Raw genomic sequence first — 72,089 nt, forward strand, 5'->3', positions numbered from 1 at the left:
ACCTACTATGGACAGTCAAACTAAATTTCTGGAGCTGCCCCAACTGTTTATCCTGAAATGAGAGACAGCTTAAACAATCTGGCCTGAAAAACTGCAGCAGGTCAGCAGCTGAGTCAAAAACTGGTCTTTCTTGTTTCAGGATAACGATTCATGACACAAAGGTGGAGTGGTTGCTATATTTTCATCCATCCAAATCCAATCTGATGTTATAAGTCTGCCCAAAATCTAGTCTAACAAACAGCTGCACTGAGGGAGGATAAAAAAGATTCTGACTCTTTCAGGATGAAAATGAACTTACTATCTCATGTGAAAGCAAACCCTTCTTGCCAGAGTCACGTTATTTAAAGGCTTTGATTGACCTGAGAGAATTCCTAGACTTTCTTTCCTCTGCCTCCCACTCCTCACACTATGAGACTCTATTTTATTTTTAGATGTAACATGACAATAAATTTAAAACTCCTGGATCTCTCAGCTCACTCTTCCTAGTTGGCGCCTCATTTGAGTAATGGGTCATGAAGTTGACATTCCTCCAGTGATGTATTGCTTGCCAGAGTGGCACTGACCAGGAAAGCCAGCTGAAAAAGTCTTTTAATTTAATCTTTTACAGCTAGAGATGAGAACACTATAAAAAAATGCAAAAGAGGATATCCATGTGATACTCTCACTGGGGAGAATATCCATAGGGGAGAGAGAGAGAGCGAGCATCAGGAGCCATGGAGAGCTGTATCAGGAAACATGGCTTATTTTGGGGACAAGCCAAAGACAAAATAACGAGTGAGAGGGAAATGACAGAGAGGTTCTGGGGAATTTTTCACTAGCTGATTACCTTCTGTTTAAAGGTTTGGCTTCAGCTTCTTTTTAGGTGGCTTCATCCAGAATACCCTTCACAGCAGAGGAAACCCTTACTTCTGGGAAGTTAAAACTGAGTGCATTAAACTTGTTTTTCTGCCTGTGATTTTGATTAATAGTATTTCTTAAAATATGTGTAGTTTCAGTTGGGCCATTACTTCTGATGGCACAGTCCTGAAGTTTCTGAGGTTCCTGCAATTTATTACACTGCTTCTTAAATTTGAGTGTGTCTTCTTAACTTCATGAGGTACTGGACTGCACATGAACAACAGCATTAAAAAAAAAGAGTAGAGAATTGTTTAGCAAGCCACTACTGCTTTGTATGGGACTATAAGGCTTTGTTAACCATTTGAACAGCTGTGTTCAGGTTGACATGATGTGTTTTTATCAGTTTGCACTCCACTTGATGACATAAACTTTATCTGATGCAATTCTATTTGTTATACAATTTGAGTAGTCATTCCCCAAAACCAAAGAACAGAAAGCGCTCGTTTCAGAGTTCAGTCCCATCTCCCATATTCATTGCTTTGCCATTTTATTATTCCCCAGGCTGCAAACAAGATATGTCCTTGGTTTTTAGCTCCTTCTAGCTTTTCAGTCTTTTGTGTCTCTGTTACTGAAACACAAAGTTTTGTAAAACCGTCATCAGGAAACCCGTATGTCAACGCTTGTCTTGAATGAGCAGAGACACATGTGCTTGTGCTTGCTAAGGATAGTGCTGTAGTTCCAGCAATCTGATTCCAGAAAGGAGATTAATAGTTCTGACAACTGTCATAGATGAAGTGCCGTATTTCTGCTCAATCCATAATAATACTTTTTGTTGTTGTTTCAGCCCCACATATTGTTTATGCTGATCCATCTCTGCATGCAGAAAACCAAATGTCCATATTTCATCTGTGCTGAAGTCACTCCATAGCATTTTAAAGTTGAGGAAGAAATTCTGACACTGCTATTCATTCATCACTGACACTGGAAAATTATGAGATATTATGAGAATGTCTCAAGAAAGAAAAATGTTTATATTTGACTTCTCGTTTTTTGACCCCCTGAGGTTATTTGCTTCATATTTTCAACTTTTATCCACATCCTGGAAGGCTAGCAAGTCACTCTATTTAATGGAAGCTTAGATTCTCATGATCTTCCCTTACTCCAGCAGCTAGGGCACACAAAAAACCAAATATCACAAGACTTCATGATAAAATTGAAAAACTTGGCAGCACTTCTGCTCCATGAGTAATCTGATACAAACCAAAGGAGTAAGTCACCAGTAGGTAGTATTTGCTGTGAGTAAAACTGATAGAAATATGTCCTGTTTGAAACAAAACATGCTGAAGAAAGCTCCCAACCTTGCAGTCATAGTTATAGGATATACACTGGATAAAACGGTGCACTTATATGCACACACATGCATCTATATATGCACATTTATACCTATCCTGTTAAAAATAGATAGAACTACTTGTGATATGGCTCCAGTTTGACCACACCTTATTAAATAAAACACCAAAGGATTATTTCTCTGTTAATCTTAAATCAAGTGAATTGCAATGGTATGGAAAAAAAAGGAATTTGTTTATGGCTTGCCTCTTAAACACCAAGCAGCCATAGAAAGAGCACGACTGTGTGATCATGAGATGATTCACAACATAAATGGATGCCCATATACCAGGCAAGCTAGAAAAAGTGCTGCTTCATCTTAAAATTACAAAACTCTGTTGTTGGGAGCATTTAGATTTCTTAGTCATATAGATTCCTTGAGGTATAATAAAAACATGTGGCACCCTCTTCTTTAGAGAAGACACTTCAAAACCCTTTTTTCTCTGTCTTCTACTTGATTGCTGATTTTGACACTACTTGTAAGGACATAATTACCTTTTAAACTTCAGCTGCCTTTGTCAAATTTTTTTAAATCAGCACTGTAAAAAAGATTATTCTGGGGACACACAGTGTGACTGCAAGAGAAGAGGAAAAAAAGGCACGTATTCAGCTAATAGAAGTAACTCTGGGTTGTTTCTGTATTCTATCACAAATTCCCAGGAGAAGCACTAGCTGGCATTTATTTGTAAATGGCAGCTGCTGCCTATGAGCTGGTGCAATCAATCTTCATGCTACCGCTGCTATCCACATAAGAATAATCAGTAACGGTGAGTCAGCAGTCTGAAGCATGTACCATTTATTCCATTCCACTTAGAAGTATCAAAATAACAGCTCATCAAAGCAGAAAAAAAGACATTAGCTTCTTAATTTCATGTCATATCTAATATGAATACAGTACTTTAATACAGGGCACTTACAAAGTCTCACCTTACACATTCATCTCATTTTGTTGGATTGATATATTCAGAGATGAATGAAACAAGCCAGTAGACAATATTGTATCTTTCTTAGTCATTCAGAACTTTGATATCAATCGCACTCCGGAAAAACAGTGATTTATAAACTGACACTTGGTTCCAAACATATGATCTTATTTATTTGTAAAGACTGGAATATAGGACAATGTTTTGCTAAATGGTATCATGGAATTGCCATCACTGGTAACAGGGTATTATTTTTACATGTATAAATATTTAGAAAAGATACCTTTCATTTGGGGATTTATAAAAAAAAAAATAGGAAAAAAGGTGAAAAAAAGATGGTAGAATCCTTACCAATCACTAAACTTTATCATTTTGGTCAGGAGAAATTGAAAAACTTCCCTAAAACTTAGAAGATCCCATGTAGATTAGAAAAGCTGAATGAATCCAAACCTTTGTCTACTCAAGCAGCACAGAGGACCCATATCCATTTTGAACCTTACACCCATGTTCTGCCATTTACATGTGCCAACAAATCACAAATTTACTACTATTAATACTAGATAATTGTCTTTATATTGAATGTTCTGAATATATTGCATCTGAGTTTGATCAGATGCCTTGTTATGTTTATAAAGCAGGGCAAAGAAAGAAATGAATGGCTACTCTTAGCGTTGACATTCGCTATTTTGCCTGTTCAGCTCATGAGCTGTGGATAAAGGGATTCATGAAGTACTGTCTAAAAATTCTGCAGAAGAAACTGCAAAACACAATGTGAAAATCCTTTTGTGAAAATGGCTTCCCATCTCTTAGGTTGAAAAGGACTGACCGTGCATCGTGTAAGCATATGTGTGTATGAAACCCACAAATTTGAATGCAGGCACTCCAAAGATTAAACTTAAGAAAGCTTTTTTTTTACCTGGTATTTTGTTAACCTTGTCTTCTGGATAGATGTTAAATGCCCATAGTCAAAGTAATCATTCATGTGAATCTTCACATAACACTGGTCTTGTTATTCTCCAGATGCTCTCCATGCATCGCATGTTCATTTATACTGGAGCATCAAAAACTGAACTGTGGTCCAACTGGAAATGTATCATTCATAGTTTTCTATTAAATCATTATTACAGTGAGATATTACTTCTGTAAAGTATTTCTCTAATCCTTCTTTTTGTTAGTTTATTTTGGAAAGGCATATTCATTAAGCTGTAATACTCACAATGATTCATATCTGTTTCCTCAGGGAACCATGTGAGATCAAAGTCCATTACGATAATGAGAAGTTTATTATATTTTCTAACATGTACTACTTTTCATTAGAGCTGCCAGAATGCTGATAGATGGATGGAAGAATTAATGCTTTGGGCGAATACATGTATTTCTAGGAGTGCATAATGGTCCTCCTTAGTTGTTACCAATCCAGAATCATGTGTTAACAAATTGCATTCAATCTCTTTTTCCAAAATAATTCAAATAATAAAAAGCAGCCCAACATGTTTTCTCCCTGCTTTCTTAATTTTAAATTGGCTATTTACTACAAATTCCAAACATCCTATAGGTTGGCAACATGGCTTGCTATTTGTTTTATTTCAAAGCCTGTCACACAGGGTCCTGTCAGAAGCCTTTTGAAATTCCATGTAAATTATGTTCGAAAGATGCATTTCATCTCTTACTTTATGCACTTTTTTAAGGAATTCTTGAAAGATAGAACAGCACAATTTGCCCTTACAGAAGCCGTGTCAGTTGGTCCTTATCATATTATGCTTATCTTAATGTGTAATCTAGTCTTGAAGTAGATTCCATTTGAGGTCTTATCTTTCCCAACTAGAGTAAATTGAAGAGGCAAGTCTTTGTTCATTGAAGTGCTGTGACTGACTTGCTCTCAAATCCTTGGAATTCAGAGACAGAGCACTGCAAGACCACTGTCTAGCAAAAAGTTTTATGTTCTTGCTTAACTGTGAACACAGTCTCACTGCAGCCAGCAGCCCTCTCTCTTGCTTAAAATTATGTGTGTGATCAAATACCTTCCAAGCTCTATCAAGCAAGTAAAAAACCCCCAAACCTCATATGAAGAAAAACAGTGGAATGCAACTATCTCAGGCAATTAGTATGTTTTTCCCCTTTGCAATACAGTGTTCATAAATCATATCCAACACTCGGGTCATTCAGAAGCTTTCTCTTTAACTACCCTATTTCATTAGTTCTGACTTCCTCAAACATAGTTTCTGTCATACCTAAGGAACTGCCAAATGTTTCCAAAAGAAGCACACGATGAGAACATTTCTCAGTGAGAAAAAATGAAAAGAAAACATGTGCCTGACTTTTCCAAAGCCTGTTAGCAGTTCTGTCTAAATTTCTGTTTTCCTCACATGTAGGGCTTCGAAAAGAGCCCTACGCTGAGCACCAAAGTGACAGAATTAGCCTTTTAGACATTTTTCTCAGGGACTAGAGGAAAATAACACCCCCTCTACTCCACCTTCTGCTCTATCTCTTACTGTGAGGTTGTTTAGTTTCGCTGTGTTAGCATCCAATGCAAGTCATTTTTGCTGCGTGTAACTGGGTCTTTTAACTGTTGTAAACCCTTTGAAGTTTCCTCTTTCTGCCAAGAGGTCAACGCGGTCTTTCTTTTGCCCTTTCAAAAGGACCTTTCATTCATTCCTGTGTTTGGTCAAGTTGTTGTGGGTTCTGCTCTGGCCTGGCACCATGAGTCCCCCCCCTACACAAGCAATTGCTGCTTTCGTTGCTACTGCTGTTTGTACTCCTTATTGCTTCTTTCATTTATCTTTGCTGACACACCAAAGGAAAGGGGGGGCTGGAAGGGGAGAATTTGGCTGTAAGCTAAATTGATTGCATGTTATATTTCATGGAAGTCTGGCAGGAAGAGTTGAGTGATCTCAAGAGTTTCAGGAATATTTTCGTTCCTATTGTGCAAATCAATCAAAGCGCGACTCAGCCCAGGCTGCCCGCCCCCCGGCAACCCATAGCAGAGCTTGCTGCATTGTCAACAAAGGTTTGAATAGAACAAAAGTCTCCCAAGTGGACACTGCATTCACTTGATGGGATCACATATTGCCCAACATTTAATAAAACTCACATGAATTTGAAAAGGATTCCCAGATAGATCAGTGACTGGAAAAGTAGTAAATTTAGCCAGTAGAAAGGATGCCCTAAAATCAAGGTGATGCTGTTACATGTGGCAATTACTCTTCTGCTTAGCTATTAAATATTGTGAGTACCTTGGGACCATTAGAATGAATTCTTGTCAAATAAACGTTATCATCTACCAGTTTCCTGTGATGGGTCTACCCACCCTGGTTCTGTCATGGAGGAATTTGTTTAGAGTGAGTTGCTTTTTTCCCAAGCCTTCATCTGCAGCAGCAGCTGAACAGACTGGTTTGGATCCTCTGCAGCTTTAAACGCTTCTCTGTGGCACAAGTCTAAACCCAACAGAGCTAAAGACTTCAGAAATGGTGAGGCTCGAGCAACACTTAAGCGCTTGCCCCTCTAAGAGCTTGAGCAGAGATGTTTCCAGCAGATCATGCTTCCTCTCTTTGCCCAGAGCACTGTCTTAATGTTTTCTGAAAATCAGAACTGCTGCGCTGCTCTGGCCCCCTCATCCCAGCTTCGCCTTCTAAGCCCAGGAGATGCCCAGGCTCTTCTAAAAGTTATAGCTGTTCTGCTAAGCTAGTTTTCCACCTGGGACTGCAAAAGGCTATCTTAGTACTTCTGATTGCTGCTAAAGTAACAAACTCTTAAATTCTGGTACAACACGTGACATCTTAATTTTCTGCTTGAAAACCGAGAATGAGAAATCATGACTCTGCATTGTTTTTTAGTGAACATACAGCCTTGGGCTATCTAAAGACCATATGATGTGTCACTGTTCAAAAATTCAAAAGGAATCCAAAGGAGTACTTTGTGCTTGTTCCTCCCACCTTATCTGGTTCAGCACTAGCTTTGGCAATCACTGTCACAAGTGAGAGCTGAGGGAACGCTGAGTCTGGAGTCATCACTCAGCTAACAAGTTGGTGCTTCTGCAAGATACACGACAACTTGCTGACTGCCAGCACCTTATTTTGGACACAAGTCAGACAAAAAAGAGAGAAGGGATGCAAAATCCTGTGGCTCCAGGCAGGCCTCCATTCTGCAAAAAAATTTCATGTGCCCAGCTTGAGTTTTGAAGGGCAAAGCTTGTAAACCTATTTATGAGAACCTCTTGCATTTGGTGGGGGGGTTTGTATTAACCACCCCTCTCTGCAGCAGGTCACAAAGCATATCATTCATTTGCAGTGTTTGCTTTTTGGGAACTCATTTTCTCAGTGCAAATATATGTATAATTAACACATTTATGAGAGGAGGAATATGCAGGTACAATTTTAAATCAACACAAATATGGAATATGGGGAACATAAAGATCAGAAGAAAAGGAACATATAGGGACATGCTTTGAATATAAAAATTATTTTCATTCTGTTTTCTTGTCTTTAAAGAACAAGTATTTATTTTTAGTAAAATATTCAGGATTAAGTTTTCCAGCTGGCTGCCCAAGTTCTTTTTGCCAGTGCCATGTTTCTGCAGACAGAAGAGCAATGGCACACAAAATGTTCATAGGCATACCCATTACTCGTTGCTATGCAGAGTTACTCTGTAGAGTAATTTTATCTGGGCAGTCTGGAAACCCAAATTTTTACTTTATTGGAAAGGCTGAGATTTTCAGAAGAGCTTAGGGATTGACTCCTGCTAAATACAGGTGATAGTTTTTGTCTAGCTGCAATAATCACTTGAAAGCCCAAGAAGCCCAGGTGACAGCTAACAGTTCAAGGCTCTAGCAGAAAAATTGTCTTCTTTCCAGGACTTAGCAGAGGCAGTCAGAAAACTACAGTTAAGAAACATTTTAAACAAAACTTTGCCATCTTGGAAAGGGAAAACTGACAGCTTGCCAGTGCATTTCATAAACACCAGATGAAAAGGCGAACGAGGAGCATTGTCCTTTCCCAATATAAAATCCCCATACCACCACAGGGCAGCCCCCTGTTTGAAGCCACCCTATCCATCCCAGCCTCATGCATTAACACTATGAAATCATTATTACCTGGCACCCTTTGGCACTCCAGCAAGGACACTAATGGTTGGAAGCCTGGATGCTAAGATAAACATTGTTGTTACTAAGCAAAAGTAAATAATTTGCCCAAACTACACACCTGTTTTCAAGCTCTTGGATCTATAGATAGAAGAATAAATACATGTGATATACTTCTGTGATTAACCTCGGAGTTAATTCAGTTCTTGGCCTGTACCATCAAACTGACTTTGCTGACTAGTACTAAATAAACTGTTAACGTACCAGAATTCAAAACAGAAGTATGCTGATAAGAAAAAAATGTGTGCCTAAAACTCATCTGCTGTTGGAAGCCTTCAGAGCATCTGAAAAGCAATTTATGAAATAAATGGAAAATTAAAACATTATCATGAAAAAACATTGATATTGCCATCAACGTATTTTAAAGTATTTAAACCTGCTTCTTATTATCTTACATGCTTGCCATTTGGCATTTACTGCTTCTGACTGTCTTCCATATTTTCCATTTAGCATGTAAGAAACCCTCTTGAGTCCGATTAAACATAACCTAAAATCAAATGCTTCCTATTTCCACCAAATGCTATTCAGATTTGCATTGTCTTCACATTGTTTAGTTTGGTAAAGGAGGTTGGTGGATAGTCTTAAACCCGGTCTCACCACAAGCTGGCACACCCTATAAGGGGCAGGAGCAGGGTGAAGGAGCACAGGAAGGCGTGGGGGGAAGGAGATGGAGGCAGGCTTGGGATGCACACCACATCCTGGAGCTCAAAACCCCACAGGAAAAATCTCCTTCCACCCCAGTCAGGTGCTGCGGCAAGCTCATAAAAGTTTGTTTGATTAAGTTTGCCTCTTTTCTCAGTACAGGCAAGTCGATTACAACTCAGCCCACCTAATCAGATACACTTTTAATTTTTGGCTGGAGCCACTGGTTGAGCGCATTTGGGTTGTGTTGCTTAGAGGAGATCGGCCAAAAGGCTTCGGATTGATTTGGCTCTGTTTCTGCACTGAATGTGTGAACGAATACATCCGGAAGGAATCATTTCGTGTTTATGTTGAAATGTGTTTCCTCAAGTTTTCCAGTAATCCGCTTTCTGCAAATATTTGAGCCAGTAAAGTCTGATCACACAAACATTATGGAAAGCAAACACCAAGCAGCTGTGAGTCAAATAAATTAATTTAAAATCTGGGGAGGATGTCTGCAGAATTCAACTGATACCATGATCTATCATGCCTGAGAAAAAGGGATCTCATTTCTTCTTCCTCCATGTGTGATATCATTTTGTATAATTAGCTAAGAAGTTGATGGATCAAGGATCTGAGCCCCAAGTCTTGGATATTCTATAAGGAGGAGAGTACAGAGGAATAATTCTATCTACTTAAGCTTGGGTTCAGCCTGCAGTGCCTCTGTAGTCTCACAGGGCTTTTGTGTGTAGGCACCATGCTAGATCTAGAGCTGTGTAATTACAAAATGTCATTATACAATCATTTAAATGTAGGCAATTTAAATAGCCTTCCTGAATTTCGTGGTTTCAAAACTTTCCCCTTTCTTAACTTCATCCATTTAGTTATTTTCTCTTAGAATTCTGGAATCAGCTAGAAAAGCAGGCACACAGAGTACAGCGTTGCAGGGCTTCCAGCCAGGTCCAGCGCTGCCCCAGGAAAGACCGGGGCACCTTGACTCTGCTGGGTATCAGGAAGCACTCAGCACCTAGCGTGACTGGCCAGTGTAAATGAATGTTGGCAGCGCACTGATACACTGGGATTAAAGGTGATATATAATTAGTCCATATGACTTTTGTTGATAATAATTGCAGGTAACTGGCTGCATTCTGCTAATCCAAATGGCTGTCGCTGCGAGCTGAGGGCATATGTTATCTGCAAAGGTTTCATATTTCAATTTAAACAAGGAGTTATCCATTAATAAAGCAGAAAGCGATTACATTAACGTGGTCTCTGCCAAGACTGCCGAGCAAAACACGTGCGGAGGGTTTTTTTTTGCCAGTGCTTCCCCGCTGAGCAGCACTGCCCCTGCACCTCCCCTCTGCAGCACAGCCAGGCATGGGAGGGCTCCCAGGGACTGATAAAAACGCCTGCGTAATTCCCTGCGGGGAAATGCAACAAGTAAATACTTGAACTGTGTTGTCCGGTGAAAAGGAAACAAGACCATCTTGCGGTGGGAGAAGGGGCATGAAAGGATGTTAATCGCATGAGCAGTAATCTCTTTGGCTGTTCAGTGTGCCACACTTGGGCTTTGTTTGCCTTGACTTATCTGGCTTACTTATCCCAATCTGTGTGATCGTGGAGGTGGTGGAGGGCCTCTTTAAGTGTGCACGGGATCAGCTACTGGAGAAGGGCAATGAAATGTTAAGGAGGAAAGGTGGTATCATAAAAAAAAAGCAACCTTCAAGGCCACCTATCTAGACAAAAGGGCTCAGACAGGCAATAAAAGCAGAAAATCATTGAGACAGCAATGAATTATGAAGGCTATTAAAACCCACAACTGAATTTACAGAATCAACTTCCCCTGATGTATTATAAAAATGCTTTTCCCCGGGAACTGGAGATACCAAAATTCGTATTGCAGATTAATTACAGCTTTATTTAGCAGCACTGATGATGGGGAGCTCAGCTCGGTCGAAATAGCATGGGTATTAATAGCATTACACTTTCTGAATCTCAAATACTGCCAGGAAATCATTAACATTACATTTAACAATTTCAGGTACTTCTGGTTTTGAACTCCAATTTTATTATTTATGGAATCTTGATTGCAGAAAAAACATACCCAGCACTTGTATTTAGATTCTGTTTACAAAGGAGCTCTGTGTTCTCCCTGGAACTTGCATAAGAACAGAAAAGTAGATTATGTGGTTTCTTAATAGTTCTTCACAAAGAGTCTTCTGTTTCTGACAAATGGTTTATGCAAATGTATTCTCTGTACTGTTTCAAGCAGTACTCATGGAAAAATGACATTTTGCAACAGGGAACAATGAATATTCAATGCGTCATTTCTTAGGTGAGCTAATGGATGGCTTGTATTCCACAGCCACTGCCATTCTCTTAATTTTGAGATTTTGACAGAGGGGAGGGAAATACCAACCAGCAGTGGGAACTGAAAAGCACTGGCTTTCAGCCTTCCAACTCGAAGACAATTTTCAGTTTCTGCATGCTAAACTCAAGTGCTGTTTTACAAAGGGCCAGTGTGGATAGAAAAATGTAGTTGCATCCTTGAAGTCACAACTACTGCTGGACTGTGGAAGGGCAAGAGGGTGAAGGCTTTACAAAAGCCTCCCACAGATATTAATCCCTGGTGTGAATGGCACAAAAAAGGAGGCAATTTGGAATGTACAGGCTGTATCTTACAGGCCTTATTCATGCAAGCAGGCACGGCGAAGTCAATGGCTTTGTTTGTATTGGGCTAGGAGTAGCCAGCGAGCGAAGGCTGCGTGAGGAGCTCTCATCTGACAGCCTGGTTCAGAAAGGATGGGTTGGCACTGGGAATTTGACCTTTTCATGACAAAACAGTCTTAAGCCATCAGTTCACATACAACCGTTATATGTGAACGGCAGTGTAACATGATAGGGAGCAAGAAACCGAAAGGAGTAAAAAAAGGCAAGTTAAAGTAGATATAATGTAAATGTTTTAAGCCTCCTTTGTCTCTCACATACTTCATGTGGCAGCAGTAAGCTTTCTGAGTTGAGTCCCATGAGTGAGCGTAAAGGTTTAAGGAAAACAGACAGGCTTCACCCTCTTCTCCTCTCCGTTCTCCACTCCTGTGGGGTTTTTTGCAAGCATTTTGCTGGTTTAGGAGATAGGACATGAATTGTGCTTCAAGAGTAAAGGAATCTTAACTTTTCCAATTCCTCAGCCATTTATACTTTGTTCTTCATAGTCTTCTACAGTTACCCGGAAGCCAGGTATCTATAGCTTTGAAACGTAGACATTTGGAGATAAAGAATCATTCATAAAACCTTCATGCAGACTGAAAAGAGGATGGAATTTCTCATGCTCATTTACAGCAAACATAGTCTATAAAACAGAGAAATTAATACAGGATCACAGGGGTGCAATTGGAGATTGGAAAACAACAATGATTTCATGCACTTAGATGTCTTCTAGTAAGTACATTTGATTAACAGGTGACCTCAAAAGAGGGATTTTGAACATGCTTTAAAACTTGCATTCCAAGCAGCAAATTTAACAGCAATGTCATAAAAAATAGATACATTAGATATTTCATATCCACACAGTCATCTGAAGTTAGTAGTCCAAATTCAGTGTTCAGTTACCTAACCATAATTCCTGGATTAGTTCAGCCTATAATCCATTCATTCAAAAAGGTACTTGTGGACCAGGACTGAGCAACTGAGATTAGAAAACCGGCACTACAGGGTCAGATACCATTGAATCTGTCTCAGTTGTTTTTACAAACTATATCCAGAAAACACAGAAATTTATTGATTAGTCTGGATCTATACAATAGTCATATATGCCAAAAAGAATGCAGGACTGTATGCTTCTAACTCAGTCAGCAGAGGTACTTTAAGAAATTTCCCTGAGGAATTTTCAAGAGGTGAGCAGTAAAGAATTCCAATCTACGCCTAGGAGTATCATCCACTCTGAGAGGTTTACATTAATTTTCAAGGACAGTGAAAAGCTCTTCCTCCTTTGCAGAGGTTGAGGTTTTGCTAAATATATGGGGTTTATGGCCTTGTGTGGACTGTATCTGCTAATATCAAGATCCTAAGTTTAGCATTGTTTCCAACTTCCCTTGGACCGCATTTCTGGCAGACGAACAAACAAATACTGAACGTAACTCACAGAGGGAAAAAAATCACTGAAAACACCAAAGATGTGTTTCATTTGTAGATTTAATTAAGATATCCTGTCAATAGAAAAGCACTCAGTCACAGAATAACAATTTCCTGCTGCTGTATATGCGCTGAGCCAAAGCTGAATTTATTTTCAAAGTAGGAGATACTGGTTCTGTAACAGCTGCTCAGACAGGTGATATGACACTCTTGTAGATAATGACTAGAGATGGTTTCATAATTTAACCCCATGGAAAGGCTGAGCTGCTCCTTGACAGAGAGGAGAAGAGTCTAGAAAAGGGTCAGGTGAGGACCCTTCAGGGTCATTTTGGAGCAGACTCTCAGTGTGACCAAGGCTTTCTGTACCTAACTTTTCAGGATCCTTTGAAAGCCAACTACCTTCTGAAGGCTGCTTAGGGTGGGCAAAGATACTGATGTTTGTGTCATCTGCCCAGTTTTCTCACCTGGAGCTATTCTGTGGAAGTCCAGCTCACCACCTCTAAGTGTAATTCACATCGCGAAGGTGGCTGGGGCTTTCTCACAACATCAAACTATGGCCAAGAAGCTGCACTGCTTGCTACAGGTCACAGCTGGGAAAGAGAAGGAAATCAGAGAGGGTGGAAAAGGTGGATCACTCCTAAAACCTCATAGGGGGGCTACTGTCCTGAGATTGTACAGAGCCAAAATAGGTAACAAAGGCCTTTTGCAACATGGATCTGGGGCCAGCGGGAAACGGAGATTGGGGGTGCCGAATCCAGTCACCATCACTCTTTCCCTCACTGGCTCATTCACCTCAGGCTGCACACAGCAGAGGCTTTAGACCAACTCATCTATTTTTAGGCCAGCTAGGTTATTTTCAGCAAATAAAAATGAGGTGTTACTTTGATTTGCAATTTCCAGGGACTATTCCCTTCTGACAAATAAATGAATAGGTATGTATGCATCTTAAACTCTAAATGAAAGTCCTCAGTTTGCCCAAATCATTGTATGTCAAGTTGCAGCTAAAAAGGCAGCATTCTAATCTCTCCATTGGGCTACTTCATTTGTTACAATTACAGCTTCAATGCAGACAAAGCCAGAAAGAACTCTGTCCCAGTACCTTTTCCCAGACGGGCACGGAAAGGTGCCCTTATGTTTGCGAATCACATTTATGACACTGAGCCTAACGTGAAGAGAAAGTGACTTAAAACTTGACCAGATTCTCTACCGAGACCATACCAGAAATTGGAGTGTAAAGTCAGGCCCCTATTATTGTAACCTCAAAGTTTCTCTCAAATTCCTTCTTGGAAGTCATGCTTGCCCTACTTCTTATATAACTGCTCAGGAAAAGCTGCATGTAGGGAATAAACTACTGAGCTGGCATTAATTTCATTTTACTAGTGTTCTGCAGTATGACATATTTTACCTCGGCTTCACTGCGTAAGGTTCTTCTATCTATCAACTTAAAGAGAAAAGTTTGACATTAAATTTATTTCTTGCATAATATACTGGATGCTTCTGAAGTCTACAGTGAAGCATGAAGTGATAGTGTCTGTTGAAGCCATCAGTTCTTATTGACAAGTCTGGTTAAATTATCAGGTTGTATGTAATTTTATTTGAGTGTAGGAAAATGAAGGTTATAGCCAAGAGCTTGGTGGGGTTTTCTTTCCTGAGATGATGATTTATTCATTTTGGCTTCAATAGCTACGGTGTCAGGCGTATTTTATATTTTTCCAACTTTGACACTTCAAACATTTGATTTCCCTTTGCAACTTCCAACCTAAAACATGTTTCCCATTATAGATATTCAAGCGACTGCCTTGCACACACTGACTCATGAGGCTGGTTTTTATTTTCACAAAATATATAACCCTATTTGAATAAAATACAGATGGTGTCCAATACATTAAACACAGCAAATTTGCCATTCCTTCCTTCATCCCCTCTGTGTTCCGTTCCCCAGATTTTCTGTGGCTGTATGAAATCTTATCAGCCTCAACAGCTCCGAGAGGACAAGGCAACAGAAATTTGATGCCACTCATACTTGGCTTGCTACAATAAATAACGTGCAGGTTTTTAATTATTAGTATTTTTCTACAGGATTCTGCATTCACAGCTCTGGTTTCAAGTGAGCTGTGTGCCCCTTGGAAGGTATTGAAATGCCAGTTTCACACGATCCTGTGAAAGGGTCTGAATCAAAGGCATTCAACATGGAACATGGCACCAAAGGACTTTCCTTCCCAGGTGACAGCTGGAGCAGATTCAGCCGCCCAACAATTCGTAAGGAACAAACCCACAATATACCGACAGTACGGTAAATAGTAACTGAGCAAATTAGTAAAAACTACTGAAATTAGCCGAAGAAAAATCGTTCTGAGTTTACTACAAAGGTGTAAACACGCATAAAAATTGCATGGAAAGCACAAAAATCTTTGAAAAAAGATTCTTTCAGCATCACTAGATGGCATTGGAGGGTGCTTTATCTCATCATAGGAGAAAGGTAGCTTTTGTGAGCAGCCTGTAGTCATTTTTATTAGAAACGCTAGTAGATAAGGAGTTTATTCCAAGCAAGGTAAAGGAAAGTTCTATGCAACTTTGGTGAGGGAACTGCCACACGAAGCAAGAACTGAGGCTAGCCAAGGGGGTCACAGCACTGTTGCAATTCCCTTCTGTCACATGTGAGCAGCCCATGATCTCTGAGCTACAACTGGAAGACTGAAATTCAGACAGAAATGAATCGCAGAGGGTACCAAAGAAACTGAGAACTGATATTACATGGACTGGTGACTTCAGAGAGGTAACTGTTAATCTGCTCCTGAGATTTCAGGTGGAATTTTTGGTAGTGCATTATTTGTTTTTCCCCCACAGCAAATTATACAAGTATTTATTGCATGAATGGTATCTCTGTTTTTCTCACACCTTTTTTATTATATAGTTCTCATGGCCGTTTCCCATTACTTTTAGAATGCAGAATGTTTGCCATCCTGTGATATTTTTGTTTAGCATCAACATCCACGTTGGAATTATTGCTAATTTTAGTCGCTTACTTGTGTCTGTTGTTACTGCAAAGCAGCTGTGCAAAATCAGTTGCACCAAAACTACAGTGGTTTCTGAATTGCAAGATTATTATTGCATTTATGGAGTTCTCTTTTATTCACACTCCCTAATAGTTGATAAAAAGCAGAAGAAGTGTTTGTTCCCATATAAACACACGATTCGAGGAGTTTGGTCTTTGTGAAATGGACTTTGTATCAGAGTAATTGCAAGTCATGGAACACGTGTTGCAATATAAGGCAGAGAAGTGGTGATTTCTTTTCACATCTGCCACCTTGACCCACAATCTAAGTCTTTCAACTTTTCAACTCTCCCAGTAGACTGTGCAGAGTCTGTTTGGAAACTCTGCCTATACGATAAACTAGGCATTATTTTTGGCTTCTGTAATATTCTCTCTGATTAAGAGCTGTCTCTTATCTGAATTCCATAATGAGTCAGAAATCAGAGCTGTATACCGACAAAAACCTGATATTTAATTGAAGTGTTTCCATTCTTCAAATGAGCTTTAGGTTTGTCAATCTTGGGATGAAAAGCAAGGATGGCAAGACATATAGAGATAGTGGTGAGCACACTGAACAAGAGCCTGTCTCTAGGCATGAGGCAAGAACTGCTAGTAAGTCGTATAAGGTTTTTAATAGGTCATGAACTCGCATAAAGCCAAGGCCTTGTATAAAAAGTACATCCACTTCTAAATGTGCCACCATGCCCCTGGTCATCTCTTTGTCTGACTGGCTGCTCCACATTCCTTCCAGTGTATTTATAGAAAGCTGCGATTCATAAATACCAATTTGTACCTCTATCTTCACACATATGTGCAATATTGAAAACTTGGAGCATACTTGGAGTCAGCACAAGGATGGTAAATGAGGATGGCATTATACCTGCCACACAGTGAATGTCAATGCATAGAGCTTTTATTCCTTTCCTGAGATTATTTATTCAATGTTTTGTCTTTAATTATCTGTGTCTTGCTAATGGTTCCATTTTCAGTAAGGGAACTCTGCATGTCGTCGTTTAACTCGCATGGGAACCTACACATGCTCACACACACGTGTGTGTACGCATGGAAAAATTGGTTGCATTTTTCCTCACTTACATGGTCCAAACATTTGGGTCCAAGAGGCAGGTTTTGCTTAGCACCTACTCCATAGCTACTTTAAAAAAGAAATCTAACAGTCTGACTCTGTTTTGTGTGGCCATAAATCAAGGATTAACTGAATGAAAATCAGGCTCTGGTTTTATCATTTCGAGGAGCCACTGGACGGTTTAGTCTTCCTTCTCAGCCTCACGGTCATTTGCTGAAAAGCTGTGGTTAGCAGGGATTTTTTTGTTTACAAGTCACAATTTCTAATAAATGTGGGTTTTGCCCTCTGGCTTGACATCAAAGACAGTTTCATAATGAGGGTGGCTTCTACTGAATTATATTTCCCCTCCGTTTGTATGGGCAAGTCGAGCACCTATTAAGCAAAGGCAATTGTTGACTGCATGCAACTATACAGATACAACATGTTGTTTGCTTCATATATTTAAATTGTAGCTCTTAAAAGCTTGAAAAAATATCCTTTGTACTCATTTGCAAGCAACTTACTTGTAATGCCAAGGTCCATGTTTGTGCTGAAGGAAGGACAAAAGCTTCACGTACCCTGGGAGTTCTCAGAGGCATTCAGCCCAACGCGTCTCACTCCTGCTTAAAACTCAGAGGGGAAAAAAATACGTTGATTTAAATAAAAAAGTATCAAATCATATCTTGAAAAGCATTAAGTGGAGTATGGTTATGAAGTCTTTATATGCTGCCTGTTCTTCACAACTCTTCCTCTTCTTTGAGCCCCATTTTCTTCTTTCTGCAGTCGACTGATGAAAACTTCACTTGAGTCTTTTGAACCTACATCTGTTTGACTTCTTTCAACAATGTTTCACATTTTGACCAAAAGGTTAAGGATGTATTTTCCTGGAAAAACTTCTGAACAGTCTTGCCACCCTTTTTTTCTTTTTCTTTTTTTTTTTTTTTTAATTTTTATCTTTTTCCCCCTGTAGTAGGTTTAGCTAGTCTTCAAAGAATTTAGTGCTCCAGAACACAAGATAGGACTGACTCTCCCTATCAAAGTTTGAACATTCCCATGATCATATATTTCTTTCTGACAGGCAACAGATGATGATCTCTGGATGTTCACTGTAACCTTCCATATGCTTTGAATTACAAGTCCTCTAAATCATTTGCTTAATCTAAATTATTATCAACAAGAGAGTCTTTTTTGCTCTAAAAAAGCAACAGTGCGTGAAGGTGTGGGGCCTTACAAATATTAATAAGGTCAACACCAGTGGAATAACAGTCCGTATAATATTGCCTCTCTCCAGTTCTTTTTGTAGTGCTCGCCTCCCGCACATCCCCAGGTGTCTGCACCCTGTTCTCCCTGGACCCTATTCTGCCATCCTCACAAGTTGTATGGGAAACTTGGTGGTCATGGCTGACAGAAGTACTAAGCAAAACGCTTAGAGGCAGGGCAAAGCACATTAGGAACAGTCATACATACAGTAAACCCTGTTCTCTCATGCTGTAAGAACATACCTCTCGCGACTCTTCACCTGGGTCTCACTGGCCATCTAACCCCTTCACTCTCTGTACAAATTCACACGAGCTCCTCGGCTGGCAACAGGGCCCACTTGTTTTCAGGCTTTCTGTCAGGGTGATGAACACTCACAGTGACATCACAAGTTTCACCGCACATTTCTCTCACACGGGAAGCGAGATTTAAGAACCTGTTTCTGCAGCTGAACACTTAAGACCTCAGCTTTCCATTTTTAAAAATGTGGTGAAGCTGGGGAGAAAGCTTTGAAAAATGACCAGAGACAAAAGAGCAGGCTCAGACAAGATGCAGAAAAATCGGAGGACACCTAATCAAAGACCAAAACTCTCCATGTGCCTCCATTACATCCTTCAGGATGCTGGGTCAGGTGATACTGAGCAGTGTCCACTTTGTTAACTTGAGTCTGTTCCCAGTGCTGGGGGTAGCATCACCCCTTCACCAAAGCATCATGGCCAGGGCTGAGCACTCAAGCACAGCCCCTCACAAAGCCGCAGCGCCCACCGCTTCACGCAGCTCTCACTTCTCCAGATGAACTCAACATCCTGTTTAGCACTTCATCTTGCGCACAGCCAATTGGTTTTTCACTGAGGAAATAAGCTCTCCCCGTCCAGCCTGACACGTACATAAATACGTACACACATCCACACACGTGCACGCGAGCACACAGACATCAGCCAGTTAAAGCCCTGTGGGTGTCTCCTCTCCTGTTTCTTCTACCCTGTGGCCTGAGGAAGCCAGGAAATATAAAAAGCAGTCAAAACGTCAGGGGGGGAAAAACAGGTAGAGATACCTTTTCCACCAAACACATGGAGCAGCTCCCAGGCTGACTGGTACGGATCTGCCAGCTTACTTTGTGCCTTGCATCCTCCTCCTCCTCTTCCTCTCTGTGGCTTCTGAGGGGTTTCCGTGCCACAAGCGCCAGCCAGGCACTTTGCTGAATCAGACCCACAGCTGCCAAAGACACGTTCTCCCCATAAATCCAGACTTTTACCAGTGCTTATTACAGCTATTAAATTCACTTATTTTAGTATCACGCCTCTCTTATTAAGATTTTAATCAGCATTTCCACTGGAAAGCCTTACTCTCAAAGAGTAATGAAACTGCCTGTATAAAGTTGATTACCGCTGAAATTCAGAATCCAGCTCCTTGGCTCACAGCTACGTTTCTTTCTTGCTTACTTGATCTCTGTTTGCAAAAGCTGATGTAAATTGGTTTGGCAAGTTTGTTTAACTCCAGGGATAAACAACTCCTGACTTAAGAGGCTTTTTTTTTCCCCCAGTGCGCAGAAAGCAATGGGATGAAATGAAATTACCCTAAGTTACTTGCCTACAACATTAAAGAATTACCCTGGATAACATTTAAAAAGAAAAACAAAATGTGATTTTTTTTTTTCACCTAGGAATGCAACTGAAGAATTTAACCATTCCCATTGTTTTTAAATGCTGAGTATTTTTGGAACGGTGTACAGTGCCTAATAGGAAAGCAATCACAGGAGGTTAAAGACTTTCAAAATACATACCAGCACCTCAATGCTAACAACCCATATCACTTCAATGAACTGTGCAGTATGTGTTGGCATGATTTATGTAGCAATTTTAAAAGAATCTGTAGTGTTTGTTTATTACCACAGCATGATTGATGGGTTCCTAAGTGCACAGCGACACAATCAGCTGAGCTATTACGGCTGGGAGTTTGATAATTTGTGAGTTACGGCTGTTACAGCACGTCATTTCAGTCAATTGCCAGAAGTCGTTAGGGTATCAGTGACCTCAGAGAAACCATGGTGAGGCTAGACACACTGCCAATGGTGTCACTGACAGATGGACCATCTCTCCTGCATGGTCACCCTGCTGCCCGGCTTCCCAGGCTCTCCCGCCCTCCATCCCTGCCCTTCCTTGGTGTATAAAATACACCATTTCAGCCTGAAGAGCAATTCCTTCAGCTTCTGCTCTCATCCTTGCCTCTTCCAAGCGTTCAAAGCCTTGTACCAGCGTGACTCAAACCATGGAGTAGGTAAGGTTGCTCAAGTGTTGTCTTCTAACAGTCACTCGCTTTGTGACAGGCAAGTGTGTAGACAAAGCCACCATGTTCCCTGGAAGCACACCCCTCACTGGGAGCCACTGGGACAACCTCAGTTCCTTTCTGGAAGAAATATCCCAGGCTTAAGTTGCCATCCAATACGTTACATCTAAGTCTTCACTGGATTTATGCATTTATTAAGTAGCACCACACAAAAAAAACATATACAAAAGAAATTGAATTTATGTTTTATTTTTATTTTTTTACAAAAATAAACTATTTGAGAAACAAAAGCACTTTTTTTTTTCCTGACTGTACAAACTACAAAACAGTATATGACATTGGTCACTTTAGCATTTACTTTATTGCTTTCACTGAAAGCAAATTCTCTAGACACACCGCGCCTGTAAAACGCACTTTATAGAGAATTAAGGCTAACATTCATTTGACATTATTAAGGTCATTTGCTTCATTCACTCTCAAAATTAGCAAGCAGTGCCTTAGAAAACCAAGGGTTTGATGATTAAAAAATGCAAAGAACTGCAAGACAGTCATTAAAGTAGTACTGTTCCACCAGCCGGATTGTTTTGCCAGTCTGTCAAAGATGTGGCTTCCTGAACAATTCAAACTCGATTCAACAAAAGTCTTAAGCACAGGCTTAATTGTAAGCATATGCTTAGGCCTATCCCTATTCAGCAAAGCACTCGGCACTTGGGTAAGTCCTCGCCTTTCAGTAGGACCATTCATATGCTTATGTGATTTGCTAGACCCTACAGAAAGGCTCTTTTAAATTAAAAATGAAACTTTATGATAACATTGGAAGCAAAAAAACCCTGAAAATTAACTGCAGTCTTGCAATTCTAAACATAACCAATTCCTTCCTTTGGACAAATACGCCGGCATTGCGTATTTTGATAGCTTTCACACAAATGCTGATTGTCTTCAGCAACCTTTGCTGTTCAGTTTGCAAACCGATATGCTTCGGTTACTCTGTTGTGATTGTACGTGCCCAAATAAATATCAGCATGGAGGATACAGACTTCCCATAGAAATGATCAACTTTCCCCCCTGTACTCGCATGTACGGGTCAGAAATGTTACGCTAACCTTGGTTAGAAAAGCCCGAGCTGCCAGCTGATTTATCACCAACATCATACCCTAACGGTGTATCAAAACTTGTATTTTGCTTTGTTGCTTTTTTTTCTTTTCTTTTTAAATCACATTTTCAAAATGTTGTTTTATTGCACATTCATCCTGGTCATGCAGGTTATTTCTTTAAAGTTCTGTTTAGCACTCTATAGATTAGAATGAGTAATAGTGCAATTATTTATCTCTCTGGCCACGGCCACCTTCTAACTAACAGCTGCCTACAGATACACACCAACAGCTCTTGTCACTCACGCCATCACACCAAGCCACTTTAGGTGTCAGTCTGTCACCTTCACATAGGTTATCTTGTCAGGATCAGGCATGATATGATTTGAGGCCATCTTGAAGAAGACAAGCTGACGACCTAAAACAAGTAGGAAAAAAGCAGGACAGGGGGGTCAGAAATGATGAGCAGAAGGTCACCTACCTTAAAAACCTGACATTTCATATTCTCTTCAACCTATACATTCCTCGGGCAATCCAAGACTAGACTCTCTCTTAACTTCAGCTGGTATAAACATGAAATGCTTTTGTCTAATGTGATGCCAGATCTCCCCTGGTTTCAGTATGTTTACACTTAGCCAGTTATGGTCAAGATACGGCTGCACTCAGTCAACAGGATAAATGAAAGAAATCTGTAGATATTAACACAAATTTCACCTCATCTTTTAAAAAATATTTAAAGACTCTCCCATTGATAAGAACAGACTTCAGGGCTTAAGTAAAGGACACTGATGTGATCGTACAGGAGCAGTATCTTCTTTGTGCACTTCAATCTTTACAAAGCTGATCGGTGCAACATAACTTTAGACACAACTTCCTCTGGAACAGCTCTTGCTGATCACTTCATTGCTCTGGGTTTTAAATAAGCTGGAACAAGGTTTCTGCTCATAAAAAACCCCACCAGCAATCAATAACACCCTGGGCAGTAGAACTTGCCTGCTGCCTCATACACATCTGAGGCCACCATGGACAAGTTTGGTGAGCAGATTTCCATGCTGCCAATTTTAGGGACTCGAGTGCTCATGCATTGGGAACAGCATGGTAAAAGGAATGATAAATAAGACAAGAAATACTGCTAATATGTCTCATTTGCTTTTAATATTATAGTCTGAGACAGAAACTGCTCTAAATTTCCTGTGAATTTCCCTGTGCCACAAGAATCACTTTTTTCATATATTAATTAACTTCAGTAATCTGACCATAATCTGACACAATGACTTAGTAGTCACTGGTTAGCCACAGGAAAGGTTAAGATAAATTAATTTTTTTCTAGGTTCCATGGAAGCCCAAGCCTCTCAGAAGCACAAAGAAATGCAGAAAGCCACAGTGGTATGGTACCTAAACCTGTGAAATGTATGAACTGTCTAAATTTTATACGTGATGCTTTCACAGCTGGAGAGCTGCTGGGCATGTATATAAGCCTGGCTTTGGTGTGTGCTTATGCTGCTCAGCTAAGCACAACTCCACTGTGCACAGTGCAAATTCTGACTTTAAGACATGTTGTAATTGCAGATGTACAGAGAGAAAGCTGAGCCTCAGTGCCTAAGTAACTTGCCACGCTGAAGTCTGTGAGAGACCCATCAATCAGCTTTCCCAAGGTGTGGATAGCCACACCTTGACCAGCCACCGCTCCCCTTGAAGCCAGGAGCAGGGGAGCCAACAAAGCCATAGCAGAAAATGGTAGTCCCAGCCAGGGGAACAGCCCTGCACATGTGGAGATGACACACAGAAGAAAATCTCACCCTGACTTCGGTGGGGGGTTCATCCTGGGGAAATGTTACTAAAGAACACAGATTTGGTCAATCACACCTTTTTTCTTTACCCTTCAAGGGGTGCAATGTGCTCCAGGGAACGCTGCAAGCTGAGCTGGTCGGGGCCAGCCTCAGGGACACACGGCTCTCGGGACAGGGCATGGAGTTGGGAGCCAGCTGCAGCATCCAACTCTTTTGAAACCCTCAGCCACCCCAGAGCTGCAGCTACCGGAGATTCTCAGCACAGATTTGTAACACTTTTGTTCCTCACAGTGCTCTGGATTCCCTGAAACAGGCACAAGTCTGGTGCAGAAGCAGCGAGCCAGGGCCAATTCTCCGCTTGATGTCAATCGGCACCAACCGCCTGCCTTCAGGGGAACCGCACTGGGGCTGCCAGGCCCACAGACCTTTTGGAAGGCGCACTGCTCTTTTCGACAAGTGTGTTCTGTTACACAGGGAAATGAATTGTGGTAGCAAATGGGATTTTCCCATGGGAGTCTTACTTCTACCTGGTTTTAAACCCTCCCTCCTCACTATCCTTTAGCCAAAGCCCTGCTGCTAGAAGCACGGCATTCCTGCCAGCAGCAGGGCATCTCTGACATCAGCCGGGAAGTCCCAGCTAGATGCACAGGAGAACCTGTTTGGCTTTGTGTCAAACCACAACAACCATATGGATTAGAAAGATTATTTTAAATCCAGCTGTTGGACCACGTATTGCACATTTAACTCCAGGAACGGGTCACAGGCTTTTGTTGTTTTGGCTGATGCATTTTAAAAGATGATTTTGGACAATGTTGTTTGGAAGTCTAGGGTCCACGTGCTGCAGCCTTCTGACACCAGCTCCTTTGACCCTTCCTGCAGGTTCCTGCTCCCCTGACGGCTGGCCACCAAAAACCACACCACCTCTGCTGGAGCTTCAGAAACTTGTAGCTGCTGGTGGTTCCCACAGCCACTCTGCCCAAACTGTATTAAAACACCTGAAGCAGCCAGAATATGTGACCCAGCCACTGCTTCTGCTCCGCAGCATCCGCAACCTACCTGTCCAAGTTGTCTGGTTTGTCAGGACAAAAGCTTTGCACTGGGAGTAGCTGTCACAGATCTCAATGGCTTCATTGACATCAAACACGGAGAGGAGGCAGCCCTTATGATGGTAAGACGGCCAGCATCTGTAGTTCTCATCAGGAATAAAAGCTTCAGGCACCCGTCTGTACTCTGCAAATAACCAGAGCAAAGCAACCATTTGAAACCTCTAGCAAACAGCTTGTTTTTAAACAGGCAAGGTTTCTTGTAACACCTTAGGAGCAGGATATAGGACAGAAAACGTGATGGACTAGACTGCATGAGCCCTAGTTTACTCCCAAATGTGTTCATAGATCTGCACCTTACTTTCCTTTCTCTTTTCTCCTCTCTTCTTCTCACCCTTTTTTTTCCCCTCCAGAAAGCATCTGTAAATAAACAGTCTGTGCACAAAACCCTTTCCCCCTTCCCCACCGTGTAGGCAAGGCTATGGTTTTATTAGGAGTTTTACAGGAAGAATGTCCCATTGAATAAACAGCATCCACTTGAATGAACTGAGTCACTGTCCTACTTCTTAACAGTGAGCGGGATTGTCGGGGTGAGACCCAACCAGGCGTTCCTAGCCCTCCCTCTCCCTCAGAAGAGCATGCTATTTTCCTCGGGCCCCTTTTAGAGAAGGAAGAAAAGACAGGCTTTTAATTAAGCAAACTTTTTTTGCTTGCTCACATTAGCACAAAAGGGGAGTCGCCTGATGGGCCTCCGAAGAGGAGAAAAAACAAAAAGCAGAGGGAGCATGTCAGCGTGGTCCTCGCCCAGCGCCTCCGCGCTGCCCTGCCGATTACTCCTCTCCCTTGGCTGCCGTTCAGTCTCACTTGCCTTTATGAGCTGCCTCTTGTTCTCTGTTCACAGCTCCTCTCACTTTCCCAGCCGCTGACGGGTGTTTCTCTAATGAATGCATCAGCAAATTCACCTAATCATTTATAAACATTTCTATTTAGCGTCCAGACGCACAAATTGATGGTTCTCTCCCCCCCCCCGAGTCTCTCTCCCCCCGACATCCTATTCAAAAAGCTAAATAACATTCTATATTTCTTCTAATTGTGTCTATTATGGAAACCAGAGCTGCTGGCCCTGACTCACAGCCTATTCTTAAGTTGCTTTGGTTCAGGCACTTTCTGCCTGACATTGTGGATTCAGCCTGCTAATATTTCAGGCAGCACATCATACGAACACCCCCGAGTCAGGGGCGAGCACGTTCACTGCTCTAAACTGCTGGCATTTCAACTGGGAAAAGAGAACACATCCACAAGTGCCCATGCACACCACACAGGCCTAAATGCTGCAGGAAGAAATGCAACAGCCACATTATTTTTTTTTAAGCCTGGCTCATTAAAAGGATCATAAGAAGCATTCACAAACAAGCTACAAAATCAGAGGTGGTGTCGTGCCGCTTGAAGGCAAAGAAGTTTTCATTAACTCAGAAAATGCAGGCTCAAGCACATGAAGGAAAGGAAAACCCAGCAAAATAAATACGTAGCTTCATGTTACAAATGGTCACTTCTCTCTTCTGAAGAGAGGTCAGAGCATAAATCAAACTGCTACTGGATGGAAAGGTAAAGTCTTTTTTTTTTTTTCCCCAAGCTTCTGTATCCACCATACAGTGTGACAACAGCTGAATGTAACCGAGTCATATCCTCTTCCCTCTGTACCGCAACTGCCGAGTACGAACTCATACCTCACAGCCAAGGTCAGTAAAACGGTGTGTGCAAGGGAGATGACAAAAGCATCAATTCACGGTGGCACTGGCACCACAGACACCTATCTGCACCAGAGCACGTGCCATGTGACGTGATGTGAAAGAAGATGTCACTGTTCACAACCCTCCTTCGCATGGCTACAGAAGTGCCACCAACGCCACACTGCACTGAAGCCCACAGCACAGAGGACGTTCACAGAACAATGAGAGGATGAAGCACCTGCCTGATGCTCCATGTCAGCAGGTAGCGTGTCCCAGACCTTCCCATGGGTGCTGCAGAAGCTCCACACTGGGGCTGGGAGGAGCTGCAGCATCCCCCAGCATGCCATCAGGACAGCAAGTGGAGCAGCCCCACGTCACATCACGTATTTTCTCCACACAAGACCGAAGCCTGTCTGGAAAACCTGTATTGGGAATTATTGTTCCATTTTTTTTAACTCTTCTACACACAGATATACCTCTTAATATGCCTTTAGCACTTTTTTTCATCCCAGCACTGTTCCTGTTACAGCTGTCAGGGGTTAGGCTCCCTGCCGATGTAAACAGACTTCAAAAGACCAGCAGTGATTTATGTGACCTGAGGCTCTGTCATAGGTAGGAGATAAAGTTCTCCTTTTCCATTGCCTTTTTCAAGGTGACCGAGCCTGGTAAATCACTGGAGCAGCTTGGACACATTAATCGACAGAGTTGGGCCAGCAATAACTGCAATGGTGATGGCAAGGTCCTGGCTTGCAGGTGCAAGAGAGGATGGAAACATCTACATCAGTGCTTAGGGTGGTCTCAGCATGCAGCAGAGCCCTGCAGCTGTCCCTCCTCTCCTGGCAGTTCCTACACAAGGGAAGCCAGCACTACCTGCAACAACCAGTGGGAACAGAACACCACCACAGGTAAAAAGCTGTATGGCCCACGCACGAGGAGCATCTTCCTTGGCCAGGAGACCATTGAGCTCCTGACAGATGAAAATACAGCTGCTGGAATCGAAGTGAAAGCTCACAGGCTCCACAAGGCACCTTCTGGCAGCTTCCCTGAACTGGCAGGCTGCTGAACACCTGCAGCTTGGGAGCCAAGCCTACTGCTTGCAGGGAGGAGAGTGGGATGCAGTGAGGGGAAAGGGGAAGTCACCCTATCTTCCTGCTTGCCTGGCAGACAGTGGGGGCATCTGCTGGGAGTGCCTTCCCCCACAAGCATCCCGACAGGAAGGTGGCCACAGGGAGCAGAGCGGGACACGCGATGGCCCTGCACCCTGGGTCGTACTCTCAAACCAGACAGAGGTTCTCCTGCCACCCTGGGAATCCAACATGGATATCTCCTCTTAAACTATTACAGCCAGAAACTCACGGCAACACCAACCACGTGCTGGCCTGAGGAAACCACATTTCTCTCCAAAACTCACTTTATCTCGGTCAGAGCAAGGTAGCTGCCTTCCCCAGTGCAAATATCCCTGGAATCTCTTGTTTACGCAGCGACAAATTAGGGAGCTGACCCCTGAGCCCTTATATTTGTACAAGTTGCAAAGAAATGCACTCCTCCCCCATGAACTAGAAGCACGCTCCTGAAGGATGCCCCTCCTTCCAGACCTGCCCTGGCAATGACGGGCACCTCCTGCTCCTGCTGCACTCCATCAGCCCCAGCCCACGGGAGAGCCAGGCCTCCCCCGCACCCTTCACTGAGCATCCTTCCCACTACAGCTCAGTTACCTGCTCAGTTCAGTAAAACTCCACTGGTTTCAAGACAGCCCTAGCTCAGGTTTTTGTCCCGCCAAGACCTGAAACTTACTTAAATGGAGTCTGTGGAATTTGAAGGCTCTTGGCAGTAAATCACATCATAAAAAGGTCAAAGTTCTGGTCGATTTCCAGACTAATGGTGTTTAAAACCAATAAATACTTGCCTAATACTATAAATGCAGCCATAAATTTACACTTTGCGCACATACACGTAGCTTGACACAGAGTAAATAAAGTCTATCAAGGCAATGGCAAGAAATAGACCAGCGAAATGCAGGACACCCCTACCAGTATCACAAGGGAAAGAGAATCCCATCCTCCACCTACCCGCTTTGTGAGGATTGAAGCAAATCACCGCAGTGCAGTAAGCCTGAGTTCGATGTCACTTATGACAGATTTACTCCCACTTAACACATAGGAACTGATTTGGGGCTCACACTTAAACAAATAAATCCTACTAGGAAACATTTGTCCTGTCCTGTAAACATTTTGAAACTTCAAAATATCTTGCCTTGCCGAATCTGGGCAATCCTCAAAAGTTTTGGTTTGCAGTAATTTAAATAGTTTTAGAACAGTTTTACAAGTTTGCTTTGGTCAATCAAACTATGCTGTTTCAGTCAGGCCAACATCTTCTCAAAAGTTTTTTTCAGTGCTAGCCAGCTCCCCCCCACAAGCAGCCACAGTGATTTTCAAACCAAGCACCTTCACATGACAGGGAAGAGAGTCATCTTTAAAAGCCATCTGTAGCATCACTGACCAGGGCAAGAGTTACAAAAGAAAGCCAGTGCTTTCAATTCTCCTAAATTTTCTCCGTCAGAAAATCACCTGCATTGTCCCAAAGCTGATTACAATCTATAAACACACTCATTCTCACTGCACTGGACTGAATCATATAAATAACTCTGCAAGTATATAATAAACTATGTGAAACCGCCTGCGGTTTCCCCCTTTTAGCTTGTTTGAATCACCCTAAATCTGACTTTAATCAGTCCTAATGACCGCTTATTTCAGCCACGGCAGCCAGATTGCGTTTTTACTACCAACTACAGCTACTCGTTGGAAATTTGCCCAGTTCTCTTTTCTAGTTATCACCTGCCAATACACCACGGGTCAACGGTACAGATGCAGCAATGTTCATCCTTGGGAGAGAAACTGTCCTCCTTTCCTCCACTCTCAAGAGGAACACTGGCAGTCGACACTGGATTTGCTTTTAATTGCTTTGCTTACAAGTGAGCAGAAAGAGTCTGATCTTGCCAATCTCAGCAGAAAGTGGTATTGAACAGTGTTTTGCTCTACAAACAGTCCCCACTGATTCCCAGGGAGCTTACGGAGAACAGAATCGGATCCTGCAATACACTTGTGGTTTTTGTATGCTTCATTTTACGCTGAAGTTTTCCTCATGTTTCAGTACCTCACATTTAAACCCACTTCTGACAACAAGCCTCTAGCAAAGCTGGTTTTTGGTATGCCTGAGAAAACGACATGCAAGGCGCATCCCGCCTGTCTCTGCTTTCAATCATTTCTGACAAATCCCAACTGTTTAGAAGGACAGACAGGCCTGGCAGGACAGGGGTTTGCCATCAGACCGGGAGATAGTCCCCCTTCGTTGGTGAGTGTATGGCCATCCTTTGGCTGTTTCCCACGTGCAGGCTGGAAGCAAAGTAAAGCCTGCCTCTTTTTATATGCTTCCATTGTGCTTACAGTAGAGCCATATTTAAATCGGTATGCAGGCTGTCACCAAAACACAAATAAATAAGGAGAAGAACAACATGTTCCCTTACATTTTATTCCTGTTAACATGACGCAGCTGGAGTATTTTATCGGCCTCGTGCCCCACGCCGCAGGGCTGTTCTCCAGGCTTGGGAGCTACCTTGCACCCATGGCCACCTCTGCAGCGCGCACCGAGTCACCGAAGGCAACTAGCCCAAACTAGGGCCACAGATGTTGGAAGCTGCATCTGGCCCATTCGCTCATAAAAACGACAATGCTGATGACAGACAAGCCAAAATGTGCTTGAGGTGACCCGGGCAGGGTATTTAAGCTTAGAGACAGATGCCCAAGGGCTTTCTAAAATACACTCGGTGCTTCCTTCAGCCTTCCTTGGAGGGGCTGAAGACCTAACCCATCACTATTAGCTGTACGCTGCCGAGTCTCGGACCTAAAGAAATTTAACAATAGCAGAACACACTTCTCAGTGAACATGGCACTTGGTTTGCACAACGCTGGAGACCAGTGTGAGCAACAATCAACCCGTCGCTATACACCTATACGGCCCCACTGTATTCCCAGTGCTGTACAGGCGCAATGGAACCTGCTCTGTGTGCTGGGATTGCCCAGCTGTCGATAGCAAAGCCCTCTCTCTGCCTGAGGCAGGGCACAGAGGGTGACTTTCTGCCCACGCTTGCAGCCCTGCACACCTTTCCCCCTCAGTGGGCCGCAAAGCAGCTTTGGCATCCCCAGAAAACAAGCCCCCAAGGCACAAGTGCCAGACAAAGCAGGAATCCAGGCTGCAAGGACTGCGCCGTGGTACGCTCCCCGCTGAGCACACCCTCTGGCCTTCTGGCCTGCTGCAGGACATACAGACCGTCCGCCTCAAACAATACTCCAGCAACAACTTCTCTCTCACATATGCACAAACACACAGACATCCTCCTGGATTTCAGTCGTTCTTGGGTGGATTTACAGTTTCCTAAGCACGTTGCTATAGTGACCCTGCAGAATATTTTTTCAAAACACTGTTGTACTGTAAATGTTTACATACAGCATAATCCTGCCAAATTGTCTTAAGACAAAGGGAAAATTGAAGCGTCTTTGCTTTATGTCCAGCCTTCCAGCTTTGTTAGCACTGAGAATGTACTTTCAATCAACATTATGCCTTTCTGGGGGCTCACGCACCCTCAGGCCTAATAATGGGTCATCTATTAGCTTTAATGAATAACAAAGCTATCGGATTTACTAGTGTTAGCTGATTTCACGCATTTCTGAGTAAATTTTGAGTTAACTCAAGGGCTGGAGCTTAGCTCAAGGGCCAGACACCCAGTTGGTACAAATCAGTGCCACTTGATTGAAGTGATAAAGATGTTGATACCGGGGCAGGACTTTACTGACAAACATCAGTAGCTTTCTTTTTATATTTATATATACATATATATAGTTGTTTTAATCTGGTTAATTAATGGAACAATTTAATCATTTTTAGATAACGTATGTCAAAAAAATACATGGTCCCTGTTTTAATTCACATTCTTCTGTATTCCAGCAAGAGAGACCAAGAGTCAATGGAATATAAATGTATTTGCTCATGGTGTTGTTTTAAACACTGTAATGTTCCTACATCAACACGAACAGTAGTGTGATTTATGATTACAGAACACATACATAGCTATCAAATGTCTCCCGCACCTCTACTCTGTTTCTAAGATACTAAAGCAAAGTCCAGAGCATAATATAATTTACAGCACTATAAAATCTTTTACGACTGAAGCACAGTGAAAGCTTAATATCCAAAACCTTCTGTAATATGACTATGCCATCTTGTTAAACTTTATTTATGGGAACACTAGGGTTGACAAGAACTCTCTTCATGTCACTTCCCTACTGATTATCAATATCACCTTTCTCACTTCATGGTGTTCACAGGAGGAGGTCTTCCTTTCAAAAACATAGGTTCAGATAGATAATAGACCGATTCCTCAAAGATTGTTTTAGTTACTGCCTTAGATCAGTCGCCCAAGATCATGATCTTTTCTTTCCTAACATGAATTTACAATGCTTCATCCAAGAGAACAGACAATTCACAAAGCATTTAGACCAAAGACAATTTCTGAAGTACCATTATCTGAACCTTCTCTGGTTTCTTTTCCAACAACAACAAAAAAAAAAGAACAAAAAATACCCCGAACCAATTCTTGGACCTGAATTCACCTCTAGTTCTGTTTTTAGGATTTAAAAATAGATCATACACCAGAAAGGCCCTCTTTTGTCACAATCCTTTAGATGCCAGAGAAGACAGGCATGATTAATTCTTGCTGTTTCTAATGCCTGAGAGCCCCTCACCTTGTGAGGCTTCCACCATCTGGAGCAAAATCGATGCTAACTTGTGCTTGCCCCACCTTGGCACAAAGGCATGTAAAAAATCAGGCCAGCTCTGATTAGCTCCAACCTGGCCTGAGAACCAAACCGTCATCTCTAGTTTTATCTTAACCTAGCACTGTGCTGGAAAACACTCAAAGTTTCACTATGCTGTAGAGCAGGGCAGAAAAGTTTTTCAAAGATCAAAAAAATCTTAGAAATATTTTTTCCTTGCTTTCAGGGTAACACAGTGTCCTCTGGACCTCAAACAGGGCCAACGCAAGACCTCCACTGACAGCCCGGAAAAGTACCACAGTGATCCCTTTTCACACCCAACTCTCCCTCCACCACCCAGCAGGAGTTACACAAATCATTCGATCTGCTCAGCATTTCAGCTCTGGTACTGGTGGCCAGGGCACCAGCTCAGTTGGGAATGTCCTGCCAGTGGCGAGAGGTTCCTCACTTGGACATGAGCCCTTCCGAGCACCACTGTCACCCTCTCCTGCAACCTCACCGTACCGTGGGAGAGTTTCTCATTCCATGATTTCTGGGTAATTTCTAAATAATAATTCATTAATCCCTGGACTGTGAATATGAAAAATTAATTCTAGCATAGCATTGCCAACCAAATACTGGTTGAGGAAGGAACATGTTCAGAATAAAAGTCGTAAGAATGACTAGGCAGGCATATTTACACCCTCATGATATAACTTCATACTTCTCTGGCAAGGAGAGAGAGCCTTAAAATAGAAATAAATTACAAGCCCTTTTCTGTTTGGTTAAAGTAGCCTTAGAACAAACAAGAAACAGGCCTGCACATCTTAAAGGCATGGCAGCTATGTCTGAAAATACATCTCATCTAAGTTTAATTTCCACTAAGATCTCTGATTCCTCAGGCTTTCCATTGGTCGAGAACATTTTCCTGTCATGGAACTCAGTATTACATTTGAGGTATTTAATGCAGACTGGCCAAACACGTTACACAAAGCACCTACAGATTTTCAGCGTCTTTGCCTACGTCCATGAGGAATGTCCTCCACCTAAAAAGGGCTCCTTGCACAGAAGGGCGATACTAACCATGAACACAGGTAGCGGATTCTGCCTTGTATTACCCAGGGCTCTACGGAATCAAACTAATGCAAAAATGTGTAATTGTTACAGTAGCCAAACATACGTGGAGCTCTGCTCCGTATTAGTAGAAACGTGCACTGTTAACATTTCCTACTGCTGTCCTAAGCTTCAAGTCTCAGAGGCTCTTTATAAACATGACAGCCCTCTCAAATTCAGAACTTCATCTTGTCCCGATACGGCAGTTCAATCTGGAATCAACCGGCACCACAGAAAAACTTCAGCCCTCCTGGCACTTCTTCAACAAAGGACGTGTTTGTACTATTGATTGTACTGCTGAAAATAATTTTGCTGTGTTGACAGGCATCACTCAGCACAGATTGTGATGAAAAGCTGAAAATTAGAAAGTTAAATGAACACCTGCAACAATTTTCCTGCCAATTTTACAACAAAATAAATATTGAATTATTCTGATAAGTGGGTCAAATTCATCCCTGGTGTCATGGCCCTTTGAGGTTAACAGCGCTACGACAGGAATGAATTTGGCTCCTGTGTCTCTTTCACAGAGCAAATGTTTCACTGAACTTTTCAAACCCCCTGTGCCAACATTCATCTTCATTTAGAACCCATCTTTCCCTCTTTACTGAGCTTTTGCAGCAAAGCCATAATTTTCCTATCAGCTTGCAGTCAATTATGTTGACAGTTTGACATGAATATTGTACGTACACAAAAATAATTTGCAAAACAGCCTTTTCAATTGTTAGATTTAACAGTCATTTCCATCATACATAATCTTCTTTGACATGTATAATTCCACAAGCTATCATTCCAGAAAGAATACGCATCCCTCTGTATCATAGCAGCTTGAACAGTATTTTACGTACCTGTGGTGCTGCAGAGATCTTATGAAAAAGATACTATTATGCAGCTTTGTGTTCATTCTGTCCTTTTAATTTTTCCCTTTTTCATGCTATTGCTAGCAGAAGCTTTTTCCCTTGCAAAGTCTATTTTATTCTGCCAAACTGCAAGTGGTTATGTAGTAAGAAATTCTTGTAAGTCTCAGGAAATCCATGGAAGTTTACAGCATCTCACTTAAGACTGCCCCACAACTCATGTTTGGGAAGGCAAGTGTGTGGATGTGATGAAAAACATTTTCCCACAAACCTGCTATGAAGAACAATGCTCCGCTGGATTTCCTTATCGCTGTTACAGCCTGCTCACACCTACGGACATGCAGCTACCACGTGTCGTGAGCAGGGTTTCAGAAGGCTCCCAGGAAGCAAAAAGCAGATGACAGATTATCCCATGCACGATTTCAAAAGGCCACAGAGCCCTGTTTTCTGCACACTTGCCCTTTCAAACCTCAAAATAAAGACCAAAGTCTCTGATTTTAAGTTTTTAGAAACAGCACTTTACCGGCTTTTGGCATCCGGGTTGTGTTCTGTAGGTACTCTCCGCTCTTATACAGATTCAAAACTCTCTCCAGCTGAGCAGCCGTCTCATCTATTCCCCAGTGAAGCTCTCCTTCAAAAGCAGAGAAAAAAGGAGGAGTTAGATGAGGAACACCCCACGCAGGACAAAACAGGTTGCATTTGAATAAAGCCCTACATGTTAGAACTCTGTGGGGCCCTGCTCTATAATGGCACTGTGATGTGGACATGAAGTCTGTGAGTGACTTACAAACTGGGCTTCACACCTGTTGTAAGCCAGGCCTGCCAACGGCTGGCTTGGCTAGCAGGGAACCCTACAGCTGTGGGCAGAAACCACCGTGGTGAGCTCCTTATGAGGGACAAATTTCAGCCAATACAGGGAACTCCAAAGGCTGTGCTTGTTAATTAGTCCAGCATCATTAAAGCACAATGTATAAAACCCTTAGAACAATACACCAAAAACCCTCAAATCAGATTTACAGGCACATGCAAACTCTTGTCCCAAAGGCAATTAGCAAAGATCTGTCACTTGCCTCTGGCTTCTGAGGTATAAAACATCCACTGCTACCACTGGCAATGGGAAATTATCCTGGCTTTATATCATTAAAATTACCCTTGCCAGAGACAGGGGTTCCTCCACATTCTTCAAGGAATTGCATTCTGATATAGTTCACCCCAATGAATTACTGCAGGGAACATAAAAGCAGCATCCCCCACATCCCAAACGTTGTAGTCACGCTAAGAAAGGAAAAACAAAAACCCCATCAGTACTGTGTGTATTGTCATTACCTGTTGCATTGACTATCTTATCCAGTAATGGTCTCAGAGAGGTTGGAGCACTGTGTGGAAGGAGATATGTAAAAAAAAACCTGCAATGGAAAATATAAAAAAAATTTAAAAAATAATTTAAAAAAAACAAAGTTCACAAATGTCTGGTAACTACTGACCAGCTTAAAGAATAAAATTCCTATCACTTCCAAGCCACTGACCTATTCAGGAAATATAATCATATTCTACATAAGTATATATATTCTCTGTAAATATATAGCTGAGACTATTCACATAGCTGTCTGGCATACCTAGACCACGCTGTTATACACAAGGCTGCCTTGTAACTACGTGTAAATGTTCCATTAATACAGAAATTTGCAATGAAGCCGCATGGATTGTGACTATTTGCAAAGGTGTCTGTACTTTGACAAACTAGAAGGATGCCAACAACCCCCAAAAGTGCTTTTTTTTCCTCCCCTTTTCAAACCTTGAAAGAGCATAAATAAAATTTCTGCTTGTTTCAAGTAACTGACTGTTGTTTCCTTTTCTACAGTTTTCTTGAACTTTCAAATGAATGGCCAGGAAAAAGGGGTTTTTCCTATTGTTTTAATGCCACTGCAATTCCAAATGTCTTCTCTGTTCTCATCATTTATCAAAGTTCAAGATGCATTCATCAATAGATGTAATTCTCCATTTTAACACTTAATTGCAAAAGTAGTAAAAACAGTATGCCTTTACCATCACTTGAAGTATACTAAGGGGGGACCTTATTAATGTTTATAAATATCTTAAGTATGGGATGCAGGGGGAAATGGCCAGCCCCTTTTCAGTGCTCTGTGGAGACAGGACAAGGGGCAACGGCTGCAAGTTGAAGCACAGGAAGTTCCGCACCAACATGCGGAAGAACTTTTATAGAGTGAGGGTGACAGAGCCCTGGGACAGGCTGCCCAGGGAGGTGGTGGAGTCTCCTTCTCTGGAGATATTCAAGACCCGTCTGGACGACTATCTATGCAATATGTGCTAGGGAGCTGCTTTGGCAGGGGGGTTGGACCCGATGATCTCTCAAGGTCCCTTCCAACCCTTATGATTCTACTCTGTGATACTTAATTTTCACATTATACCTTTACATTTCAATTACTCTGTCAATTTTGCTACCCACTGCAAACTCAGCATCAGCAACCTAAGACCGGGACGGACAGTTCAGGATCTGGCAACAGAAACAGAACTATCAGACATAAGTATCTGGTAATGAGCAGAACAGGAACACAATTGGGAAACTGCTCTGATTTACAGCTAACCTGCAGAGCAAATGTTTTTCCATGTACAGAAAACACATTGTCAGAGACCTCCAGGGACTCTCATTGAGGGGGTAGACTAGCAGATGTCTTATTAAAAAAATAAGTTACTGATTGCAAAAATTGATCATAGACACAGGTATTATTGAGATGACATTCTACTTAATGACTATCTCATTGAGATTTTACCTCCATTTTTTAAACCTTACAAAAATTATAGCTATGTATCTATAAATAATTGCATTTATATTATAAATATATAGTTATTAAGCGGGATCATCCCCAGGTAGGTTTTCTTAGTGATGAGCATGAAAACCGCCCAGAAATCCAAACACCAGCACAATGTTTATAATGAATAATTTGTCTGGTAAATTTTACCTTATTTTTCTGCTTAGAGATCATGCATAAGCAGAGTCCGACTGACTGGGAATAGTTCTTTGCAGGAATTCAGTAGCTGTCATTTACTTTGCTAAAAGCTGGACGGATGAGACTCAGGAAGGTTATTGTTTTTTCCATGGCTATATAAATATACAACGTGTTCTAACACAAAAACCCACATGTGAAATTCTGGCATGTACAGACTCGGGCGCCTGCACATCTTAATTGTGGGAACATTTGTTATTCATCGATTCCAGGGCCAGTGGCATCCTTTATGATCTGCATAACACAGATCTTCAGATCCTTTTACATTTGTTCCTACAAGGTGGGGTTTTTTCCTCCTTTCTTTTTCCTTTTCAGAACTACTTGATCTTCATTTAAGAACTGTCAGTGATGGAGAATCTGTATCAGTCATTGGTAATCGTTCAAGTTATTAATCACCTTTACTTTTAAAAATTGTCTGGTGCTTTGAAATTTGTACAGAGAAAGACCCAGAGGCGCATTTCTGACAGGAGGGAAAAGTCAAGACGGGCCACTTTTACACAGTAGAATTTTTTCCAAAATGTTTTCTCTCCTTTAATTATTTACCTCATAAAGAAACCAGCTAGATAGGCTAATTACGCTTTCAAGGCTAGGGCGTGCTGTATTTTAAAATTACAAGGGGGTTACGGATTGCTTGACATATTGCTGCTTTTCACTTCTACCTAACAGTGCCAGCAACCCTTTCCTGAGGGCATCCCAACCCAACAGCAACAGAGCGCGCCCATGAAAACATGAAGTGTAGTACCTCACGTTCATTCTCACACCTAACAAACTCAAGATTTAGCTTTCCAAGGCAAGCACAGAGACTCTTGTTCCCAACGCCCTAGCACGGGAGGTCTTGCGGCCTAGTACAGCGTGAATCTGCTGTTAGACAAATCCCCACTGTCTCTATCAAATTAAGTAACAGGAGGGGCAGAAAGGGCTGGCATGCAGTTCAACAGCAACAGTACAAGCTGTAATAGAAAAAGACCATTTCCTTCAGCAAGACCAGCAACCTGCCACAAGCCCACCACACCACAGACACATCCCCACTTACAACCATGATGGACGGGTGCCTGTTTTAAGGTTTTTTAGGCAGAGCAGGAAAATGGTCTTAACCAAAAGCTAGCAAGCTAAGCAGGATCTTTAGCCAATCAAATGGAAATGGAAAAATCTGCAGGACGCACTAAAAACTGCACTGCATAACTGCAGATGTGGCGCAGCCCATTTCAGTGCGGTCAGCTAATGCAACACACATGCTGGTGAGCGCCCTGAGACCAAAGCAGAAGACTCTCTTTGGAGCAGCCTCTCCTTGCTGTGGTCTGGCAAGCAGCAACTGGCACAATACTTGAAAGGGAAGTCTAAGAAATGAGTACACCATTATGGCATTACTTGGAGATTCTCCTATCTGGATCAGACAAGGCGGCCGCCTGCCCCGGCGGTGCCTGGCAGCCAGAGTGGCTGTGGCAGGAGAAGCGTGGCACTGAGCATCAGCTACCGGCTTCAGCTTCTCAGAAAGCAGAGATGGCTTTCCCACCATTCTGGCCAAGCCCTCCAAGGAGAGCGATGGCCAACAGGGAAGATCCGAGATCACAAACACAAAGCCATCACCCAGGAGGACTCTGCTGTAAATCTGGAGAAAACCCTTCAAATCAAATTTGGAAGATGGGCACACTGGCTGAATGCTTTTCTTCAGTGTAGCTGACTGGTCTGGTGTGGTAGGTTACCTAAGTGTCCCCCATCATGGACACGGTGCTGCCATTGAGTGGGCCCAGCACTGGGAGCCAGCTCCCCAGCACTTGCCCACACAGAGCCCAAGGGCTGGGATGGAGGCAAGAGGGAGCAACCCTTGCTTTCAAAGGTTTGGCGTTATGCCCCAGACCATCAGCAACTCTTTGTGGCCCCGTGGCTGCACCAGAGACTGTCATCACCCTACTGATGCAGGCTCTGGTGAGGTGAGGAGCACCAGGCTGGAGGGCAGGATGAGAGCTGAGCTCTAACTCTGCATCTGAAGCCAGCCCTTTCCTTAGCCAGTTGTGGAAAACGTTTCCTCTTAATTCACCCCAAAGAGTCTCAGCAGAGCCTAACTCCACAGGCTCCTCTGTTTCCCTCCTATCTACTTCTGAAGAATTTTACATTGGTTTTATTTCACTAAAGGCAGTGAATCACACCCAAACTATGCAAAACATTTCCAAAGATATAAATGCAACATGTTTTCAGAAATTAAACAGTTATTCATGGCTTCACTTACTCTTGGATAACAGTTCTGAGACAATACATACTCACTGGCATGAGTAACTATAAAGGATGCTGGAGACTTTTTGCCCATTTTCAGTTCTGTTTTATCCTACCAGATCACGTACCTGTAGGCATTGTATAGGTTCCTCTTTTCATTCATATTCTGACACCGTCCCTCAACCGAACAGGGAAGGGTGAAGTTCCTGGCAGGGAACTCCATGAAGCAGTCGCTGTTACTTGTGCAAGAGCTCTCCTCAATGCTGGCATCATCCAGATCCGTCACCTTCAGTTCCCCATCCACGATCACAAACTGCCGAGGACGAAAATCCAGTAACGTCACGGAGCCCAGAGGAGAGTGAGCCAAATAATGCAGGAGCCGAACTAGGCTCAGGCATATCTGAAATGCAAAAACGTGGGCAACCTTGCATTATTTTCTCAGTGCAAAGTATATAAATGAAACCACTCTAGCTTAAGATGTGTTCATAAATACATGACTTAATAGAAGATTATAACTTATCTGCCAAATCGAATGTTGCAACTAAGGTATTTTTTATAGGATTAGCATAGCTGACTGTAAAAGCCGAGAGACCTGAAACAAAAATAAGCTGCTTTCCCAGTGCTTTCCCACACTATTCCTGAAGCGGGGCTCATTGTTTCTAATCTTACTTTTAGCTCATTGTTTCTTTTAATAGAAAAAAAAAAGCATTAACTTTTAATAACACATTATGCACAAGCCTTGACCACGCAGTCTGATTCCACTCTTTTACAAACCCCAGACCTGGAAGTTTTGGCCGGACAGCCCTGCACCCGTGCCTGGAACTCCCAACTGCAGACGGTGTCCAGATTGTCTCTGTAATGACCCTGGATTTGGACCACTTTTAAATATTTTTTTCCACTGGTTCCTCTTAGGTTTTTCCAGGGGAGATGGAAGCAAATTCCCTGAAAGAAAAGCTCCACAGCTCCTCCATCTCTCTGAAGCATAGATGTTCATCAGTCTGCATCAGTGGGTGTGTCTCGGTGGACCCTCATGTGGCAGTCTCTGGCTGAGGTGGGCACTCTGTGCTGATGCTGCACTTGCTGTCAGGTTAGAAGCTTGAGTGACTATTACCAGACGCAGCAAATCCCACAAACATTGAATGCAGCCCCCTTACCAAAGTCCTGTTTTCAATCCAAGCATTCCTCTAGGGTCCACTACGTAACATATTAATGCAACCATAGCATTAATATCAACGGAGTTAAATACTGGAATTTTTATTCTATGCATTAAATTATGAACAGGCCTTATTCAGTCTATCAAGCGTTTTGTTGTTTATAGATAGCCTTCATTTTCTGCTAAAATACACAGTTAAGGCCACATGCATCGAAGTAGTCAAAGCCAAACTCAATCCTGGGGCACAAACGGCATACTCGGGGGAGCACCTAAATGCCTACTTCCTAAGAAAGCTCATCATGTCTGAGGTTATCCCTCACAGAGCCTTCATCTGTGGGACAACGGGACTATCTCACGCTTCTATGATCCGTTTCCTGCTTGACCAGACTAGAACACAGTTGCACTACTTACAGGAAACCACAGTTCACATGGAGATGCCTGTAGGTGCAAGTGAACACAGGGCTGGTTATGGGACACCAGACCTGACCACCCTTTCCTCCCTCTGGAAGAACATGGGAATCATGTATGTGCCACGCCACAATACACTGTACATAAAAGGCACATCCAGCACAAACTAACCTGTAACACACGTGTCTTCAACTGCCAATGAACCCATAATTTCACATGAATAAAACCATAGGTTGTCATCTGCTTCTTTGCAGACACCAAAAAGCCCCTGTCCTGACAACCCCTGTGACCAACCCTGACAGCTGCTGCCCTGTGCACCTGCTGCCAGGCGGGGACTGCAAACACCCCTGCATGAGAAGCTTTAAGGACACAGATGAAGGCTTCGCTCTGTATCTCACACGTCTTCTGAGCACAGAGGTGCTGATGTGGGGAGCAAGCTCACTGACGAGTCCTTCAACACAAGGAAATTATTATTTGGAGGAATAAGGTCAAATATTTACGCAGCCGTTTCCAGGACTGGACCACAAACAAGTCTCAGGTATCAAGTAGGTATGTAGGATTTTTTTTCCCCCTCCTTCTCTGTGTTGGTTGCATCCTAGATAAATGAGCATGATGTTATCTAAGACATCATTACAGTAGTCACAGGAACGTTTCATCTGTAATTCCACCTATGTGATTCAGCTCAGCACCTTCATCCAACTCTCCTGTCACAACTGCTCGCTCAGAAATATCCATGCTGGAAGGAAACTTCCCTGTTCATTAGCCATAATCTAACATATCCCTCGGGTCATTTACTTTGTACGTGATTGCCATCACAGTCTGTTACTTGCATTCCCCGGATGCGATGAGCCACAGACAGGTCCTGTATTTTGGGAGCCATAACGAACACCTCTACCTCTTATTAAAACTGTACTTCTTTCAGGAAAAGGGAGCCAAAACTTAGCACAGGGAACACACTTGCTCCATCTCTATTAGTAAAATAAACTCTACAAAGGAACATTCCTGGGCACAGAAACTCAATTCTGCACGCAGAATTTCGCTCGCTAGCACGGTCTCCATCCCAGGTCTGCCCAGGACCTAGGCTGCTCTCTGGCACAGTCCCACACAGCCTGAGGACTGTTTGCGACAGGCACAAGTACTTAGTAGTACAGACATGGGCTACACCTTGCTGCAGGAGGTCACTCAGGAACACTTTTAACTTTCTGATACAGATGTAGCCATGCAATCCAAAGTGTTCTGCGTGAAGACTGCTGCTGCCTTCGATGTCTTGGGCAGTTAACCTCAGCTAACAACATGTCCCAATATCAGTTGAGCAAAACAGTGCTGTCTTTATGAAAGTATTGCTGCAGTCTGGCTTTGTTTGGGACAAGCGCGACCTTCATGCTCCCAGTAAACTGCCAATGTGACAGACAACCTGGGTTTGAGATTCATGTACCCTTATTTCATTCTTCTTCCCAGTAAAAGAGTATGAAGAAGCAGAAAACAATTATAAAACCAACTACTTAAGGATCAGGAGAGAAATCTAACATCTTCCTATTATTTAAATCCCAGCTGCAGAACACAATTCTCAATCAAAAATTCTGGGACTCGAGCTTTAACAAGTTAAGAAGTGTTTGAAGAGACCATGTAAAAAGCATATAACCAGCTACAATTAGGAATGTCAAGGCACAAAATAGTGCGCTATCTTAAACACTGCAGAAAGGGAGTGCTAAGTGTTGTTTCCAAACCAAGATGCAATCATAAGCAAAACAAATATTTAATAAATATTAATTGCACTACATAACCCCTGCTTCATGCGCCTGATGATATTTTGTATTCATTGCTCTCTTAAAAGTCCTTTTAAAACAGTTGTTACTCACTCGAAATCTGTCTTCCCAGGAAGTCTGTAAAAGCTGAATCATCTCTAAAGGTGAGCCAAGTTCTGTGATGGTCGTCAGCGTGTCTGGGATGTCATTGCTGTCTTGGTAACAATAGCCATAGAGCTGAAACAAATCACAACCAGGAAATATCAGTGTAACACATCTTGGCACAGAGGTGCAAGGTAAGCACTTCTTACAAGACCCTGTGCTCTACAGGTTGTATCACCTTCAACTCCCACCCAACAGCTTTTATATCCTCTTGCTTGATTGACGTTCCCTTGAAACTCCTAAATTAGCTAGCAGAGTCTCTTGTGGGCATCATACATCACAAGTCCAGCGGACTGCTCCCTGCATCCCCACCCCCCGCCCCAGGATCTTATGCCAATAAATGTTTAAAAGAATAAAAAGTAAATTAAACCATCAGAACTCTATCTGAGGAAAGCTTGCCTATGCAATCCTAAATAAGACCAATTTTCTGCTTAAAAGACATCGCAAAATAGCTTTTCATGACAGTTCCCATAGGACTACTGTTTGTGCATCAAGTGACAATCTGTATTTCAATGACACAGTAGCTTGAAAAACAATTGAAATGCCAAAACTTATCTTTTCCCAGCCAGAAACTGTCTCCTGCTATTCTTGGACTTTTGTGTGCAGGATCATTAAAGAAGGGCAAACACTCCACAATATTATCTGCCAGTAGCTTCGTCAATTTAAAAGCATTTAAATGGCAATTTCGGCTATGCTCCAGCTCCTTCTTGTATTTGCCTTCCAAAGAAATTTGAATGATTAATTTTCACTTGCACAAATAATTGCACAAGAAGAGTATTTAAAGACTGTGCAGAAGAGATGTCTTGCTTTATATGGAGTGGGACAACATCTGACAGGGCTGGGGGACAGGCTTTTACAAACTCCCTGCCAAGCCCTGGCAGAGCAGCAGTTAAATGAGCCTGATAAGGATCTGATTGCAACTTTCCAGCCAGAACAGCATGCACATGAAATAAAACTGAATGTAATCTCTGCCCCCAGTCAAATAAACCATGCAGTAAAAGGGTCTGTGTGAAAATGTAGCATTCAAAAACGCCCTGCTGCTATTTCTCTACTGCCTTGTCCTGAGTAATTGGACTTTTTAAACCCTCTTTTAGTTTTAGAAAGCTCAGGGAAGCTGAGAGGGGTCTCCTCTGAGCTGAGGGGACTCAGATACAGCCCCACAGAAGCAGGCAGGCTCAAGCAGACCACAACTAGGACCAATCCTAATTCTCCAGGAAAGCAGAGAGCCAGAGCAGCGAGTGCCACGGCTGGAGAGAGCAGGGTGAGGCCGAACACAGGCACTCCAAGCAGATTCACATATCGAGCACATTCTTATGCCTTGTGACCCTCCCAGACAGAAAAGCGAAGACCAGGCTAAAGTCATCAAATACGGGACTTGCTCTGAACCATTCTGCTAGCTCTGACTGCAGCTATCTATGTTTAAAGGAAAAAAAGGGTGCCAAAAAATGTAAAAGAAGTAAACAATTTTTCTTTTTGGTGTAAAAGTGGCGCTGTATTTCAAAACAGCTGCTGAAACACAGATGTTAACCTAAACAAAAAAACCACCACACACACTTACCCCTCAAAAGAAAAAAAAACGGGGGGGGGGGAAGGAGCTAGATGATTTTATTTTAAAACATGCCAAAAAGATTTTGGCATCAATGCACAACAGAGATTTGCAATAGATGCCGACATGAACATTTCAAACAGGAAAGCAGACCTTTCTCTTTACTGCTACAACCACGGCAAAGACTGCAACAGCAATCATTTCCTAATCTAGAGCCATTCAGACCAGGCTCTGCTTTGCTCCTCATCACCTGGGACACACCATTTTTGTGTAGCTCATTGACAGGAGTTCAATCTTCATGTGTTGCAAACTGCCTTAGAGCATGACATCGGCACAATTCTGTTTAAGCCTTCCAAACTAACAAAAAAATGTAAATTCAATGAAAATATTTAATACAATATTCGTTTCTCAGAGACAAGCTGGATTCTGCAGCTCTCACTAGGTTTTTCTTTTCTCCCTTGTGTGGGGAGAGACTAAGGCGGCAGGATGAAGCCTGGTAGGTTTGAAAACCCTCACTTCTAAGTGTCAAAAATCGAACATCTGTTTCCATATCATCTGCAGAGTTCAGCTCTTGCCTTTAGCACAGTAATACTATCCATTGGGAAAAAAGCCATGAGGGAAATTAGCAAGGAATACAGACTGGGAAATGACAGTATTGCAGTTAGCTGTTGGTCTGCAGTAGCAAAGAACACAAAAACCCCATCACTCTCTGTTATTCATCCTCAACATTTGAGAAAACCATTCCAGGAATAAAACTATGGAAGACAAACTACAATTTTATGCACATTTGGTTACAAATACATAATAGATACGTATCTCTACACACAAAATATCGAGAAATCAGTCTTATTATCTATTTATGTGCAGATGAACGCATAAGTGGTCATGAATTACAGTACCTATTTGTACCTATTTTATCTCAATCCATGAATACCAATAGCAATAATATTGATTTAGATTTTTTCCTCTGAGAGCTGGAACATGCTTGTGAGTAACTCCTTCATTTTAGTATCCAATTTGTACCTTGGCAAAAGTCTCCACTGCCCGAGTATCTGAGTATTTGGTGTATATTTTACTGTATCAATGCCCATTTAATCACTTCAGTCACTGTGGAAGCTTAAAATTACCCCATTTAGTTTTGGTTTCATATTAAATTGCTCTTTATTCTCACAAGAAAATTTTCTCGCACAAGTACTGCTGAACCTAATCATACAAGCTGAAAAAACACAATACTGAGCAAGTTAGCATAGGTCTGACTCAAAAAATATATACTCTAACCTGAGCTCTTTATTGCTTTTAATTAAGTGAAAGCTCTCGGATGCAGTGTTACAGAATAATTATATGGAGTTATAAAAGCACGGAAGGCTGAGATATAAAGGATTTATTGGGCCACATTTGTGTTTTTCTAAATGAACTCCTGAAACTAAATGCAAAAATGCCCATGTAATTACACAGCCATATTTGTATGCGCAATTACCATGATTACAAACTGGGCAAGTCCCAACAGCCAGTTAAGCATCTAAAATGGTTGCATTCATCCCCTCCTGATGAACCACCACCCAGCATACAGATGTTACAAAATACAGAATATATATAGATACAAAATATTTCAAGGCAGTAATTCTTAGGCTTTTTGTTTAAGAAGCTGACTTATTAAGGCACAGAAACAAGAAGTACAGAGGTACCACCCAAAATAACATTTTTCTCCCCCTCTTCCTTTTTGTTTTGTCCAGTCCTTTTTAAGTTCTGAAATTAGACAAAATGGCTTGTATTCCCAGACGGTGAAGTAAGAAACAGATAGCTGGATGCATACAATAACAAGAGAAATAACCACACGGGGAAACTGAATATAGCTGGAAGCAAACGATGAGCCAAAATATCTCCTCTATCTGAAATTCTATTAGGTTGGACATCATTCTCAGCATCACAAAGCTACACTTTAGACATATTCAAGAGTGATGGTTTTCATACGCCTTTTCAGCATGGTTCCAATTAAATGAATGGAAAGAAATACAATCCCACATCTTTTTGCTATCTCAACTCACTGCATTTAAATGCCACCCCAATAGATTTTTTTGTGTGCAGAATCTAATAGCAAACAGTCACAACACTGGGATGCCTTTCTGTCTGTTTAGAAAAACATATGCCAGATATGAAATGTTGACCTGTTCTCACATCATCTGCCATAATTCATTTCGAGTAGCCCTGTTTACCGAATCCTTCCCTCTCTTGTTTGGATTTTCTGGGTCATAAAGGCTCGGTCCTGCATTAGTCTTTATCCAGCTAAAGCTCCCACTAACTTCAACAGTTTTTAGGCACACTGGGCATACGGGCTCAGCTCCCACTAAAGTTGGATTGCTTTGTAGGAGCCCATGACCCTACAGCCGGTCAGTTCACCTCCCTTTACAACTCCCTTTTACTACAAATTATGGGGACAGAGGCGCCCCTTTCAGAGGAGCTGGGGCGGGGAGGGAGGGCGAAAGCAGAGGTCAGCCCCTACACAAAAGCTGGCAAGCTTACTGAATAAAAACACAAAATAAAGGAGCTTATTAAGCTGTCATCAGCAGGGTAAGTCTGTGCAAACAACAGGCCCTCCTGCATTAGCGTAGGCACCCTAGCCAGAGTTTCAGAAAAATAAATGGCAGGACAGAACCTCTGCCAAAGCGTTACATTTCATTTACAGGGGATGCTCAGATGGGAAGGGAAGGACCAGCCACCTTCCCCAAGCAGGGCTGCAGCAGAATCGACACCCCGGGTTCTGGCGTCAGGCAAAACTCCCTGGCACACATCAGGGGACTTCCCTAAAACTTGCAACACATTGTGAATCTTTTTCTTTGCTTTGCTAGTTTTTAAGCCCTTAATGTTCACAATCTTTAGATTGTGCACTACAAACAGAAAAGGTAGCAGTTTACCACTTTTTTTTTGAGTGAACAGAGATAACCATGACTCCAAGAACAGGAGCTTCCAGAACACTATTGCCAGCTGTAATATAAGTGTAATATAAATTATTGCCAGGCACAACTGCATTACACCAGAAGTAATTTCTAGAAATTTAATTTTAATTTGGACTTGCCCAAACTTAAAACAGCAAGGCCTAACTGTTGCCCACAATAGGAACCTGCAATTAAAAGAAAAAAACACCAAATTTTTCAAAGAGCAGAGTCAACACTTGCCACAGCCTTTAATTTCAAAAAATACATGGGCACAGGGTAACCTAATCAAAAACCTCTTGGGTTGAGATCGTATTTGGTAGTGACTTGGTGCCCAGAGGAAATAACCCCCCACCATGGACACTGGTAGCCATCTGATGAGCTATTTGTTTGAGCTGCTACCTGCTGAAAGCAGAACAGCCCTATCCAGATGCTCTTGCTACTCCTTTGCTATCAAAGTGAATGCAGTGGTTTTTATGCAACCATTTCTTGGATTCACCTTTCACTCCTGGAGCACTGGGATAGTCCTGAGAGAGCAGGAACAGACAGCGCTGCCTGATAAATCATGCACTGGTAAATCATAGCTCTAAAACATTTGTGTCACTCTAAGATCTAGTCATCCCTAGGGTTTTAAATATTTCCCTTCACTGCTGATGGTATACACATATATATACTCAATCACATATATATTTATGTATTTGCATATATACAACACATACATGTGCATTTATATATATAACAGAGACGCATCTGTATTTATATTTTAATATGGTTTTATATACATTAAAGTATTTTAATATATTGCCATACCTACTCAGCGCAAATGCATCTGCAAACCTGCAACACGCATCTCCCTGGGAAAAGAATGACTTTCATAAAAGGCCTAAACTTAACAAGGTTTGATCCAAAGTCAGCCTTCCTGCTACAGGATATAGACAGATGACTCATGAGAATTGAATTAATTTTCCTCGTTGAAATCTAGCAATCAAGCCCTGCCAAGTGCTGAGCTTCATTAGAGAAAGACATTCACACAGGGAATCCCCAGCACCAGGCAGAATCTTTCAAAAGTGGGGCCGAAACTGCGCACTGAGAGCTGCAAGGCAGGATTTCCTCCACTGCTGGATACTGGAACCTACAGCAAGCAGTGGGTTATTCAAATATTAACCTCTAAATTCACAGCTCTGCCTCGGCTTTTATTTATAAATGTATTATTATGATTAGCACTCAACTCCGAAAGAGCTAGAAGGTATGAGAATCTCATACCTGGCACTGTTACTGAACGGGGAAGTTCATTAATAGAAAACCTGGAATGCAATATTTAGAAACACACGCGTATGTTTATCTAACCACATCTGTCTGTATATCCACAGAGATCCACAGATATCTCCATCTATTTTACACGTGTGTGTGTATACATATCCATATATACCTGCTGCTCTGACACATATTATGTTGGCTGTAATCTTCAGGTTTAGTAACGTTATCTCCCTCTTACTCTCCCTGCTTTCCTTATGCTCTGAAGTGGAAAATTCTTCTACTAAAAACATTTACAGCACTTTGAATTTCCATCGCACTGCACAAGCTCAAGGCCAAACCCTGCAAATATTTAGTCACACAAGTAGCCTACTCTTGTAAAGCCTTCCAGTGGAGACAAATAGATCACTCATACAACCAGGATTTCAATGGGAATGGGCTGATATCACTGGAGGCGCGGTTCATTATCTTGTAAATCGTCAGACCAGAAGCTCCCCTGACCTCCATCCACAGGACCCCATTCAGTTCCACTGCACCGCCAGATTAACCCTTCGTTACAACATGATTTTGCACTGCAAAGCTATCAAATAACCTCTGTGCACTGTACATTCAAAAAGCTTGACTTGCATTCATTAGACCCATCTCTATAATTCTTATTTCTTAGATATCTGAGCCACACCACTGTGTACTTTACCATGGTGAGCTTTAAATAAGCTCAGAATCTATCTGCAGCTCCACAGTCCAAGAAAACAGCAATTCTTTCCAAACTATGTTGCTTCAAATTGGCATAAAACAATCTAAAACATCCATGTTTGCCATCTACTACTTAAATTGAGTGGTTCAGCTGAGTGTGACAAAAAATAACAACTCCTTTAAAATTAGTCTAGAGTCAATATTAGTATTAGCATAGTGCCTGTGAGAACTAGTTCTTGTCGAGTTTTTCATGGCCATCACAGAAATGAAAAATTGCAATGGGAGTTGGATGCCACAAAGCACCAATCTCAACCATCAGATGACTGCGTTGGCACAAAAATCCAGGTCACAGCCAAGTCCACCAACGTTTGTGTCTGTGCGGCGAGCAGAGGGCCAGAGCTCTTCCAAGCCCTGGTGTGCCCTTCCAGCAGCCATCTCCTGCCTCCTTGTCTAACCACAAAATACAGCTGCAACAAGAGAAGAGAGCATGTATGAAAGGGCTACAATCTATTGCAATGATAGGATATGACAGAACACAACAGAGCCAAATAATTTCAGTTGGAATGGACCTAAAACATTCACCTAGTCCAACTACTTGACCAGGGCTGACCAAAAGTTAAGTCATGTTATTAAGGGCACTGCCCAAATGCCTCTTAAAAACTGACAGGCTTGGGCATCAACAACCTCTCCAGGAATCCTGCTCCAGTGCTTGACCACCATCTTTTAAAGAAATGCTTCCTTCTTCACGTCCAGTCTGAGCCTCCCCTGGCCCAGCTTTGAATCATTTCCATGCATTCTATCATAGGATACCAGGGAGAAGACGTTTATCTAGGTACCTCACATTTATTGGAGGGGTAATGAAAGGAGAAGCTCTAAAAACTATGTGCTTTCCCTTGCAATTATGTCCTGGTCATAACTAATTTCCAGGCCAGAATATTTGTGGGGTGGAGCGGCCTTGTTCACTTGTTGTCACTCCCATGAAAGAAGGCAAGCAGCAAGGGAGAACTTTATTGTACCCATCATGTCCCATGGTGACCGCTGATCTCCCCAAGCTGCTGTGCAGAAAGAACAGCACTGGGCTCCCCTGAAGGAAACTGGATGATGTTACAAGTCATCAGCTCCCATAAAGGAGGCAGAAATTCAAACCAGAGTCTTCTGGAATGATTTACATGGCACATAAAACTGAGAAGCAATCATAGAAATCATTCAACAAATGATTGGGATTAGTTTTATGTATGCTGCTTTCAAAAGGACAGACGATGTAGCTCTTTTAACTTACATGATGGCACGTGCCTTATGGCAAGCTGTTCCTGCCATCAGTTTTGCAAGTTGAACACCCTCTGCCATCCTGTGCAATTCAATGGCAAAAGGCGTTGCCTGGTGACTTCAGCATCAAGACATACAGCTTGCCTTCCAGTGACATGAACGGTTAGAGTTGGTTTGCAATTGTATCAGCTCTGAGCTTCCAGCAGCTCTGTAGTTCTTGTTAACAGATCCTTTCTTCACTCTTAAAAGTGCAGGATAACATCTGGGCCTTTTGGGAAGCAGTCTTGCAATAAAGAAGCACTTTGTGTAATTCTTCTTTCCTCGCCAAACCGCATCTGTCTGCTCTCCCTGCCCTTCTCCACTCCACCCCAAGCTCCTTGGGGCTGTGGGGACATCTGTTAACAGCAACGAGCTGTCTCCACCAAGCCATCAGTAGGTGGCACTGCCTGCTCTTTTTCTTTCCACCCACAGAAATGTCCAGCTCTGACAACCTGTACTGACCACCACTAACAATTTTGATGGATGCCCAAGTGACTTGGATGCCTCCTGTCCTGCAATGTCAAGCAGTGGAGTGACTGGGACAAAGAAGCAGTTCCACCTCTGCTCACTGGTCAGCTATATCAGAGGAACAAGGTGGCAAGCTGGCAGTGAGAACCTCTCCTGCCACCTCACCAGGACTTCTCAGGCTCATCTGCCTGGGATGTTAAGTTCCTTGATCCTAATGCCAGGTAAACAGAGGTGTCAGCCTGGTCTTGCACGGTGTGGGGTGGCCTCATTCATCTTTAGCCAACCTGTCCCGAGCAGCTCAACTGAGCTACTTTAGGACAGCATTAGAAAAAAAAAATCATGGTCTAAACTGACCTTCCAACTTGAAGCAACCCCCTACAAACAACTGCATGTGCACCGTCAGACCCCAGCCAGCCCCAGCCTGCAAGGATAACTCTCAGTAGATGATTAGTTTTGAAAGGTCTGCCCCCCAAGAACTGTGAACTTCTGCTGCCCCAACCAAAATTCAGACTGACAAATTCTCCAAGGAGCAACAAACCAGTTTGTATCAGTAATCCCAGCACTCAGGCCAACTGTTCACAAAGGTGTCTTGGTCAAACTCCAGCCAACTTCAGATCAAGGCTGGCAGCTGGGAATCCTGCACCCCTTCCACCACAAAGGAAATTCAATGCCCACCTGCTGGCAACAGAGAGGTCCCTGAGTACCCATTTCCATCATGGCCTGGTCACTCCTTCCCCCCTCTTTTCTGGGAAAACAACAGTGGATTCGTGCAGGAAAGATGGGGAAGGACCCATCAAGAGTCAATACTCTCCCTAAGCAGATGGATTCGCACTGGCAATTAATTGTATATTGACTTTTTTCAGACTTGGAAAGACTGTCTGCTTCCACTTGGAATAAACAAACCGTATTCAAAGCTTTACTCTCTTAATTGTCACATTAAAATTAAAACTGCCCTACCCTGCTGGCTATGCACATGAATAGAGAAGCAATCAGGGTAAACTGTCTGTTAATTATCACATATAAAGAAAATAAAATCTTATTTAAAAGCTGGTATTTAAAAGCATCCCGACCGCTAGCGCATCTTAAGTCTGCTGAACTTGTCACCAGCAAGCGATGTATTATTTTCGGTACTATTTCATTCAATCAATTTTCTAAGGGATAAATATTCTTTCCGTAATCATAACCACTTAAATAAATAATTTTAAAAAATACCAGTGCTGACTGAACCAATTCATACAGAAACTACTCTGACATCGCAACTGGGATGGCAACTTATTTAGCGTTGATGCCATCCCAGTATTTCATCTGCGTGTTTTAACTTGACGCTAAAGCCGAGGAAGCCAAATGAAACGGCCTTGTCTGGGCAGCCAGCGAACTCCTGGCTCTGTCAGCAGCTGGGCTCTTCCCCGGGCTCCAGACAAAGCCAAGCCTTTTCCTTCAGCTTTTGTGTTTGGTGGGTTGGTTGGTTTGGGGTTGGCTTTTTTTTTTTTTTTTTTTTTTTTTAAGAAAGCGGTAGCTTTCCTTCTGAAACGGATCGTTGTGAACTCAGGCTGGAAGTGCTGATAAATAGCTGTCACAGAAATAAGCTCGCGCTTTTCCCAAACGCCTGCAGTTTCAGAACCTACCCACCACCACCCTCTCCCCCCCCCCCAACTCCCCACCCCGCTCGCCCCCCCCCACCCCCAGCTTCGGCAGCGCGAAGGAAGAAAGAATTCCTCCAAAGAGCCGCCTGTGCCCATGAATGGCAACACCCTCACTTCTGATACTCCGGGGCTATAATTACATTATTACAGTAAATCAAACATTGCCTTTGTGTCTTTACAATCGCGCTCATTGTTTGGAATTAACTGCAAATGGTTTGATTTTCTTTTCTTCCTCAAATACTGGCAGGGAGGAATTAAAGCACACTAAATCATCTTCCCCACTCAAACGCACGGAGAGCCGGGATTCGGGCAGCAGCATTTGAACTTCGCGAGGGGAAAAAAACCGCAGCGCGGAGGGAAGGGAAAGGCAGAGATCGGGCGCCGTGTGTGACACAGCGCGCCTGCAAAGCAATTAGCGGGCCACTAAATCCTCTGCTACAATAAATCAGTGACCCAGTTCCCTCCTCTCTCCCCGCTGCCCTTCATTATAAAATCAACTTTAATGAACTACCCCTCTCTGCCCCACTCCAAAGCAAACGTATTTCTTCCACTGCAGCCCGCACCTGCCTTTCCCTGAGGTCTATGGAGCCTCGGGCACCGACGGAGGGGGGGGGGGGGGCTTCCCCAGACTGCGGGGGTAAAAGGGGTTACGGCCCAGTGCTGGCATTCCGGCGGGTACACGAACGACGGGCAGAGCACGGAAATAAAAATACGAAAGCAAAGCTGCCTTCGGCTCGGCGCTGGCTAACGCTGAGCTATTCTCTCTCTTTGCCGGTTTTCCACATTTCTTTTGATTGATTTGATTCGCCACATCTGCCGGAGCCAACACATCTGGCTCCTTCCCCAGGCGGAGGGCACGGTGGATATGTCAGCATGTTGTCTAAAGGCAGTGGTACTTTCTGGAAAGAGCTCTTTCCCTCTCTATCATATATCGTACAATAATCAGGTCTTTTAAAAGGATGGGGTTAAAAAAAAAAGAAAAAGAAAAAAGAAAAAAGCTGATTTTGACAAGAGACAGGCCGGAATGGGAACTGCTGAGACAGTAAAGAACAAGCCTGTTATCTTACAAACTACACTTCAGGCTGTCAGCTGCCAGAGATTTACAGGAAAAAAACCCAACATACAAACCCAGTCCTTCCTAGGACTGAACTTACACGGACCTTCACTTCCAGCAAACGAAACTCGTGAACGCCTTCACCCCAAATAGCCCCTGACCGGGGCCGGGGATGCCCTGGAGGGGCCGGGCGCGGAGGAGGCCAAGGCAGCCCGGGGCAGGACGGCTGTCGCCGCCGCGCCACTCCCCTGCCCACGGCGACCCAGCGGCGTGCATGGATGGGTCGCCGGGGGCCGGGCCCGCTTCCCCCTCCCGCGGCGCGAGGAGACGGAGGGAGACTCCCGTCCGCCTCCAGCCAGCCACGGTCGACGAACGTCCGGGCGGGCGACAGCGGGGATTCCACCGGCTCTAGCGGGGGTGGCGGCCGGGCGGCGGTCGCAGGTGGCAGCGCGGGAGGGTGCCGCGACGAAGGGTACAGCACCGCCCGACTCCGCGCCCAAACCCCTCCTGGTTCCCCGCTTTCTGCCCCAAGCCAGGGCTGCTGCAGGCTGCCTGCCGGCCCTGCCCTTCCCCCAGCCCGGCAGGGTGGCAGGAGGGTGGCATGTCCTTCGAGCTATTTATAGCAGCCGGCTCGTATTTGGGAGTTGCCGGGAGGAGGGTAAGGAGGGGGGGGAACACACACGACACGACGACGGGGGGCGACACCCAAAAGAAAAAGGGGGTAAAGAGAAAAGGCAGAAAAGCTCTCGGCCTTTGCTGGCCCCGTAGATGTTGTGTGGCGCCTGTGGCATCTGTAGGCAGTACGGGCCCTACTGCTGCAATGGAAGCTTGGAAGCTGAAGCGCCTGTCAAAAGCCAGAAGAGACGGGAGGAGATTTGGAACTGTTTTCCTCTTCCTCAGCTGCCAGCCCTGGACAGTGATTTCTAACCCCGGGCTGGCTTCAGCTGAAGACAAGCTAAAAGTCAGTGTTGAGGTCGGCAGATCCTATCCCCTTTAGGGTTTCAAGAGACATAATCCATACATTCCACCTTGTTCCTTGGAGACTATTTCTGCACCGGTTTTACAATGCCAGCCTGACACCAGCCCATACGGCTGTCTGGCTGCCCCAACCATGCCTAGATACAGCCTGACACGCCGATTTTTATAGTCTCCTCAAAGTAACGTCTTATCAAACATCTGTCCCTCACTCTCACCGCAGTAGCCTAGTCCCATGCAATCCTAGAATGAAATAGGTTAAACCAGAAGGTGGGTGATGCACTCGGGGCTCTTCTGCTGTCAGCCAGGCAGCTCTGCCAGGGGCTGATGGAGACAGAGGGCAGACAAAAGAAAACGAGATGACAAAATCGGAACAAAACAGAAAATGTGTTTTTGATTTAAGTGTAACCTATTTTTAAATTGGGTGGCATGTAAATATGAAGTCCTAATTAACACGCGGGATTTTTGCCCATGAGAGCATTTTCCCAGCACATAGGCTGGGCGTGTTTCTCCTCCTGGAGCTTGGGAAAGCACCTGCTCAATCTCCAGCTGCTCTGGCCCCGGCCCTCCTCACCAAGGGTCACCCCACAACCTGCCTTTGCTTCCCCCTCCAGAGTCCACCTGACATCACGGAACAGAGGAGTGAAGTACTGCAGCTCCTCCAAGGTCTGCTGTGGAGGGAGCGGTGCTCCAGACAGCTTCAGCAGGACTGCCAGAGTGGAAAACTTAAGTAACACAGGGAAGAAACACCAGTGCCTACCAAAATGACATGCCTCAAGCTCAACCTGGCCAGCTCACTTCCACTGAGCAAGAAAAAACGACACTGGGAAACATAAAATAATCCCCTCCGTGTTTACAACTGCACAGTGTATTTCCTGCTGTCAACTCAATCAGTAACGATGGCTGCACCCAAGCACGGATTTCCCAATAAGAACTCATCATAGCAGCAAAGTAACATCCTTACTTAAAAGCACAGCTCGTTGTAGCTTGCTAGATGCTGTCCACCTTGTGTATTACAGTTAGACGCGGCACCAGGAAGGAAGGAAGGAAGGAAGGAAGGAATTTTAATATCTGTTTTCTTGTCGTGGATAAATCACGACTACGCTTTCTTTGAACAGCATATGAAACTCGAGAGCTTTGATCGTTGGGATCTGAAGTTCTCGTGGGGGAGCTGGTACTCCTGCTGCTGCTGCTGAAGAAACACAAAACTCCTTTACTCCATTCAGTTCAAAAAGCACCTACTGTGAGACCGTCTGGTCTAACGTTCATTTTTTATTCTCCCGCAACGCTCACGCTATGCGAAACGCAATAGAAATTTCCATACCAGCATTTACATCCAAATGGACCCGTTGAGACTCACGCTGATGTGTAACAGTCCCACTCTGCAGCCCTTCTGGCAAGTGCCGCGCTGCCGGCGCACCGGCTGACGAGACGGACAGACACCCGGCCCGCTGTCCCCGTTGTCACTCCGCGGGCTGACCCGGGTGCCAGGGCCGCGCGTACCCAGCACGGCTGCGCCCGCCGAGAGCCACGGCAGACGCTGCCAGGGGTGTCCCGTTCCTCCCTAAGCCCCCTCCGACGCCCCCTTCCTCACCTCGGCGTTATTTACGAGGGCGATCAGAAAGCAAGCAGCGAGGCCAGCCGCGGCGGAAGGGCGCCGGCGAGGTTAGTTAGCCCAGCACCGAGCGGCCCCGGGGCACCGCGCCGCGTCCCGAACCTTTCCACGGCCTTGACCCCCGGCCCGGCGCTTATCGGCGCGGGGAGAGAGCACTGCTGCGGGGGAAAGCGCCCATCGAGACGCCTCCCGCATTCCCCGCGGACCCGGGGGAGTAGCGGAGGGGAGGCTCCTCGCTCCTCGCCGCCATGCCCGCGGGACCTCTGTGTCAGCACCGCCGGACCCCGCCACTCCTCTCGACAAGGCTACGGCGCCCGACGGAGCCGGGGACGGCGGTGGCGTTAAACTCCCGGAGGCTCCGCGGTACGGTCCCGGCCCGCGCCCGCTCGGGCTGGCGGCGGGAGCACCGACAGGTTGTCCGCGGCGGCGGACAAGAAAACGGCGGAAAACTGGCGCGACATCCCCCCACCCCCGCCTGGGCGGCTGTCCGCGCAGGACCCGCGTACCTGCAGGACGTTGGCGTGGCGCAGCCGCTGCAGCAGGATCATCTCCTTGACGATCTTGTAGGCGGCCAGGCGGTAGCAGTCCCCCAGGGCGGAGAACTGCCGCACGCAGTGGGCGATGTCGTGCCCGCCGAAATCCACCGCCTTCAGCGCCACGGCCAGCGTGCGGTTGAGGACCGCCTTGTAGACCGCCTTGGTGTACCCCGAGCCCAAGTACTGCACGCCGGTGACATTGCGGATGTCGCGGCAGCCCAGCAGCGGCGGCTCCAGCGAGAGCTCGGCCGAGGCGCCGGCCCGCGGCCCCGCCGCCGCTCGGCCCCGCGGCCCCGGCTGCTCCGCCGAGGTGCGCGGCGGCGCTAAGTCCATAAGGCGCCGCTCCCGCGGCCGCAGCGGCCGCCGCCCCGCCACCGCCGCCCAATGCTGCCGGTAGCGCAGCACCTCCTCGTAGCGCTCGCGGATCTGCTGAGCCAGGGCGGCCCGACCGCCGCCCTCCTCCTCAGGCGGGTAAAGGGGGGCGCCGGGCGGGGAGGGGGGCGCTCCGTCGCGGGGCGGCGGGTGCTCGGAGCCGGGGATGAAGAGGAGGTTGAGCAGGGTACCCAGGAGGAAGGCGAGGCAGCAGCCGGCCGCCACCGCCGTCTTCCTGCGCCTCATCGCCACTTCGCTGCCGGTTTGTCCAGCCTTTCGGGCTTCGCTCCTCTCGCCCCTTCCCCGGGAACCAGCTCCGAGGCTTTTGGCTTTTTCTTTTCTTTTGGCTTGGGTTTTTTCCCCCCTTTCTCTTTTTTTTCCCCTCCGGGCTGTGCCGGCGGCAGAGCGGACCCGGGCGCTCAGCCGGAGCTCAGCCCCTTACGGCGCTCCCGCATGACACTTGCCTCCCTGCTTTTAAGCCTCTGAAGCACTTATTATTAGCGGGACGCGGAGGAGGGCGGGGGGGGATCCCCGGCTCGCTACCCTCGCCGACGCGCACTGATTGACAGCCTGGCCCTTCCCGCGGCCAGGCCGAGCAGCAGGGGGGCCTGGGAAACGTAGTCCCCCGCGGAAGCCCCGCCGGCCGCCGGCGAACCCGGGAGCCGGGACTACATCTCCCAGGCTCGGCCGAGCCCCCCGGCGGGGAAGGCGTGGGGCGGAACGGGGCGGAGCGGCAGAACCCCCTACCCCCTCCCCGACGGCCGCTGCCGCCGGGGACTCCCGGGCAGGGCGGGCCCCGGCTGCCGCCGCCGGGGAAGGCGGGGGTTGCGCGGCGGCGGTCCTTCCCACGCGTGTCCGCGCCGCGCGGTGAAAGTCGCGCCGGTATCGGTTCGTGCGGGATGCCCTGTCTCCGTGCCTGGCAGCCGCGGAGGGGACACCCGGGTTCCCACGGGAAGGGGAAATTTTGATGCCTTTTTCTGGCACAACGCGGGCGCGGAGGAGGGCTGGGAAGGGCAGGAGAGATGGGCTCGGAGTGCGTGTCACCCACACGAGACTACAGCCACAAATCACGTTCTCGGCATGGGGTAGCCCCTGCCCGGTTGGAAATGTGAATTGCAGGGGTGAGTGCTAATGACATGGTTATCCATCAAGCCCACATTACGATGCTGTTAGCAACTAATTAACAAACACAATCAGCCCGCGAAACTTCCACAAAGGAAAGCCCATCAACAAGAGAAAAGCTGTAAACAGTCAGGCGAGGCAAAGGTCGCCACAATGGAAGCGGGAAATGATTTCCAAGAAGGGAAAGGGACGAGACATTTGGGCAATACACATCGGGCACACCAAAAAAAAAAAAAAGAAAAAAAAGGGGAAAATCGGCGGCGGCTCCCAGGAGCCGGCGTGCTGTGACTACAGCGTTTCCTTCAGCGCCGACAGAAAGCGGAGCTCGGGGAAGCTCAGCCTCTGGTGTCCCCCCACCGCCCGCTGCCGGCGCCCGGACCCGCGGGGAAGCGCTCGGCGGCCGGAGGCAGCGGCGAGAGCAGGAGGAGGCAGGCGGAGGCATGGTTACGAAGGGGACGCGGGAGATACGCGGTCTTTTCCAGCAGCCTCGCTTTTCTATCTCTGCTTCCCGAGAGCCCAGTCGCTGCCCCGTAGGCAGTTGCTGGCCCGCGGCACGCCGGACCGGGTGCCCCTTCCCAGCGGGACTCCCGGAGCTCGGCACTAAGCACCACATAAAAATAACGGGGGGCGCGTAATCACCAATTAAAATTTAAAAATGAGACGGAGCGAGGAAAGGCTGTGCCTGGCGGGAGAATAGCAGGCTCCCCGCCCGCAGCTCTCGCTCCGCCCGCCGGGGCGGTACCACCTGCTCCCCCCCGCCCCCTTCCCCCCGGTTGCGGAGAACGGGGAGGGAAACACGCTGCTGCTGTTGGAGGGATGGGGTTTTGTGCCTGGTGTATCCTACAGGGTTTTTCCATTGGGGGCTGATGGTATTGGGGCTCGGAGATATTGCACACCCCTCCCCCCCCCAAATCAATCGTTAGTGTTCTTCCGTAGCGGGAGCCCCGGGTTTTTCACCTTTCAGCCATACCAGGGCGGCTTCGTTGTAGATTTCCCGTTCCTGCTGGGAAGAGGGGGCAGAGGAGAGCAGGCTCGCAGGCCCGGATAATTTATTTTTTGCCCCTCTAGAGTAAGCGGTTTCTAACGATATGAAATGCGTTTCCAAAGATGTTGGGGCACCTGCAAGCCTCTCCGTTTTGCGTGGGATCCCTCCCACGTCCCCGCAGGCGGCGGAAAGCTCGGATTGCCTTCCCGCGGTCGGTTTGGAGATCTGAATGTAGCGGACCTCCCCTGGTGCTGCGGAGCCCTTAACACACGCGCACCCCGGCTGGGCAGAGGGCTCCTGCGCTGATACCATGCAATATAACCCAGCCGGTCATCCGAAATCGCACGTTGTAAGTCCGGTCGTCCCGAGCGGAGCGCAGCTGCCGCGCAGGAGGCGCGCAACCCGCCGTCCGGCGCGTCCTCCAGGGAGCTCACGGCGGTCTGCCCGTGAGCACACGGAACGTGCGCGCTCGGCTGGATTTATGGTTTAGTTGATGTTAGTCAACACTTCCTATTACTGCATAGAGCAGAGTCAGAATAAAGTCGGAGCGGCTGTGCAAGCCGAGAAAGGAGGCGGCCTTGGAAACGCTACCAGCGAGCAGTGTGATCTTAGCGGCTTGTTTCTTACCGACCAAACCGGAGGCGACAACCTCTTGGAAGGAGGGAGCCGGCTCCTCCGAGGGGCCCCGCCCGCCACGAAAGCGGAGGGTTCCCGGGGCGAGGGGGACTGGGATGTAGGCAGGCCCCCGGAGCGGATGAAGGCCAGAGCGGAGAGAGGGGGAAGTTTGCTTTGGCAGTGGTCTTGCATGGTACCTGTCCCCCTGGACGGTTTGGGGCGCAGTGTGCATGTCCCCGAGGTGCAGCCCGTGCCTCACGAGGAGGAGAGCGTCTGCAGCAAAACGGGGGGCGGTCGGGATTTGCTTGCCTCCGCGTGAAGGCAGTGATTTAAGGACAGTAGCTCGGGGGGGCTGGGAGCTGAGACGCCCTTCCTCATCCTTCATCTCTGCATCTTCCCAGAAACGCGCTGCTTCGGGCCTGGCAGCGCCCGACTCCGAGGAACCTGCGCACCCGCGGATGTTGCGCGGTTCACGGGAAAGCAACCGGACCGCAAAACAGATGCTCCGCAACCCATTCAAGTGGGCCACCTGTTTTTCACATCATGCCCCATCCCTAAGCCGGCTTTCTTCATTATATCCCTCCCGACAGACACCATGAAATACATCAGTCATTTAGATATGGGAGCCGACCTCTGGAGGACGACTTGCGCGGAGCGCTTTGATGTTGCGAGATTTCAGAAGACACAAAGCCCCTGCCATGTTTCTAATTACCCCGCTCCCGGGGCCTGCCGCTGATTAGCGCGGCACTGCCGGGGCGAGGCGGGCGGGCGGCCCGCGGGAGCACAGCCGGGTGACCCGGCCCGGCTCTGCCCCGCCCGGCTGGACGAGGGGGTGGGGGGGAAAATCAATACGGATGCTGATGCTCAAACAGAGCTACCGGCTAAAGTCAACAGCGAGCTGCGGCGCGCAGCAAACAGCCCGCGTCGGCGTGAAAACGGGGCAAAAGCCTCTTCTGCATCCCCGGGCTCCCCGCCGCCGGAGGAGATCTTAGGAGATGGTGTCTGCTCCAGCGGCCGAGGCTCCTCTGCGAGACGGTGCGCGGAAAGCCTTACAGACCTCGCTGACACTTGTGCTCACACGCGGGCCTTTTATCTCGGCAGCGCGGCTGGAAAAGCTGAATCACCGCGGAGGGAGCGAGGGCTGAAGGGTGGTTTTTTTCACGTGCCACAGGCTGCTCCCTATTTGGTCTTTACAGCCCCTATTTCTATCAATATTCCTAAAGCTGAGGGATCAAACACGGAAAAATTAAAACCATGCTACCACGCTAAATAAGGTTAAGATCGTGGCAATATATTGACTGCTCCTGGGGAAGGTTGTTTTGTTGCTTCAAGAGCCGCGTCCGTCCTGATGGCAAAGCCCGTGTGTCAGGAGTGGGGCGATGGGAGAGAGAGGTTTGGGAGCCTGCATCCAAACCCGGTCAGGAGCGGTCTCAAGCGCCCCCTGCTCCTGCCCCCTCTGTGTCCCCTCCTGCCCCCTCAATGAAATTTGCCAACCTAAGCTCAACTGTCACTGCTTATACACCCACAGCAGGCATCTCTGAGCCAGTCCCACTGTTGCTCTTACTCCCCTTTGACACTTAGGAGTTAATATTTTTTTGAAAGGCTTTATAACCTTTTTTAATTCCTGGCCACCTGTTCTGGCTGCTTATGTGGAAGGGGAGCTTTTTTTGGAAAGCTCAGCCTCAGCCATGAGGTCAGAAGTCCCTTGAAAACTCGAGTCCACGTCTTGCACGCCTTTTTGCTGAGGGCTCCTCCATGTCCAAGCTCTCCGTCATTCCCTGCTCTGCCAAGGTCTTGTCAGCTTTCGGGGCAGGGTAGAAAGCCTCTCTTTCCTCAGGGGTGTGAGGCCTGGGGAGGGGGGGGGGGGGGGGGGGGGCGGAGTGGTCCTTTGCACGTGTATATTTTGTAGCCTTTTGTAAGTTTTCTTACATAGCAAAATCTTTCTAGTGCTTTTTGCTTTGAACAAGATCTCTCTCTTTTTTTTTTTTTGATGTTGTTTCTTCCTTTTCTCTCAGGAAACCCACTCCCTGTATATTTGAAGCGAGCTGAGATGCAGCCAATTGTGTTAGTTCTGGCTGTAGCAAAAATGCATAATGAAACTCTGGATGTGTGGTGTGAGTCCAAAATAAATGGTCACTAGCAGAGCCAGCAAAAACCTGTAAGTGCAGACAGTCTGAAAATAAAAAAAAGAAAAAAAAAAAAAAAGGAAAAATTTGGACTCTATCTGCAGTGCTCTGCGTTTTTCCAAAGGGAAAAATGGACTTTGGGGTTTAAAGAGCTTGGGAAGAGATGCTCGGGCACTGTGCTTTTTTTGATTACATTTCTGAATTGTGATGATTCTTGCATTTTTTGTGAATATAACATCTGTAAGTGGGAGAAGGTGTTTTATCTCCTAACCTGTATTAACAAAGCGCAGCGGTTTGGGTTTTATGTGCCAGATGTCAGCGTGCCCTGATTCTTCAGGCAATTGGGATTAAACCTTCCCTGTATCAGAGAGGTGTTACAAGGATAACTCCATTAATGCATGTGGAAATCTGGTACTGCAGTGATAAAGACCCTGTAAATATTTATACAGACAGGCGAACTCATGGAAATTTCACATTGTTAGCTTAACTTCATTACAAGGAAGTAGTTGAGAAAGTCGGCTCTATGTTACATTCACTTTTATTTTTAATTAAACATTGACAACGTATCTGGTGGTGCCTCAAGCCACAGGGTTCACAGTCACTGCTCTAAGTATTTTACAATCTGTAGGGAAATACCAAGTCTGAAGCAAAGGGAAAAAGGAGCATAGCCGCTCAAAGAATAAATCTTGCCAGTCAGACCTTTCACACTTTTAAGAGTTAATAAAGTAGTGGGTAAAGAACAACCAGAGGATATAATTTGTTTGGACATTCAAAAAGCCTTTTGATAAACATCCATACAAGAAACTGTTTAAGGAAACGTGGTAACCACAAAGTGAGAGGTAAAGTCCTGTCATGGATTAAAATCTGGTTATAAATGGGTATGGAATAAATGGCCAATTCTAGTAGGGAAAGAGATTAATAATGAGGTGCCCTAGAGAGCAGGACTCAAACCAATATTGTTTAATGCTTTATTAATAACCTGGGGGTGAATAGTGAAGTGGCAAAAGTTGATGTCAATAGAAAAGTACTTAGCTTAGGTCAGGAGCAACTTCAGAAGAATTTAATAAAATGGCGGGACCACGTGCAGAAGTATGAGGGCAGCTTGGAAAGCACCTTCAAAACATACATCAGAGCAGCACCGCTCCTCCTGGCGTGCTGGGGCTGGCAAAGGGACAGCGCCCGTCCCATGTCTCTGCAAAGGTGAGGGTGGGTAAGGTGCGGGCAGGCAGATGTTTCCAAGCATCTCAATTGCTTTTTCACTCCTCTCAGTTGCTGCTTAGTTCCCCAAATTCATTATGCCAGGAGGAAGGGCTGAGCTCCCATATGTCAGCCCCCTCTACTAGTCTGTGAATGATATCCCTGCAAACTCCTCCAGTAATTGTTTAAAAAAGCTGATGTCAGTTCCCATGGCTGATCCTTCCCTGAGGACATGCCAAAGACTCTAGGTCACCTCTTGCAGGCATTTCAAAAATTACATGTTTGATCTGATGAGAGTGACATGGCAGCAAGCCTCAAGTCCGCTTAGTCTAAGAACATAAGCTCCTGGGTGCTGCCTGGCACCTGGAAAAACAAAACCTGCCAGCGCAGCTGGGGTGCAAATGTCTATATGCAAATAACAGTCACATCGTCTGGCGCGTGATGGGGTGAAAGCGCAGGCAGCTGCCCGAGCGCACAGCCACTGGGTGAGTTCTTCTGGGGAGTGGTTGACTTTGTGGCTCTTTTTCTTCCCGCTGTGTGGCTGTGTCCTGCTGGACCATGTTGATGTGGACTGTAACATCGTGACCTGATGCAGACCTGAATTCACATTGCACGTGGTTTAATTGAGCACGATACCCAGACAAATGTCCTTACCAGCAGTCTGGATGACATTTGACAGTATCTGTGCATAATCTCATTGCTGCCAGTCCTCTGTTCCAACTGTTCTGTCTTCTCCACAGTGCTGCCAGAACACAGTGCTTTTGAAGGTAATCACATTCATGGAAATTCAAAGGGCTGTTTTTTTGCAGGGATTTATTATTGTTTTGTTTTTAACCAGTGGGTCATTTCCAAGGATACTATTCTGGAAAAGAAAGCAACTCATAAAGAAAGATTTTTAAAAATCCTCTTGATATGACTTGTAAAGTATTTTGAAGTACCAGCCACAAAATAAATTGTTTCTAAATCCCCTCTTTCATCTGATGATTTATATAACATTAGAAAACCCCACGTCCCTAGCATCAGAACCCCAGAGTAGTAGGTGTGGTGCCGGTGCTGCTTATAGCAGCCTCTGTTCCCAAAGGGAAGTGAAAGGCATCACACCCCGAGTGGGAAATTACTTTGGTCCTTCAGCACCCAGGAGACAACCTAGGGCTCCCTCCTCTCACCACCTTGCCTTGTCCCCACATTTGTAATTCAATCCAAGCTCTGCCTGGGTTGGGATTCTTACTTTTACTTCTTTTTTCCTTTTTTTTTTCATAATCTGAAATGAAAAACCCTACACACAGGCACATAACATCCGTTCAACCTAACAGACAATAAACTAATACTTGAATGCAGGGGGTTGGGCTCCACGTGTAAAAAGGCTTCATTTGTGGACCTTCACCAATTGACATCAAATGGGAATCTGTTCAGAAGTGAAGGAACAGCTTCAGCAGTACAGGGTCAAACCACCCAGCACCTCTAAACAGGGCTTCAGCCAAGGATCAGGATGGAAAGGAGCTATTTTGCAGGGCACAGGTGCCACTACCACCATCACTTTTCTCTGTAAGTACCATCCAAAAAAAAAAAAAGCTTTGGGGGCTTGCTCTGAGGAATAGGGACAACCTATGTCCCTGAGTCTGGGACAACCCATGACTCTGGGCAGCTGCAGCATTTATGCAAGAAAGACTGAAGCTCAGGTATTTGGCTTCAGACTGCAGAGCCCTGGTGTTTCCCTGGAAGGGCCTGCCCTCTGCCTGCCCCACTGCACAGGTGCCATGGGATGTATGGCTGCTGTGCCTTTAGTGCTCATCTCTACAGGCTCTGCTTGTGGTCTTTGCACCTTTCCCATCTTCAGCAGCTGACCCTGCTTCTGCCAGCAATCCCCCTTTCCCTTCATACAGCAAGTCCCTCTGGTCATCGCTTCTCCTTTTTCCTCCTGACAGTGGATAAAATGGCACTTTCTCAACCCTGGCCTCCTCCTCCTCACTTTTGGTGGCTGCAGAGACCAGTGGCAACAACTGAGTGACTTCCAATGTTGATTCCTTTCCTCCTATCCCCCAGAACAATTAGCAAAGAGTGGCATTTTGTTAATCCAGGCAGAATTAATCACCAGTGTTTTTATTTTAATATGTCTGTTTCCATAGTCTCAAAGACCTTTAGGACCTGTGAGCTTTTATAGAGGGTTGTAGAAGATACTGATGCAAATATGTTGCCAGGCTATAAAATCCTTTGCAGCAGTAGAGGACTTTTGGAGGGCCTGAACAATTTTGGATTAAACTCAGGACAGAAATACAAGGGCCAGACTGGAGAGGTACAGAAAGGTCTTTTCTGAATCTTAGTTGTTTCAGCAGCATAAAGTAATGGAAAGGGTAAGGAGCAGAATATTTTGTACTCAGAAGACAATTTCTTGCAATCTACTGGCTCACAAAGATATGACAAAGAGGAAGACCTAGATCTGTAATGTATTCCTGTGCCTTTGGTATCTACCTCCAAGGGTGCTGCCAGGATAATGTCAGTAATGGTTCTTGAAAATGGGAATGTGGTACTTCCTACTGAAGACTGTATCGCCCAACACCCTCTCGTTTGAATAGACAAGATGTTTGAATTGTTTCTCAGAGTCACTTAAAAAAAAAAAGTATGTGAAAATGTCAGAGAATTTCCTCTTTCCTTTTCCCACCCAAATACAAAATCAAATAAAAGCAAACACATGGCACAAATATAAGAGCAGCTCCCCTGCACGTATTCTCAGTGATACACAGGCTGTTTCCAGATGTATGGATTAGACCTCATCCAACTACTGCTTAAAGCTCAGCTGTAGCATATTGATTGAATACTCACCAAACTGGAATCTTCAGGGAAAACTAATGCACTCGGTGGTCAGGCTCCCACCTGCAGTGATACCGGTCGCTCTGTCTATTCTATGTCCCTGTTGCCATCTCTTCATTCTGGTTAGGCCATTTTTAAGTCCACTAAAGTATAAAGTCCTTGAACTGTAATTAAAAATGGAAAATAAAATAGGTGGGATTTTTTTTGTCTTTTACATGAACATTTTTTGATCAGCTGTTTCTATAGCCCTGGCAGCATGAGCAGTGAAGTACACCCATGGTGAAAAAACACAGTATCAACATTGCATCATGTATAAAGAGCCAACTACCCACTAGTGCGCTTCAGGACCTGCACTCAGAAACAATTCAGGATTTTCACACATCATGTAGATGAACATTTCTTGTAGTATTACTTTTGGTAATTGAATATTTGCATGCACAGGCACCAGATGAGAACTTTCAGACACAAATATGCCAGCAACAGTAATAAGTACAAGAGCAGTAGGGTATCACTGTGTTCGTGCAGGACCCATGGCCCAGGCTGTAGCTGCTGTTACCACCTAACATGGTGCTTAGGATTTTTGGTTCTGATTCCAATTCTAACATGCCTCCGTACTGATATCTTACTTTTGAGTGTGTGAGTAAGGCTAGACTGAGGCCTTGGGGTTATAAATGTAGAAGCAGCACCTTGGCATTTGTAACAGTTAACTTTATAGTACCTCGTCACTCTCAGGATTTTTATCTTCACATTATGCACTAGCCAAACCTTGGCATGCCAAGAGGGAGAACTGCCTACAGACAGGGGTCAGGACAGCAACTGGGCTGCGAAAAGAGCTGCTTGAGCTCAGCAGCCAGTACAGAGTGCAGTGCAGAGGTAGGTGCCTGGCTTCAGGCCCAAAGGCCTCTCTGGATTTGGGATTGAGGGCAGCTCGCCCTGGGCATGTTGCTCCTGTGAAAGATGAGAGACTGAGGATCTGTGCTGCTGCCTCATGGTGTAACCTACTGGTTAGGGTTGTCCTGTGATCCAGGTGACCTACACACCTGAAGTCTTGTACTGCCTGATGAGACTGCATCCCTCGTCCCCTCCCACAGAAGAATACATTATGGGATTCCCTCCATGAAGACTACTCAGGATGTGCTCTGTATTAAAAACTATTACAGAGATTAATCTGTAAAGGTCGCAGCTTTTATCAGCTGTTGTGTAAGAGACCTGAGAGACGGTCCCCAGTTAAAAGATGAACAGAAGCGGCAGAGACATGGAGCATGCTCATTCCCAGCAGTTGGGTGCATTTAACCCTGCAAGCACAAAAAGTGGATTTAAAGGCCAGTCTGCTGATGTTTTGGAAAGTAAATACCCTGTTTTGGAAAGTAAATACCCTGACTCAAAGTGGGGCTGAAATTCACCCAGAAGTGTACTTAGCCCCAAGGATGGGTGCAGAGTCAGGCCTGTCCAGGGTGCTCACACCTACATGGCTCTGCAGGGATGGCAGCACCCCAGGCTTTGGCTGGTGAAGACTGACCTGCCAGGGGGCCTCAGGCATGCCTGGGTTAAGGCTTGGGAGGATTTCCAGGGATTTTTCACATTCTGAAGATTTCAGGTGCTTAGAGAGGCAGTTAATGGCTACATCTCTTCATGGAGGTGTTTTCCGTACAGCACTTTGCAGACAGATGTATCTTTGGTCAAATGTGGTTGCACTTTGCAGGGGGCTTTTTATTCTCACCTTTCTCTACAGTGTAATAGATACCAGCCAATAGAGTCAGCAGTGTTATTTTGCAGGTAGGAAAACCTGTTTACTTGGGTTAAAAAAATCCCTTTATTATTCATAAAATATTCCTTACTAATTCAGCTCTATTTATCCTGAGAATTATTAAAAAAAAAAAAAAAGATAAAACAATATGCTGTTGTTCAGGAAAAACAACTTAAAAATTCGTTCAGTCCTCAAGTATAGGTCAAAACCAGAAAGCATCTTTGAATCTATCAAAATCACACTGATCTCAACTGCTTTTCCAGAAATGCTGAGAATTTTTTATTCTTTGAGCACCCCGATGGGCTGAAAATACTCCTGAGAGATTAGTAGGCTCTCAGCTACTGCTCCAATTCATAGAAATTAAACCTTCCATCATCTGGTTTTTATATTTGGAAAATGTCAGCTATACTTCCTATCACATATATTGTTGCTTCAATGCTCTGAGCCTTCTGTGAATTTCAAAACACATAACTCAGCTCTCAAGCATTTCTTTTGTAAATATTGATAATGGTTTCAAGTTCTTTATTAAATAACTTTTTAATGAGTTTGAGGACAAAGAACTATTTTTTCACAGTCTCACAAAGATAAGAATCATAACATATCTTTCTGTACCATGGAACACATGGCTCTCAATACCTCATTGTGCAGCATAGTTTTCCTCACTTTTAAAAAGTTTACTTTAACAAAAAAAAAAAAAAAAAAAAGCACCCCACACTTACAAGAAATAAAATCTAAGCAGTTCCTACTGAAATGTCCAAAATTGCATGCAAATGCTATCTGACAACTTTGCAGGTCAGCACGTGCTGGTGTTTGGAGCGGTGTTAGAAGGCTCCCTTTACCCTTTTTAATCCAATAGCAAGAACTACTACAAAACCACCATCTTTACTCCTTAATAAGGTCCAACATACAGTCCCTGGCCTTGCCTAGCATTATTTACTGCCTGAGTTTTTACCAGAAGGGATCCCAGCATATACACTTAGGATCGAAGACAATAAAATATTACGGCGAAGTTCACCAGGGGAAGTTTCCAGGGAGAGGTTTTTTATCAGTTTATAGGCATGGTCAGAGTCCTACAGGGGAGTTCCTCTTTGGAGCAGGCTGTAAACAATTTACATGGGGAGGCAAGAGGAAGTCTTTAGGGTGCCTTGGAAAATATTAAGTTATAGAAGTTCTGACCTCTGTCTTCTAGACCTGGCCCAGAGGACTGATGTTTGCTAGCAAGCATGCAGCTCTCTAGGAAACTGCATACTGTCAGTGGAAGCAGGGTTTTTTTTTTTAAATACATTTCAATTACAAGTTGGACTAGGTAGCGGTATACTAAATCAAATATGCTGTACAGCTAATTTTCTCTATAAAAAAAACTCTAAATGTTTACCTCTGAACTTAAAAATGTTGCCTTCAGGCATACAGTATTCCAGCCAGCTGTAGTTTAGGCACACATTGCAGGTTCTGTAGCTCGCTGCTTCATTCAGCACTCAAAACCATTCAAGTTTGTGAAGAGGAATTAAAAGCCGGCTAGGAACAGATTACTGGTCCTCTGATATTAACCTTTCTTCTCACACATTCCCTTGAAGACTTTCAGGTCTAGTAACAACATTTTCCTGTGCTGGTCCTATTGACAGCTTGAAACCTTCATGACGATCCATTTGAAATGTAAATACTTGATCTTATTTGCATGTTTATTCAAGGGAATTTGTCTAGAATCATTTAGCTATGACACCAAAAACAGAGGTCAAGAGACAAACAAGGTTAGGTGATTTTAGATGGCGTTTTAGGCCTGGCCCACACCTGGACACATTGCCAAAACTGTGCTTTCCCATAAGACTGAGAGACATCTCAGCCTCTCCAACCTCTACCTGAGTAATTTCTCATTTTAAAATTAAACACAAAGGCATACACTGGCCCTGCTATGTTGTTGGAGTTTTCCCCCTTAAAGCCAGGATGGCAACAAAGCCACAGAACATCGCTATTAAACATGTAAGCAAAAGATAAGGGTTGGGAAAGGAGCTGTTGCTGATTACTGGCTAGCAGGTTCTTATTTGCATCTGTTCTTTTAATGATGCTGAGGCTTGGCTGCAGCGTTTAGGACGTGTTAGGGCACCAAGAGCGTTCCAAAGGTATCTCTTCAGCCATTTCCAGTTAAGGAATATATGTTACCAAGTTGTGGATCAGAAGAGCTATTCAATCTTCCATCTTTGTCATTGTGCCAACACATGGGAAATGACCTCGTTCTAAGAGCTGAGCACCTGCAACTCTCATTAAGATCCGTCTAATGTCACCCATTGCTTTTCAGACTCCTAAAAAGGGCCTCTTGCAATCTACCTGCCTCAAATTCCCCGAGGATTTATTGGCTCAGAACACAGATTACTTGTCTTGGTATCAGGGATTTCCTTTCTTTTGAACAGGAACATAAAACCACAAAGAAAGTCTAAACTCAAGTAATGTGAAAATATTGTGTTTGATTCCAACCCATACATTCAAAGTTACAGCTGAATGTCTGACTTTAACTTGAAATGTGATGCTTTGACTCTGCATATGATCTTACAGCATATAAAATGTTTGGAAGCCTTTGAAAAAACGGAAATATACTTGGCTTTGCTTACACTCTTATTATTATGCTTTCTTTAATGCATGTATAGTTGGGCGCAGTATATCTTTACATTTAGCAAGGTTGGGCAGCAAGCTTCAGGACTGGTGAAATCTGTGTTGTTACTGATTGCAGGGGTAGTACACTGTCAAACCTGTGTGTGCTTTTCCGGTGACATATCTTTAGGTGAGAAGATCCTCACAAGTAAATGGTACAGTCCAAAAGCTTGACCAAGTCTTGGAAATCCTGAAACCTTTTTGGTTTATTTCAATGGCATGCGAGGTCTACAGGTTTGAAACACTGAGCTCTTCTTTCCTAAGAGGTGAGTGGTAAGCTACAGGCACCTGTAACATTACAATGGCCTGAAAATGCCCTGCTTTTGCCCGTTTAAATTCAGAGAAAGCAACAAAATTTAATGTGTGCATGCACTTAGCGCATTAAAATCAATCCTTTCGTTTCCAGATTGATTACTGACCACAATCTTAAATGAAATTAGTTCTTCTAGAAGGTAGCTAAGTACCCTTAGAAGTGAATACAGATTTTTAGATATACTAAAAATGCAACGGAGCAAACAAGAAACGTTTCGTTCTCAACATGCTCAAAAGTTTTAGTGACCTAGGGTGTTTTTGATAGATCCTGACATGAAATAAATCTCTGAGCTCCATTCAACAGCTGACTCAAGTTTAAGTTAAAAGGAAAAAAAATCAGTCATCTTGAAAGGTTTAAATATAATCCCTTCTAATGAAGAATATTTTCCATTGCTCTATGTTCACTTTTAATCCTATCAGAAGTCTTCTGTAAGAACACTTCTTTAAATAAGAAGTGTTCTTACAGAAGCAACTAAAAATAAGCAACTTTAAATGTGGCTTATTTTAAAGAAGAGATCATCAAGCGTGTTCAACAACGTTCTCCCAGGACTAACTTTTACGTTATGAGAGTATAACTTGGAAACACATAAATAATTAGCAGTCAGACCTAGCTGGATGTGAATGGAAGCAAAGACCTAGCAATCAGACCAAATACATACAGCCATGTAGTTTGCCAAGCCTGCGAGCTCACGGTGTCATTCAGCCAGATGCTCTGTGAGCCCTGGAGGGGGACAGGCCCTATCACACAAATCTGTTGTTATTATCATACAGGTCTGAAGTGATCTTCATGAATTTTAAACAATCCAAAAGCTGATATTGTCACCTGTACAAGTACTCTCAGACGTTCACTCTTCTATCAGTCAACTTAAAATGCATGGAATTCCTTCAAAGCTTGAGTATGAATCAAGAGAAAGGAGTGCGAGACTTTAATCAATGGGAATCTCTGAACTAGGAGATGACTGGAAAACATAGCATCAAATAACCTTGTCTTGCAATTTTGCTAGGACCCCAGAAGCTCTGAAGTCAAGACTAGTTCCACCGAATGCTGTCTGTGCTCACAGTCCTATTCAAAAGCTGGCAAAGTACTACCTTCATAGCTAGTCACAATGAACCACCAAAGTGTGGTTCTGCACAGACCATATATTACACTTGCATCACTTTCTAGTACAGTAATCTTTCCTCAGTTTTCCATTCATTACATGCACTCCTAATAAAAGAGCTAAGTTGTGAAACATGAGCTGTGCATCAAACTTCGCAGAAACTTCAAGAGCATAGGGACTCTCTCTTTGTGCATCTTCTATCTAACATATTGATAGACGTACACGCAGGCCA

At 44.5% G+C, this 72,089-nt stretch overlaps 1 protein-coding gene across 1 annotated transcript; it reads right to left on the reverse strand.

Annotated features, from left to right (window-relative positions):
- Positions 1 to 21,658: 21,658 nt before the first annotated feature.
- On the reverse strand, positions 21,659 to 57,560 carry PKDCC (protein kinase domain containing, cytoplasmic). The gene is made up of 7 exons (XM_084262100.1): positions 56,801 to 57,560; positions 42,764 to 42,886; positions 39,472 to 39,743; positions 35,433 to 35,512; positions 34,630 to 34,737; positions 24,616 to 24,789; positions 21,659 to 22,187 (listed from the first exon to the last, which is right to left on the reverse strand). The coding sequence occupies exons 1-7, from the start codon at positions 57,446 to 57,448 to the stop codon at positions 22,102 to 22,104; spliced, it is 1,491 nt and encodes a 496-aa protein (XP_084118226.1). The 5' UTR covers positions 57,449 to 57,560; the 3' UTR covers positions 21,659 to 22,101.
- Between the last annotated feature and the right edge of the window lie 14,529 nt (positions 57,561 to 72,089).

This window comes from Gallinula chloropus, assembly GCF_964237585.1.
Source record: "Gallinula chloropus genome assembly, chromosome: 3".
NCBI classification, from domain to species: Eukaryota; Metazoa; Chordata; class Aves; order Gruiformes; family Rallidae; genus Gallinula; species Gallinula chloropus.

Bases quoted from the DNA above. Each gene is read 5' to 3' on its own strand.
- PKDCC (XM_084262100.1), bottom strand. From the start codon at position 57,448: ATGAGGCGCAGGAAGACGGCGGTGGCGGCCGGCTGCTGCCTCGCCTTC. The intron at 35,513-39,471 runs GTACGTGATCTG...TTTCCATTGCAG, and splicing joins AACCTATACAATGCCTACAG to GTTTTTTTTTACATATCTCC. The intron at 24,790-34,629 runs GTAAAGTGCTGT...GGTTATTTGCAG, and splicing joins AACCCGGATGCCAAAAGCCG to AGTACAGACGGGTGCCTGAA.